Source organism: Canis lupus, chromosome 14, assembly GCF_048164855.1.
Source record: "Canis lupus baileyi chromosome 14, mCanLup2.hap1, whole genome shotgun sequence".
NCBI classification, from domain to species: Eukaryota; Metazoa; Chordata; class Mammalia; order Carnivora; family Canidae; genus Canis; species Canis lupus.
This window is the reverse complement of record NC_132851.1, coordinates 11490951-11563039: the sequence shown is the minus strand read 5'-3', so window position 1 is coordinate 11563039 and position 72089 is coordinate 11490951. Positions and strand designations below refer to the sequence as shown.

Sequence of the window (72089 nt, the reverse complement as noted above, 5' to 3'; positions counted from 1 at the left end):
GTGGAGGAAAGTGTGTCATGATTACTCTCATGTACTGCTGCTTGGAGTGTGAATAGGTATAGTCCTTTTGGAGGTCAATGTAGCAGTATATACCAAAATTTATAATGTGTTTACCCTTTGACTCAGTAATTCTTTTTAAAGAAAATATCCTATAATATTGCTGGGAAATGTATGTAAAAATATCTTCATTATGATGCTCACTGAAGCATTGTTTGTGACGGTAAAGTACTAGGAACAAGCCAGAAGTCACTGAGAGACAAATGAAATTAAAGCACAGTACAGCCATCCAGTGCAATAGCATGTGGTTGATCAGTGTTCTCCAATTTGAATAATGCATGGATCTCTTCTTCAAAGGGATTTTTAAGTTAATTCTCAAAGTAGCATGATGGAATATCTACAAGAACAGACCTTAAAGATATAAAGTTATCTTAAATGAAAAAAAATCAGATCACAAAATTACATGTTTAATACAATACTTTTTTAAGACAACAGACTCAAGCTACACACATTCTTTCTCTGAATGCAGAGAAAAGACAAAATCATATCAAAGACTTAATAGTGGTTACCTTAGGGTTTGAATCAAGATGAGGAAATGTGGTACTTTTTTTTTTTACTCTCTCTGATTCTGCTTTTTAAAATTTATGTTTCAGTAAAATTGTGTTCTTAATTTTAAAAATAAAAATAGTTTAAAAAAATTTTAAAAAATAATAATTTTGGAAAAAGAACAAAACCGCCTATTTTTCTAGAATTTCATTTAATCTTAAAAAATTTGCTAATGGGATGGGAGTTATGAGATTCAGAAGCAAACCGAGCCACACTTCAAATACATCATTGCAAAATGAATTTTTCATTAGTGATCTCTGAAACCAAGTACGGAAATCATGAGATGCATAGGAAAGTCAAACATTCTTTGTTAGCTTTTTGAAGTGTCATTTGTCACCCTAGCTTGCTCTGAAATATTCTGTTATCTGCTGCATTCCATGGAGTGCTACAGACAAAGTTCAGCATTCATTTTGCTACATGTGAAAAGTGTTCCAGGAGAGAGTATAATAGTATGAGACTAGGGCCTCAAACCTCACTACAGTTGAGGGCTAAGGAGTAAGTCAGAGAAGACAAGAAGGCTGACACCATGCAAGCCTCTTTTTCCTCCTAATGTAAAAATTAAATATGTAAATTCCTAACCTGGTGGCAGGAATTAATATCTCTATTTTGTATAAGAAACTGAAATTTAGAGGACTTCAGTGAATAAAATTTTAGTAGCTTCTCCTGCCAAGTAGGACATTAATTTATGGTTTCTCATTGGTTTTAAGACTTGTACCAAAACATCAGGAATCAGGAAGGAGTGAAAAGTCCTGAAAAAAATTAAGGCCAAATTTAGTAACAAATCACATAGTAAAATTGGGTAATAACAAGAATTTAGTTAATTTTTCAGAGCAGGCAGGTTTAACACTGGTAGTGCTGGGGTGGGCACCTATCAATATGCTATGATGGGAGGGAGAAATGAGTTAATAGCTCATTGGATGGTGTACTACCTTAATGTCCTTTATACAATGATATTTTATTTTTTTCTCATTCAAAACTTATATAAGAATTGCAAGCAAGAACTCCTGTATAAATAGTTATTTATTTATTATACATCTAAAAAATATATTTTAGGGGCGCCTAGGTAGCTCAGCCCACTAAGCAACTGACTCTTGATTTCAGCTCAAGTCATGATTTCAGGTTGTGAGATCAAGCTGAACAATTGGCTCCCTGCTGGGCATGGAGCCTGCTTAAAATTCTCTCCCTCCCCACCTCTCTCTCTCTCTCTCTCTCTCTCCCTCTCTCTAAAAACAAAACAAAACAGGGATCCCTGGGTGGCGCAGCGGTTTGGCACCTGCCTTTGGCCCAGGGCGCGATCCTGGAGACCCGGGATCGAATCCCACATCGGGCTCCCTGTGCATGGAGCCTGCTTCTCCCTCTGCCTGTGTCTCTGCCTCTCTCTCTCTCTCTCTCTGTGACTATCATAAATAAATAAAAACAAAACAATATTTTATGTAAAATTTATCTGAAAAACAAAGCAAATAAAAAACAGAAACCAGAATCATAAATACAGAGAACAAACTAGAGGTTGCCAGAGGAGAGGAGGCTAGGTGGATGGGAAAAATAGGTGAAGGGGATTAAGAGGTATAAACTTCCAGTTATAAGGTCAAGTTATAGGGATGAAAAGTACAGAATAGGGGAGATAGTCAATAATATTGTAATAATGTTGTATGATGACAGATGGTAACTACACTTATGGTGGTGAGCATAGCATGACGTATAGAATTGTTGAATCACTGTGCTGTACACCTGAGACTAATATACATTGTATGTTAACTATGCTTTAATAAAAAATTGCAATAAGGAACTCCTGTATACACATTTATATTTACATCTATTTATAATTTTTTCCAACTCATTTGAGAATAAATTGGAGGCATCATACCACTTTACTGCTAAATAGTTGATTGTACAATTTATAAGGAGATATTATCTTACATAACCACAGTGCATTAGTGAAAATCAGAAAAGTTACCATTGATACAGTAATATTAGGGAATCCAGAGTCCATACTCAAATTCTTTTCAACTGACCTCAAAGTTTCCTTCACAGCTATTTCCTACCACAGTCTGGGATTCAATCACATTTACCTATTTTATTCCTAGTGGTCAATTAACTCTTCAAAAAATAATTGTGCCCTATGTCTGCTGAGTGCTAGGTAACATGTTAACATAGGCCAGTGTCCAAATCCCCCTCGGAGGAGAGGGAGGGCAGGCTGGAGCTGGTAGAAATAGAGCGGGCCTAGGGCAGGAGCTGTAACTGCTGCAGAATGGTCAGGGTTCATCTCATGAAGCATTTAAGGGAGACTGACATCAGTAACTTACAGATGAAGACAGAGACCTAAAATATAAAGTGGCAAAATAAAGATTAACGCCTGTGTCTCTAGAATCTCAATCTTGTTATTTATTGATTCCTTTACAACCTATTCCTTTCCTGAGATCATCTTAACCATTTTTCTGCACAGTAACATTCTGTGACACTGCCATGCTTGTTCATGTTTTGTGCTTTTGCCCACAAAATTTTCTTTTTCTCAAAATGTATTTTTCAGCTCTTTTCTCTATCTCAAGATTTTACCTATTTTTTTTTTTTAAGAGAGGGATTGGGGAGGGACAACAGGAGAGGGAGAGAGAATCTTAAGTAGGCTCCACCCATGGTGCAGAGCCCTTCTCAGTTTAGAGCCCTACCCAGGGCTCAATCTTACAACCCTGAGATCATGACCCAAGTTGAAATCAAGAGTCAGATGCTTAGCTGATTGATCCAACCAGGTACCCTGAGATTTTACTTTAAAAAAAAAAAATTTATTCATGAGAGACAGAGACACAGGCAGAGGGAGAAGCAGGCTCCATGCAGGGAACCTGACGTGGGACTTGATCCCGGGTCTCCAGGATCAGGCCCTGGGCCCGAAGACGGCGCTAAACCACTGAGCCCCACCTGGGCTGCTCAAGATTTTACTTATTTTAAAGACCTTTCCTAAATTTTGCCTTTTTTGAAGGGCTGTCCTGAATTTATCAGTCTGTGTGATTCCAAGGTACTTTGCAGATCTATAGGTTAAAAAGCATACTTCACTGAAGATATATATATATATATATGTCAATTCACAATTTGCATTTGAGGATGGAGTGACCTATCACAGTGCCTGATACACAGTAGATACTTAATAAATAAATACTTAATATGAGCTTTTATAATTTATACATTCACTGACTCCAGTTGGCATGGGTTTATGAATTGGAGAATGTATAACATAAGAAAACTCTCAGAAGCTAACACTTATAGGCAGCTGATATCTGAAGGATTTATAAACTCAAATAACTGCCTTAGATCACAAAGTCTGATTTAAAAAAAAAAACTGGTTTTTGGAGTCCAACAGACTAACTTGATCAGATCACATCAATTCTTCCAATAGGTGAAATGGATTTTAGTTTGAACAATCCTTTATTTGATTTCTACAGAGTACAGCTTAGTTTTGAATATATGCAGACTATTTCATCATTCTGGTATAATTCTATTTTTTAAAAAGATTTTATTTATTTGTTTGACACAGAGAGAGAGGCAGAGACACAGGCAGAGGGAGAAGCAGGCTCCATCTAGGGAGCCTGACGCGGGATTCCATCCCAGGATCCTAGGACCACACCCTGGGCCGAAGGGAGGCACTCAACCGCTGAGCCACCCAGGGATCCCTAATTCTATTTTCAATGCTGGAGAATGCTAGGGGTACCAGATGGAAACCCAGGCTGAGGATCCATAGGGGGGTTCATATCAGCTGTGTCTGAATGGCTGACAGGGTGAAGTCACCAGCCATTGACTTCCTGGAGGTGATCTAATGCGTCATTGTAAGAAACTCATGCCCAGTGAAGGAAGAGTTAAGGAATGAACTCTTGTGTAGTACAATGGGGCATTTTGAATTTAGCAACAGTATGACTTCTGGCACAATACTACTGGCATCAATGAAGTAAAATGACCATAACTGCTTTTTGTGTTCATACTACTTACATACTGATGACAGAAACACTTTTAGACTTTCAGGAAGTTGTTCTCTCAAGTTGCTCAAAATATAGAGACGTGCCTGGAATTTTCTGAGTAAGCTATTCCCAGTAGATTCTTGGTCCATTGTTCCTCTTTTTCCTACACACATTTCCTCAGAAAAAGAATCTTTCCACACAGCTACTAAGCCAGCGACTGCTGCCTAGCTACCTGACATTCAATGCCTTTTCCTCTTTCCTAATTTTGTGCTGATATCCATTCCTGCCCCTCACAGCTGATTAAGAGGAAACTGACACAATCCCTGGAACCAACATGGATAATAATTAACCTAAAGCAACCAGCATGGTGGCATTTCCTCCACAACTGTTTCTGATGCAGGAGTGGGCTTCTGACATTTTTGGCTCAGACTAAAGTCAAAGACATATTCCAAATGGGGCAATGATTGCCCCCACTCCCTCTCTCTTTCTAGATGTGAATAAGAAACAATGTTGCTATGGTTGCTGCTGGCAACCATCTGATGACCAAAACAAAAAGGACCCCAAGGACAGAGCAAACACTCTAGACAGAAGAGCAGAAAGTTAGAAAAGTCTTGGGCGCCTGATGTGATAGCTTCAGCCACTGAATCAAATCACTCTGCAGTTGACTACTGAACTTCTTGCTATTTGAATAATAAAGCTCCTTATTATTTAAGCCTGGATGAGTTATGGCTTCTGTTACTGCAGTTGAAAGGATACCAACTAATATATTATAGAAACATCTAATTATGAAGACTGAGAACCCAAAGTTTTGTTATACTCAAACAAAACTTAGTTAACCTGACTCATTTAGTGATTTGCATAATTGTTATCACACCATGTAACAATTAGATATAAAGTATAAATAATGCACCTGAATGACTAATTTTCCAGGGAAGGTGACGTGGAGCAATAAAAAGCATACCTTATTCAGAATTTTATGGGTAGAAATCTTCTACTCTGCTTTTTCTACGCAAAGGAGCTGCTCATAAATTTGTAATCAGCTCCCAAGTGGAAAGGGCCTGCTGTTTATTGAATACTTACTGGAAGCTGGGCACAGTCCTGGGTGCTTTTTAGACAGTTGGATTCAGAACCAGTTTCATTGGTGTTATGTGCCGGAGCCAGCCAGTTTTGAATTGAAAGAACAGGGCAACTGTGTATCTTCCCTTAGCTTCATCCATGTTCCACACTTGGATTCCCAAGATTACTGTTCTCTTAGCTAAATCACTGTTTCCCAATGCATAACCACTATGCTTCGGGCCTCGCTCCAGAGGAATTTCTGGAATTAACCACATGAGGTATCAGAATCAGCTCTTCCACACAAATTGTTAGGCTCTGGTGTTAAGGCTCAGCCAAAAGCCTTAAGCTACCCTTTTCATTAAGGTCAACATATCTCAGGTGCCCCCTTGCTATTTCTTGCCAATGAAACCTCATCAACACAATCCCAGAAAGCTCCATCAGGCCTCCCTGAGGTCTTATCTTGTCTTGGCAGTGGTAGGGCTATGGCCCCTTGTCTCCCAAAAGTCCTCTAAATTCCTAGGTAACTCTTCTGAGATCATGACCTGATCTGGCTACATGAATCTAAGAGTGCTTACTTTCCTACACTGGAAAAAAAAGGGGGGCTGTCCAAGCAATTCTTCCCTGGGTAAAAGATTTTAAAGACTTACATAAAAATAACATATTCAAATTATAAACATAAATAAGCGTGGAAAATCAGGTCATTACACAAATGCTGTATCTTTTTAATGGTCCCATAAAATTCCATCTATAAGAATACCATAACTTACTTAATATTCCAATGTTGAATTTTTAGACTATTTCTAATTTTCCCCTATTATAAATATTTCTTTGCAATGTACACCAGATGCATGAGTTTAAATGTTCCTGTAACACTTTTTCTTAAAATAGGCTCAATGCCCAGCACAGGGTGGGGGGTTGAGCTCATGACCCTGAGATCAAGACCTGAGCTGAGATCAAGAGCCAGCTGCTCAACTTATGAGCCACCCAGATGTCCAATCCTATAACATTTTGAAAAGATCACTATAAAATGAATTTGGGGACTTCTTTGGAACATGTCACTAAATCTACCAAAGAGATTGAGCCAGAACCACATAGCTGTTCCTTTTCAGTGCAAACACTACCCAAGCAATGGGCCCTAATTCCTCTTTCTTGAGTGTTCCTTTGTCCCTGTCTTGGCGGACTCCATTTGCCTCCCAAATATACTTCCTCAGTCTTCAGTGTCTCCTCATTGCTTTCCTCCAGGTGACTTTTCTTGATGCAAATGAACAAATCTTTAAAAGAAAGAAAGAATTTTTTTCGAGCCCAAGTGAGGACAGATGCCTGGGAAACACAATCTTCATGAAGAACAGAGCACTCTGGAGAATGAATAGTTTTTACAGTTATAGACATTTTTTATATCTTGTAAGAGCTCAAAAGATTATAGAGTAACATATAGGCAGGAATCATCAGTTTTAACATCAAGGGATGCAGGGAGGAGGTGCATTGATGGACAAGATGCATTTCCTTGAGGCCACTCATTCATTCAGCAGGTGTACTATGTATGCTTGGTGGGCCATAAGTGAGGCTTTTGGTTTAAACAAAGTTTGTGTCCAGTCATGCTGACTTTGAAATCTAAAATGTCTTCCCTTACATATGAGGCCTTTAGAAACATTTTCTCCCAACACCCTTGACCAAGGCCTTGCTCCATTTCTCCCAGCCAGGCATGGGGTGCTTCTGCGAGCTCAGGCCAATGCCTCTCTGCACTTGTCCCCAGCTCTTTGCAGAATTGGCAGCTTGTACCAGCCCTGCTGTCAGACGAAGCACAACGAGGGGACCACAGGAGAGTTTGAAAGTGTTCGGGGTTGGATAGGAGTGATAGGAAGGATGAAGGGGGTTGCTGAAGCCAGGTACTCGGGAACTCTGGAAAATCCACTTCTAGAGCACATTCTGGCACTTTCCCCAGGGGCCTTTCAGCCATAACATTCTGCCACGGTGCTTTCTGTCCTCTTTCCGACCCAGGCTAATGTGTTGGCAACTGCACCCGAGCTGCAAGTTTCACCCATTTTGATTTTTCTCTTTGCAAGTATCTGGGCTCCTACATTTTACTCAGATGGCCTAGCTTCTGACTGGATTTCTCCTAAGCCTTCTTGGATCTCCTGGAGACCGGGCACCTCTCCTGCATCAGGCTCTCTTCCCAACGAAGAGGCCGCGTTGCTCTGCCATTTATTCAGTCATTCATATTCATAGAAAAGCAGAAAGACAATTTTCTTAATTACAGTACTTGATGCTGCAGTGTGCCTCCCAATTTTCTGTGTGCGGTTTCATCTGTGTAACAGGCGCTCTGCATGAATTCAACACCTTTAATTGCTGGGCAACGTTCTCCAGGAGCAGGAATATGCAAGAAGAGAAATGGACTTCCAGGATTCCATTTAAACGATGTCTATTTGCCTCTGGTCTTATTGGGTTCAGGGGGCCTGGCTGAGCTGCTGCTTTGTGATTTTGCATGTACAAACCAAAATTAAGCTTCTGATTTGCATCCTTCATTTGCTAACGGAAGTTCTGTTTTTTTATTTACCAGCAACTGAAGATTTAAACCTCACTCTCTCCTGAGACCACTGTGAATGGAAGGAATGAATCATTTGATAGTCTTTAACACATGGAGAGAGAAGTGCTGCAGTCTTTCACCATAAAATTAAATTTTGTGAAGCCATCACTGAACAGTTACAGATTGGGGAGAAGGTGGAGCGTAGTGAGCTTCTGTGGCCTCCCTCCAAATGCACTGAATAAAATCAGCGGGTCTAGGTTTGTTGGTTAGAGTGCTGTATGGAATCTCAGTCTGGTCTATAGGATTTCGATAAAAAATGGAAAGCTGAATATCTTTGCTTTTAGCATCGTAACAGCTGAATTTCCCAATTTGACTTCAAAATTCCATTTTTATCAGATATCAGTTTTGGTTAAACTAAGCAGTTTTTTTTTTCTTTCTGTTCATTTGTAGGCTAATGAGAGCCAAGTATGTCTCATTTTGGCCCTTACTCGTTCATTCCACCTGAATGCTTTGGGAACCTGCTGATTGAGAGACAGTCTGAGGCCATGAATGATGATGTGTAAAGTTGATATCAAAAAGTCCTGCTTGATAAGAAAAACAAAACAAAACAAAACCTTCTTGTTTGGGTAGGGTTGAACTCAGATTTTTTTAAAAATTTTTTTTTATTGGAGTTCAATTTGCCAACATATAGCATAACACCCAGTGCTCATCCTGCCAAGTGCCCCCCTCAGTGCCCATCACCCAGTCACCCCAACCCCCAGCCACCTCCCCTTCCATTACCCCTTGTTCATTTCCCAATTAGTAGTCTCTCATGTTTTGTCACCCTCACTGATATTTTCACTCATTTTCCCTCCTTTCCCTTTATTCCCTTTCACTATTTTTTATATTCCCCAAATGAATGAGACCATATAATGTTTGTCCTTTTCCGGTTGACTTATTTCACTCAGCATAATACCTTCCAGGTCCATCCACGTCGAAGCAAATGGTGGGTATTTGTCATTTCTAATGGCTGAGTAATATTCCATTGTATACATAGACCATTTGAAGCAAGCTATGGATCCCTTGAATATTTCTTTCCTTTAATATTTGCTCTCTCAAGTCCCCAAAAGAAGTAAACCAGCACATCTCCTTTGTTCCTCACACTTAAATCTGTTTTCAGTACAGCTGTAATTTTCACTGAATCTAAGCTGGGATTCTGTCTGCTGCTCTGCTGAGCTAGTGACCTTCATCATTTACATTCATGAGCTGATTTATATTAAAGGAGAAAAAGACCAGAGGCAGAAGTTTTGTGAGAAGTGTCTGAGTCAAACAAGAGATTAGAGGGAGGCAAAGGACAGTGTGCTGTTTTTCCTCAGCCTTGCTCCTAGGTTGGATTTGATCTTCTAGCAAGAAAACATTTGCAGGTGGAAGCTGGAGCCTTTTTTTCATAGGAATCATTGTTATACACAGAACATAAGCAGTGGTATATAGAACCAAGTTTGTTACAAAAGATGGTATAAAGTAGGAGAGAGGAGCATTTTATGTGGAGCCAAAAAATAAGTGCAGTTCTTTTTGGCAACTCAAAAGCTTTGTACCTTTTGAAGTCAAAATAAATGGTTCCTTAGGCAAAATTATGTTATAATGGTGAGAACTGGCAGTGTGGCAGCTGGGAGATGCTAATTGTTGGTGGTTTGGGATTAATGAGGAGGCTGAGGTTGAAGAACATAACACAGGATCTGAGCAATGCGATACACTCTGGGTCTGCTCGTAGTAACCGAAACGGGATACTGATGCCCTCTGATTAGGCAGGCGGGTTGACCAACCAGTGAAATTGATTTCATTTGTGTTCATGGATTGGTGAAACCCAGGAAAATTCAGGATATATTTGCTTCTATTTTAGACAACATAAACCCCTCTTCAGGACCCCAGATTTCAATTCACTGGGCAATGGAGACATTGCAGTCTTGCCCTAGGCCACCTTGAGTTAATGTCAAATTATTAGCAGAGAAGATCACCCTTTTGGCTGCATTTCCATTATTTCAGTGTATTTGCATTTGATATTTTTTCTAAAATCTTTATTTTTTTAAAGATTTATTTATTTATTTATTTATTTATTTATTTATTTATTTACTTATTTATTTATGATAGACATAGAGAGAGAGAGGCAGAGACACAGGAGGAGGGAGAAGCAGGCTCCATGCCAGGAGCCCGACGAGGGACTCGATCCCGGGACTCCAGGATTGCACCATGGGCCAAAGGCAGGCGCTAAACCACTGAGCCACCCAGGGATTCCCTCTAAAATCTTTTTTAAAAAATATTTTATTTATTTATTCATGAGAGACAGAAAGAGAGAGAGAGAAAGAGAAAGAGAGAGAGGCAGAGACAGGCAGAGTGAGAAGCAGGCTCTGTGCAGCGAGTGGGACTCGATCTTGGGACTCCGATCATTCCCCGGGGCCGAAGGCAGGCGCTAAACTGCTGAGCCACCCAGGGACTCCCTTTTTTCTAAAATCTGATAAGCCTTTTTTTAATTTGCTTTGTATCATTTCAACAATAGGAGACTGTAGAATGTGGTATCCTGTGGTATTCTCCTAGGAGTGACACCAATAAATGTAAAAGCTGCCTTTTGGCAGTCTGGATGGTTTATGGGGTGAGTTCACTACCCTTTTATAGAGGGGTAAGAATGGAGGATGAGGGTACAGGGAGGGTTGAGACTTCTAGAATGTGAACTTACAATGAAAACAGTAAGAAGAAGAGGTACTAAAAGTAACCCTTCAAACATTTAAAGAGAGAATCTGTCACTCTTTAACAATTTAAATATTCAAATAGTTGCCTATTTAGTATACATAATACATTTTGTCTGCCTCCAGTCATAGTGTTTGTGCTTGTAGATGTTCACTACCCACTTGTTGTCTTAAATTGAATTATGTGGATGCCATTTTCCTAATGGACCAGATTCCCCCTCTGATTCTGTAAATAGATGACCTTTGCCTCAACTTCCTTCTCAGTGCTTGCTTCATGGAAGGAGCAGTTTTGATGCTGGATCTCAGTGTCTCTGGGCTTTTTAAGTGTGTCACTCTATTTGACTACATCATTCCAGTCATAAGATACAACAATATTCATTTTCTTTAAAGATTTTATTTATTTATTTATTTGAGAGACAGAGAGAGCACACACATGGGCAAGCATGAGTGGGGGAGGAGCAAGGGGAGAAGCAGATTCTCTGTGGAGCAAGCAGCCAGGCCTGGGACTCATCAGGGATTGTGACCTGAGTCAGAGGCAGATGCTTAACCAACTGAGCCCTCCAGGTGCCCAATATTCATTTTTATAAAAATCCAAACATATGTAACTGACATAGAAATTAAAGGGCAGAGGGGTGTCCAAGTGCCTCCATCAGTTGGGCCACGGGCTCTTGGTTTCAGCTCAGGTCATTGTCTCAGGGTTCATGCTCACTGGGCAGTCTGCTTCTCCCTCCCTCTGTTCCCTCCCTCTGCACTGCCCCTGCACCCATTTCCTGCAGGCATGCATGCTCAGGGGCACTCTCTCTCTCTGAAATAAATAAATATTTAATAAAGAGAGGGGTGCCTAGGTGGCTAAGTGGGTTAAGCATCTGCCTGCTTACTCAGGTCATGATCTCAGGGTCCTGGGATGGAGCCCCACAGTGGACACCCTGCTCAATGGGGAATCTGCTTCTTCCTCTCCCTCTGCTCCTTATCACCCTGGCTATTGTGCTCTCTCTGTCTCTCAAATAAATAAAATCTTTAAAACAAATAGAAATTAAAGGGAAGCAATTCATACTAATTTATACTAATAATGTCCGTCACTCTTCTATCAGTAAGCAGGACAATATGAAGTATAGCCTAGATGAACGATGTGCAATGTGGGTAAACTTAACAAATGTCCAATATGAAAAAAAACTGTAGATCACCATTTGGCTGTAAAAATCAATGTTTCCACATCCTTCACATCTTGGCATTAAAAAAAAATGTCTTCAATGTTCCAAGCAAAGGCGCCGATTCTTTCAGCTGTCTCATGTCCTTCTGGTAACTAATTACATTCTTCCCAGAGAAAATGACTGATTATGAATGAAATAAGGGCGCTTACATTAAATATTGAATATTAAACACTAAAAGAGCTCTTTCTCCTAAAGATCTAACACAAAATATGTTATTTGGAAGGGTTATTTTCATTGATCCTGGATTTTTTTTTTTTTTTTTTTGTTCTTGCTTTTCTTCCTTTCATTTGACTGTTGGGGTCGTGTTTCCAGATATTTCTGTATATCTCTATCCAATCAGAACTGATAGGACTAAGAAGCTAAACAAACAAACAAATGGATATTCTAATCGTTATTATCATCACCAATTTTCACTTTTTTTTTTTTTCAGATCAAGCATTAGTCTTTCTCAGAACTTGGAAGTTGCCACAACCATGTCACCAACCATAATAAGACATGTGACATTCAAGGTTTAGTGGAGGGTAAAAGTTGAAACATCATTTTAATAATCAGTGCTGGAGTTTCTCTGAGAGTAAGTTGGTAAAGGCTGTCATTAGAAATGTGTTGGATTCAACTAGAGTCTGTTTTATAACACCTGAGAATGACCAAAGTCATGTACTAGATAATATGTTATAGATGATGAATAAATGTGTGGATAAAGTGAAGAAAAAAGGTGTCTATGGTCATTCTGAACTTCCTATTATTTTATACTTCTATAAACTCAGTAATCTGGGAGTGTGTGTATGTAGGTGTGTGTATGTGTTTGGGGTTAGGATGGAGCTTTTCTGACTTTCATTGCTATAAAAAAAATATGAAGCTAACTGCCTCAAGTGAGAACCATTTAAAAGGCTCCCTACAAAAAAAAAAAAAAATCCCTGTTGCCCTTGAATTATAGTTTGACAATTATAAACTTTGTTAGTGATTTTGATAAGAGGATTGGCCTAATTTTGCCATTCAACTAATTTAAAAAAAACTGTATATGTCAAAATAATTTTGGGACTCATAGGGAAAACTTTCTAGATCAAATTGCTTTCCTCCTTGATGTCCATCATCAACATTTAAATTTTTTTTTAGTAAACATATTATATTGTAATAATTTAGGTTTATAGACAGGTTCAAAGATAGTACTATCATTCTGCTTACTTTCTATTTATTCTAAACCAGAAACAAGCAAAATAGTATTTATCTTAGCTCATCTGGGCTGCTAACACAGAATACTGTAGAGTAGATGGCTTATATAAACAAAGGAAATGTATCATAGTTCTAGGGTCTGGGGAGTCCAAGATCAAGGCACTGATAGATTTGATGTCTCATGAATGGATGGTAGCCTTGCTGTGCCCTAACATGGCAGAGGATCAAGGGAGTTTATGGGGTCTCTTTATGGGATTAGGGTGCTAATCCCATTCATGAAGGCTAAATCATGACCTAATCACCTCCCAAAGGCTCCACCCCCAAATATCATCATCACCTTGCAGGGTAGAATTTCGACATATGACTTTCAGATCCATAATAGTATTTTCAAAAAATAATATTAGTATTTTCATGCCTGATATTTTCAGGATGTCTTAGTTTGAAAATAAAACAGCTCAACAAAATTCCTTTTTCTAATGAGCACTACTTGATTTAGACTATTATTCTGCTTTTGCTATTGTATTGTAAGCAAGTTAATTTTTCATAGTTTCTATCACACTCCTTTTCTCCACACCATCTTATGCCTTCTCATTTGCTGAAGTGTGCTTTGAATGCCTCCCTTTTTGTCTATTCCACCTGCCTCTTCTTGCTGGCTTAGGCTGGAAGGCTTTCTCTCTCAATTTTCTTGGCGATGATCCTCTATGTTAATTATTGGGAATTCACCATGCACTTCCTTTTTGGTTCTCTTGGCACCTTGAACCGTTAGTTAAATCTTGTGCTATTACCTAAATTTTAAATGTTTGCATTTGGTCTTTTTAACAAGATCATAAATTATTGAGGATAATTCTGCCTTTTTATCTTACCCTAGCATGTAGGAAAGTACTTTGGACACAGAATTTCTCAATGAATATTTGTAACATGATATGGTTGGAATTCTGATTAGCCTTGAGTCTGATTAGTAATTGTTAGTGTTGAATACATATTCTTGGCAGTGTATCTTATAACTGCTTTTAGGTGTAATTTAATTTAATCCTCACAGTGCATGCATAAATTAGGTGTTTCTATCTCTGTTTTACAGATGTAATGATTATATGTTGAGTTAAGTACTTTATGAATTACATAAGAGAGAACGAGGAGACAAAAATGAATTGACAAGATCCATTATCGTTCAGTAGTATAGAGAAGTATGTTTTGTGAATCATAAAACTGCACTGTATTAGAGGTGTAATAACTGATTTACATATGCAATGTCAGCTCTTTGAGATTTCAGAAGGCAATATCTGCTTAGAAATATGATAAGATCTATTCTTGGTGTCACTTTCTGACGATGGCATCTGACCCACCACTTATTAGACATCCACTTAAAAAAATTGTAGCACTGAATGGCACCTAAAGCAAAGCCTCAGACAAGGACTTGGGTGGACATATTACATTTTGCAGGAAAATTCAGGAAGCAGAAGAGAGAAAGTTGGGATAGTTGGGACAAGGAAGGAAAAAAGTGAATGAAGGGTATGTTTTTGAGTTGGTTATCAATATGGAGAATGGGGGCTCAATTATGCTGAACCTAAATAGCCATTCTTAATATTCCAAAATATTCCACCAAAACAGGGTGGAGCATTTGTCCATCAGTTCTCTTTCTTCACTTTTCCCTCCTCAGTTCTTGTTTCCCACCAAAGGGGAATTAACTACTCTCTAATTCTTGGCTACCTATGTTGAAGCTGAGTAGTTTCCACAGATTTGGAGAAAGCTGTGAGGAAGAAAAGTAGTCACTTTGGTTTGCTGGAGATGGGAGAGTGGCCATGTGTGAGGAACTGTACACCACAGCTGTGCTAAAATCTTGAGGACTAAAGAGGAGCTGGAGCACAAGGTTCCATAAGTGGCTTGCTACTACCATGCGAATCTTTTTTTTTTTTAATTAAGATTTTATTTCTTTATTTGACAGTGGAGGGGAGAGAAAGAGAGAGAGAGAAAGAGAGGGAGAGATTGAGAGAGAGAGAGAGAGAGAGCACAAGCAAGGGGAGGGGGAGAGGAAGAGGGAGATGCAAGCTCCCAGCTGAGCAAGGAACCCTGATGCTGGGCTCCATCCCAGGACCCTGGGATCATGACCTGAGCTGAAGGCAGACACTTAACCAACTGAGCCCCCCTCCACCATGCAAATCTATTTGCACAGATTCACCTACATTATCTCACCTTTTATGACAAATTTAGCAGCAGAGTTGGCAGTCTTGTGGAGTGCATGGGGTGGGCACATTGAGCACTGAGGGGATTTTCACATCAGAGGAAACAATATTTAATAATGAAGCTGAATATATTTTAAGATTAGTATGAATTAGCTGGTAATGTTTGAGAGTTAGGAGGTCTAGGACTTTTCAGTGTCTATATGCAATCTACACTCTTAATAGTTATTATCTGTGGTATAAAATTCTTTCTTTTCATTAAATTTAATTATTTAATAAACACATTCATTTGCATCCATTAATAGATATTTGTGGAAGATCCATTGTATGCCAGGTACTGTGCTAGTCATTGTGCTTTGCTAACCACAGTGAGCAAAAACATGTCGTTATTGATTTTTACAGCATTTTCAGGAGTTTTGGGAAAGAAGAATATGCTACTTGGTATAATTCCACTAAACTAATTTAGTTTCCTGGGGGAATTGAGAAAAATTTACAAAGGCTGGAAGTGCTATACATCGTGATATAAGAACAAATACTTTGAAAGGTAAACAGTGTTAGTGGTGGCAAGATCGCTTTATTCTTGAATAAAGAGGATTCAGAGAATCTTCTATTGTTCACTGAATGTAACAGTGCTTCAAATATGTTTTTTATTTTCCCTGTGTTCTCCAAGAGTGAAAGAAAAAGGTCATTTAAGCAAAGCTTAAGATTTACCTAAGCAAGCATTTCCTTTTATGCCAAAATGGACTTTATCAAATGGAGTCTGTTTCCTAGAGTGGTGGCCCCGGGACTAAATAAACCCACTTTCACACAGAGCCAAACTTCTAGTTTGTGTATTTTTGCCTGTCTATTCCAGGTATATTGGAGATTACTTGGAATTACAAAGGTAATGGAGCAATCTGTCCTATAATAACACACAAAAAGGAACAGGTAGAGACATTTCAAAGAATTACTTTAGACTTGCCCAAATGTCAGCTTATTTAATTAACCCTCATGGTTTTGTCTTATCTAATAACATTAAGTGAATTCATTAATTTCAACATCATGAATTTGATGAGATAGTTGTATTTGTTCCATCCAATACACATTAAATTTATTATTAAAGAGGGAAATGCCTACCTGCCTATTACTTATAATCATCTCAACAAACAAACAAACAAACCCACAGTGGATCATGTTGAGTACCATTAAAATAAAATCTTCTAGGCAAATGGTTTAGGGTTAAGTCACAACAAAAATTAAATGATTGGGAAGGAAAAGAAAGTTAAAGAGCTAGATCTTTCAGTTTGATTCTTTATTGCTCACAGTACACATATTGGAACAGACACATAGTTTTCCACAGCAGCACACATAATACTGCACTTTCTTATAGAAGAGTCTTTGTCCCACAAGGACACAACAGTGAATTCCCAAGGGATGAAGCGAGTCAGCACACAACTTTGTAAAACTGATAAGAAGGAAGCCAATGCATTCAGGAGCACATCATAAGCAACATGCAAGTCTATGAAGTTGTCAGAAGTAATCTGAAGCTAAACACTACATGCTCTTCAGTTTTAGATTTCATCTTAAAGTTTAAGTTCATGAAGGGCCTAGGTCCCTGAGCTAGCTCTGATTTCTATATTTAGCATAATTGGATAAGTCCAGAGTTGTGAAGGACCCCTGAATAATATATACAGGTATAAATACTTTTAAATATATTGTGACAATATAATATAGAAACAAAGACATATATATATATTTTGTATATATGTGTATACACATATATTTTTTCACTTGGAAAATCAAGACTATAAGAACACTTTTAGAATTATAACACCTATAAGACAAATAGTGTAGTATATTTTCTATAGATAATAAATGAAATTCACAAAGATTAGAAAACAAACATGCTAACCTAGAAGCTGTTTTTCTCTTTATATTCATAGTATATGGGTGGAATATTTTCTCATCAGATATAAATTGACTTCATTCACTTTTCCCTTACTTGGGGCTTTATTGTAGTGGCAAATATTAAAGGACTAGCTGTCTTTCTTCATTAATCCCTCATAAAATGGACATGTTTTGGGTAGCTATCCTTAATGTCCAGAAGATTTCTCTAAGATCTATTGTGTCTCCCTATCCCCACTCAGCTTATTTCTCCCACATGTATTGTTTTTCCTTTAAATATCTGAATCTAATGCTTCCTTGAAAGAAGTCCTAATTTTCCTCCAAAGTCCTCCTTGATTACTCCAGGTCCCATTAATGCCTCCTTTTCTCTGTAGCACTCAGTTATTTGTAGTCTGAAATCATACAACTTGGCTTCCAATTATGTATTCTATATTTCTTATATGTTTCTCTGTTAGTATGTTGTCACTAAATTATAATCTCCAGAGGGCAGAAAGAATATGTTGGTCTCCTTTATTTTTCATTATTAAATTAGGCTGTGGACTTGTTTTTGAAATTTCAAGCATTATGTATATATAAGGGATAATTCTATGATCCAGTACACTTAATGCAGTGCCTTTCACTGAGCTGAAAAAGTGTTTAAAAACAAAGAAACCCAAACCCCAAATAGAACTAGTCATCTTATTGTGAGGACAGATCTATAGGTAAATTGGGCATCACCAGAAGATTTAAGATATATTCCTTAGTTTGGGATTGGTCATTAGTTTAACAGATACCTAGGGGCATTATCCAAGTTTAAATAATTTGTGGAGTACAAAGATTAGATAGGCTTACCCACAAGAAGTTTTCCATATAGTTGCTTATTACGATTTGTGAAGTAAATAATGACTTTAAAGGTCCTAGTGAGGGATCAGGACTCAGTAGTTTTCAAGGTGTGGTCAAGGACTAAGGCATCAAAATCCCATAATAAGTGAGAATCTCTTGGGGCAGGGCCAAATAAAGTGTATTTTAAAATAAGCTTCCAGGTCATCTTATATGTACCAAAGTGGGACTGGTTTATTATTCCTGGCTAAGGTGTTAACACTTGGCTTCTTTCCTAGAGAATTTAATGCCATTCTAGGAATATAGAGAATGTTCTTACTGACTTCTAAATTCAGACCTCTAGTTAGGTAGATTCTTATTCTGATACCATGTTGTATCTGTTTTTCTTTTTTGGAAAGTCTCTGTCTATCAGCATCAGTCCATAACATTCTTGAGAAAGTTTATATTCCCTTTGCTGCAATTCAGAGAACAGTCATATGCATACAAGTTAAGTCCATTATTCTGAGAGGAACAAAATAATCACTAAAGAGTGTTGCTTTGGGGCTCAAATAAGTTTGCAGGAGCTCTAGCTAACTCCACTGCTTATCCTATCCTTCTTTTATAATTTTCAAAGTGCTTTCATTTCCATTATTCTAGTTGAGAGCCTGTGGTATGGACTTGATGCAGATGTTCTTCCATGAGGACATACAGGTGATCATGTGAATTTGCTCTTTATTGGCCACAAAATTGTCTTTTTTTTTTTTAATCTTGCTGAATCCAGATTTGACAGTTCTGACAATGCGCTGTCCCAGCCGCACCATTTCACTGAATCCCTCTATTCTTCTAGACCATGTTTCTAGAACATAAATCAATCACCCCAGATTGGACTTCCCATGAATGCATTTGGTGTAGAAGATGGTAAACAGGCCTAACAATATTGTATACAAGCATTCACGGCTACTCTTTTCAAAAGAGATTATTTGAATTTCAAAATTCGAACCACCAAAATTTGGTTTATGTCAGCATAGCCTGTTGGTGCTAACCATCTCAGCAACAAGACTATTCCCTAGTGTGCAACTTTGTAAATGAGCTTTTCTGCTGAGTAATTTGAAATTATACTTACAGACCAAACATATAAAAAAAATATTACAGGGCCTTATCTGACCTTTTCCCCCTGTGTAATCAGTGAAATGAACAATTGCTATTTCTAATTATAGTTCACAAAATAGAATCACAACACATAAATTATTTTAACAATTGCTTCTTTAAAACATTTTTGACGTCTCTAATTCATGTTCTAAATATTGCCAACAGTTGTATCTTGAGATGGTGCCACATTGGTTTTGTTTGTCCTCATTGGACTGTGAGATCTTTAGAAATGGGAAGAGTCTTTTGTTCCCTTAAACACATTTCTGTAGTAGTTTTTCACATATGATGTGTTCTTCTATTGGGGTCTCACTGAAGCTCTGAGATGCAAAACCTCTGCTTGTTTCTGTGAGGAAAAGGCCACATCGAGTGGCTCAACTCTACACCTGAGCCCCACCATGAAAACAGGGACTTCAGTTAAATAGAAATGTCAGAAGTATACATTTTTCCATACTTGAGACATGATTTTATGAAAATATGAAAATGTTTCAGAACAAAATATTTTCTTACATATAAATATATTTGAAGGAATATTTACACTTTTCCTTAAGAGAGTTCATGTCCAGGTTTAGTCTTGAATGAAGTCAGATGAAATTGCCTGCTCTAAGGAAAGTCATGTTTTATAGGAGAGATAAGAGTTTGATAAGGAAGAGGAGTGAGAGAAAGGAGGAGGGGAGGAGAGAACAATGTATTTGTTATTACAGAGCTCTTTAAGACTTCTTCATGAATATTCTTCTAAATACATTCCCTCAGCCAAGTCTTGGTTTTGATAGATAAACAGAAAACAAATTGCTTGAGGTTTTCATCCTCTGCTTTTTCCAAGAGTGATTCCAAGCATTTGAAAAAAGTTTCCTTTGAACCTGGGATTGACCAGTTGTTTCTGGATGCTCTTTTTCACATCTAGTTTCCTTACTCTATATATGAATATTCCAACACTTTTCTGAGTTGTAGTTGAGAGGCAAAAATAATGTTGAATATAGTACATATGTAATTCACAGGATCATAAGGGGACAATTTAAAATCTTCTTTTCTTCCAAAAAGTTAATATTGTCTCTCTTCTATCAAGTTTGCAGATTGAACATAGTGTAGAATGAGATAACTCTTTTAATCTTTAAGAGCAGACCAAAATTGTATGGACCCAGCTTTACTAAGACATACTGCCCATAGTATTCCAACACATTCTTCTGAAAATGACAGGAGTTTAAGATTCAGTTACAATAAGCCTTATGGTTAGAGTTTTCCTTTTACTTCACCAGTTGTTTTGCTCAAACCAGCCATTTGTTTTGGAATATTTTCAAAGTGTATTGTTCTGTGTACTTAGCTTCTTTAAGAATGAATATGGTTTGGACTTTTCTCATTTCTCTTCAGCATATTTGTGTTGGAGTGAAGCTCTAGAAATACACTCACAATAATGACGGAAGAAGTCTTAAGAGGTAATTTATATTTGCTTGTTTTATTTGTGATCTGTGACCTTTACCTAATTACCTCAGGTGCAAGATCTAGCCAAAGACACTCCGAAATTAATTGAATTGGAAGTAATAAAATAACCCAAAGGATTTTATTAAAGGAGACCCTTAATATTACTGTCCTCCATCAGCAACTTTTTCAAGTTTTTAATTTTTCATTTGATGGAGTATTAAATTTTGATGATTTAAGGAAATACTTTGTGATTTAGTAGTGTGATAAATAATACTTTAGAAAGCCATATCTCCTCTGTGTAAACCCAACTATCTATTGGATCTTGCATGTGAACATTTAATTTCATAATGGCATTTGCTTTGGAGTTGAAACACTATGAACTATGCTCCCTCGAATTTCCCACGTGGTCTAAAACTAACAGGTTATTAGCAAATAACTCCTTAAAAGTGGAAATGGAAAAGCTGAGCCCTTAAATTAAATTTCCAATGGTGAGAAGAGCATATTGTGTTCCATGTATGACATGTAAAATTAACTGTAATTTTTTCAATGTCTAATATTACCACTCAGCAGAATATTTATATTTTTTAGTTATTTAGGCCATCAGGTCACAAGTTGCCATCAGCATGCTGGCTTAAAAAAAGGGAAACAAAAAAGAAAGATACATTTTCTCTTATTAATATCTACACAATTTAGAGAAGCTGCATTGATCCCTGATCCCTGATCCTTGGATTTATCATCAGGGAAATCACAGCTGTAGTGAGACTGTGATGAAGATAATGTGGTTTGCGTACCTATCAGTAAGGCTGAGACATAGTAGATGCTCAATGATATCAGTTCCTTTCCCTAATGAAAAAGCTAATATAGTCCAATCCCTTCTGTTAAGTAATTTATGTACATGTATATATATGTTTGTATGCACCTGCACATATGCCTGTGTGATTTGAGGTTGGGTCACTCTGGTGCTTCTATCCATACGATTTTAAGATTAAGATTAATATTTAATCCAGGATGAAAAGTCAGTTAAAATAGATTTCTTGGTGTCATGCAGATAGACTTTTAGTGTATTTCCCATAAACATTTGCTTGCATTTGTTTGCTTGCATATAGTGACAGGATAAGAATATCTTCCTGGAGTAGACGAGACCAGTTTTCTCAAAAGCATATTCTAGTCTGATGTTCTAGATAGTAGACACTCTGTGTAGCAGCATTTTAAAACTGAAGTTTCCAAAACAGAAATGATGTATGCTTTATAAATAAGGTGGGGAGGGGTAATTGTTAGCAGTGATTAGGTTTCCAAAAAATCCATGAAATAGGGATATAGGCTGAAGAGGGAAAATACCATTATCTGGGGAAGCCAGTACATGAATTATTATTGAACCATCACCAAGGAGATACACTTGGAGATACTGGTTGGCTATATCCCAGGTGGTGACCCATCTGGAAGAAACTAAATTGGATCTTGACCCTATGGCTTGGGCAGATTCACATTCACACTCCTGAAATAATCACTGGAATAGAATAGCAGGTCTAAGTCATACCTAGAAAAAGATATTAATAATGAGATGAGATCAGTTTTAGATCTATTGAAAGTAAATCCAACAGAATTCTGCATTGCTTTGACTTAGAATCTGTAAACAAACTATCAGTTGCATAAAAAAAAAAAAAAAACTAAACTAAAAAAACCCCAAACCTACAAATGACAAGCAGGCAGGCAGGAAGGGCAATTGCAGACAAGTTAAAAATCCATAGACTTCTATCCTCCGTGGGGAGTCTTCATCTGGAAGTGTAATAGTCAGACTTTGGCTGACTTAGAATAGCAACTAGACTTTTGAGAATGTTTCAGACTTTTAAAGCTAGATTCACTAGAAAGATTCACTTGACATGGCTCAGTAACATACACAAGAATGCTCGAAAAGGATTTTCTTCCTTAAAAAATTTTAGAGAAAAAGCCAACCCTTATTTTACATACTTGGTCTTGTCCTGGCTCTACTTTTCAATAATTACTTACATGTTAGTTTGTATCTTCAGAGTTACTTAATCTGATATTTCTCCTGTCTCACTCATCATTTAAGAGGCTCAAAGAGTTGCTTAAGAGCTGGATTAATCTAAAAATCAAATCTTCATGTCTTCTCAACTTATAATTCTGGCTATTTTGAGGTTTATTTTACGTTAGAGTTGAATGATGACATCTACTTTATAAGACATAAAAAATTCTCTCGGGATGAGATGTACAGTCAAGGGAATATAGTTGCTGGTATTATAACCGTGTTGTATGGCAACAGATGGTATCTTCGCTTGTGGTGAGTATGGCATAATGTATACAGCTGTCAAATCACTATGTTGTACATCTGAAACTAATGTAACATTGTGTGCCAACTACACTTGAATTTAAAAAATTATCTCAGAATTTTATAAGCATTATGACATTTGTTTTTGTTTTTTTGTATAGTGAACATATTTGAAATCTCATTTTTACTTAATAAATTTTTTTTCTACTTTACTCTGTAGTTTCAGATATTCATGAAATAGCACTATGCTGTGTTAAAGTGAAATGCTAGATGCAAACATTGAAACATTGCCAAATTATCAAATGTACAAATAATTTGGGGGAGTTTGAGAAATTACATTTATTATGAATAATGTGAAATCAGTGTCTCAATTTTATCTAAGCTTTGAAGCCCCAGAAAAATAGTGAATTTCTCAACTTAAATGGAAAGAGCTACACTTTTAGTTTCTATCATTTGGCTCTTTCACAAATCTGCTCCATTTTGGGGGAAACAATTTTGTGATACTAGAAGGAAAATATGAATCATTCCTATGGGTTAAAATATGTTGGGCCAGGATTTATTAGAGCACTACTAAAGACTTTTTCTGCTCGGTTTCCAGGTACAAGTACTGGCTGTTTCCTCTTGGGTTGATAACGGCACAGATTCTCATTTACTTTGTGGTCCATTTTCTTCTCATTCATGAATCAGCTTTGGCTAAAGGTTATTTCAGAAGCCAAGCAGGTATCATCAAAAGATACTTTTGTGGCAGATAAATAAGTGTCAGTGACAGTGATGTCATCAAGCTCTGTGCTGAAATGATCTGACTCCTTGATGACACTGTAATTTAGGGCCACACTGTAGTTAGCGGGTTTCTCTACCGGCTTCTGCTTGCAGTTGCAGAGCTTTCTGAAGGCGGCACGGAATTTCTGGGACATGAGATTGTAAATCACCGGGTTGATGGCACTGTTGAGATAAATGCAAATTCTGCAAAAGAGCAAGAACCAATTTTCTTGGAAAGGGCTGGTGAGAAATGAGTTGACAACCACAAGAGTCCTGTAGGGCATCCATAAAAGGGCAAACAGAATTACAACCACTGCCAGCATCTTGGTGACCTATGGAGAAATAAAGAGAAATGCAGTGCAAACACAAATGAAAACAAAACAAACAAACAAATGAAAATAAAACACCTTCCCCCTTACTCCCATCCCAACCATTAGTCCCCAAGATGTAGTCTGAGAGAAGGACTTAAATAAATGCATGCAGTTTTGTTTGTGAGATCATCCCAGGAAGCAGGATTAAGGAAGGGTAAAAGAGAGATTGTGATAGAAGAAAAGCTAAAATAGGGTGTATTATTGTGATGCTGCCTCTGTGGGGCAACTCTGGATTAAGTAAGGCATTTCAGGATTATCTTTCCAGGGAAAGAGAGGCTGGGGCATTTATCCACTGGCTGCCAATCTCCTCACTTTGTTGAGGACTGCCTTAGGGGCTTTAACAGGCCCACACTTCCAGGATTCTCCTGCATGGAAACTCATGGGGGCTTTAGAGACTTTGAGGCAGAGAAGATAGACTGGGGACAGTGGATACTGGAAGCAGGATGTTCTCTGCAAGCAGGAACCATCCACTATCACAATGGCTGAAATCAGAGTCCAGCTAAGAGAATGTGACACAGGCCTCCAAAAATGTCTGTGGCAAGTGTTAGGAGACATAGGGTCTAATCCTGTCTTTACTTACCTTATATGTGATGCTGAGAAATGATCTTAACCTTATACATCATCTGTAAAATGGAGCCAATATTGCTCCCCTAAATCAAATGAGGTAACATAATAGTCTGAAAAGGATAAAATGTCTTTAAAATAAGCCAATGGTTATGGAATGTCTACTATGTGCCAGACACTCAACTAGCTGCTTTACATATGTTATCACATTTAAAAGGCTGAAAATCCTCCAAAATAGGTATTGCATCTTTCATTTTGCAAATCAGAAAATGAAGCGTAGATGCTGGTAAGTACTTTGGCAGAAGTGGTAGAGTCTCAGAGCCAGGATTGGAATCCAAGTCAGCCTGGATCCAAGGTTTTGCCCTTCCCACCACACAGCTTTCCTGCAGGATCAAGGGAGATGCAGGACAGAGAAAACAAACCTTGAAGTTTTACATAGAGCTGACCCTACTCCTAAAGACAAACAAAGCACAGGAGCTAGAACAATAGGGGGGATGAGGTTAATATCCAAGATTGCCCAGGATCAGATCATCAAAGAGCATGATTTGGATTCAGTCCTTCTCAATACATCCTTTTGTAATCATTTTAAAACCTCCAGATAAAGACCCTACTAGCAATTTTTCTTCATTTCTTTTTTTAATGTGAACTGGATAGATTTCTATCTTCTGATTGTTAAAGTTGAGATTATGGTTCCTTCAGGGGCCACTAGTTCAACTGTGCATATATGTGCTCCAGGTGAAACACCAGGCTAATTAGGTTCTCTATTTCAACCTGCAAGGATCCTTGTATTATTAACTACTATCTCTACTGCTAGTACTATGACTTTTACTACAAGTTCTAAAACTAATAACTAAGGTTTGTATATTGCTTTTTTTTAAAAAAAGTGTTAGATATATGGGAAAGTTGCAAATATAATGGAGTTTCCATATACTTTATACCAAAGTCCTCTATTTTCAACACCTTATATGGGTGTGGTGAATTTGTCACAATTAACAAACCAATGCCATAATTTTGATGGCCTTGATAGTTTTGAGGAGTACCAGTTAGGTGTTTTATAGAATATCTATCAATTTGAGTTTGGCTGCTGTTTTTCTCATGCTTAGAATGAAGTTATGGATTTGGGGGAGGAAGGCCACAAGGTGAACTGCCATTCTCAACACAATATATCAAGGGTGCATGTTATCAACTTGACTTATGACTAATGCTAACCTCATATATTGCTTTATTGAGATATAATTTACATAAATTAAATTCACTCACTTGAAGTGTACAACTCAAGAGTGTTTAGTATATTCATAGAGTTGTATAACCATTACTACACTCAAATTTTAGAACATCTTCATCATCCTGAAAGACACCTTATACACATTAGAAGTCACTCTCACCTTCCCCAGCCCTCTGTTGCCCTATGCAACCACTAATAAACTTATGACTCCATAGGTTTGCCTATCTTAAACATCTCATACGAACGAAATTAGTCTTATGTGGTATGACTGGCTTTTTTCACTTAACATAATGTTTTAAGGTATATCCATATTGGGGTATGTATCAGTACTTCATTTCTTTTTATTGTTGAAAAATATTCCACCCTGTGAATATGCCACATTTTATTTGCCTATTCATGAGGGCAGTTTGCACTTTTTGTCTGTAATGAATACTACTACTATGAACATCTATGTAAAAGTTTTTATGTGGTTATATGTTTTCTTTGGTGTATACCTGGGTTGTATATTGCTTTTTAAGTTATAAACTTAAAAAGTTGGGTGTATACCTGGGTTGTATATTGCTTTTTAAGTTATAAACCATTTGGGAATATTAAACATTTAATCATTGAAACAATTCCTAGAGATAATTATTAATATAATACCTAGTGAAAAATACGAATTGGTTAGACATATTAGGACTCAAAAAAGATACAGAATAAAGACAAATCTAAAACACTTGGGACATAGTCTTAGGCTGCTCTTGGAAACTGGAAAACTGCAAGACAGAAAAACACAAGAAGAAATGGATATTTTTGGAGAAATGTATTATTCATTTATACTAATAAAAACTTTCATTTATCAGGCTAGCTTATTTGGAGTGGGTTCAAGAGAAGGTGGAAGAAGTGGATAGTGACTGTAAACATATATTTTTAGGACTTTTGCTGGAAAAAGGATGGCAAAATAGAAGGGTTGCCAGAGGGAGATGCAGAGTCAATTTATTTTTTTTTTTAATGGAAGATATTATATCTTTGTTTGCTTGGGGAACAGTGCCACAGAGAGGGGGAAATTTGTGATCCGAGAGAGAGAGAGAGAGAGAGAAAGAGAGATAATTGAAAGAAAGATAACTGAATAGGGAATAGTATGGGGGTGCACAAGTGGTAAGGTTGGCCTCTTCTCAATCATACATACAAAAACACTTGTATAATATATTCTCTTTTTTCTCAGCCACACTTAATCTAAGATATCTAGATAATGCAGGGGAAAATTCTACCTTTCTTGTCAATTCCCTGAATCCTGAGTGGAGTCCTAGTGGCAGCTAATTGTTTAATTCCTTGGAATTAACCAAGTACTTTCATGGTCAGCAAGCCATTTTGTGTTTATATCCCTATGTGACCTATAGGACAATAGTTATATATAACACTATAACTATAGTGTTATAGTTCCCATTTCATTGATGAGGGATGGAAACTGATTTCAGAGAAGCAGAGAAACAAGGTCATACAATTTACATATATAAATACAAACAGCAATGTTAGTTATTGGATTAAGGTCTTTTGATATTACATCTAGTTTTCTTTCTAGATAGTTACAGAAGTCAACATATATACCAAGTTGAAGACTTCTAATTGTTGTAAATAATGTTTATGAAATATTTGGAAGGGGTAATATTTTTCGGCAGGAATCATTGGTAGCCCTGGGATTATGCATGTTTTTTGCCCCTCATCACAATGCTACATTTATAAAGTACTGATTAGGGAGAAGAAAGGCAGATAGGGCTCATTCATTCAGGGGAAAAAAAGTAAACAATAAAACTTAAAATGCAGAGGTAATAAAATAGAATAAAAAATAAAATGGGAACTTCTATTTTTGGGGCCACAGTCCAATTAGTAGCATGTCATTCGTGAGAATCTGGTTACCTGGTTTTTGGGGACATTTTGATTAATTATCAGAGATTAGTTTATTAGTCTGTCTGGGAAGTCATAAGCAGTTGGTTGATACCTCAATTCTCTGGAAGTTTTAGTTGGAATTCTTGTAATGATTCAGAGAAAAATTCTGACTTTTGATTTTGTGTATGATTCAGAAAAGGTTCTGTGCATGGTCACAGGTCTTGCTATTATCTAGACATTCTTCCTTGAGAGAGACAGGCTGCGGCATACCACTGGATGCCCGTGAGTGGCAAAGTGTGGTGGATATGGAAGAAAGAGTTGGAATTGGCTTGTAACATCTTGGTTTCACAATCCCTCTCTGGGTGGATCACATGACTTAATGTCTGAACCTCATTTCCCAGAGTCAGTAAATGTACAATCTGTATTCCTCCCCAAAGTTTCTCCATTTCCAACATTCTAAGAAAATCTAACTTATATGTTATTAATGGTAACACAATATTCAGACATGTTTGTGATTATTTCCACATAATTGGGTTTTGTTATTTGGGGAAGGTAAGGCCAGGTAAAGGGAGATAGTACCTGGAGCACACTATTCCTCAAGTGCTGATAGACTATAGGAACAGAGTCAATGCTGATAGCAGTGATTGTCAGTAATTACCTTAATTGCTGTGTTCACAGGGATGATGTAGCTTCCTGAAATGCTGAAGAAATTACTAGAATTCATTTTAACTTCCTGTAGCAAATTAAGAACACGGTGTATCTCTAGATCCAGAACCCTGGCTTCCTAACCTTTTATTATTTTCCCTTTAAGGGCATTCTTACTGAAATATTATTGAAGAAATTGAATCATAGAGATGTGTTGGAGCATTACCTTGGGAAGAAAGCAAATAACTGACTCCCCTTTAAGGAGTACTGTCAATTTAAAGATGGAATCTATAGACGTTTTAAGAGGAATGCTGAAATAAAAATTATTTTATAACAGGTACCAGGGTCCACTCAAATATTTAGCTGAAATTCAGTGGTAGAAGATAAAGATTTCAGGGCAACCTTAAATACTGTGGAAAAGCTTTCTTAAAACTAAAAGGGCAAAGCTATGTAATGGGAGATGATAACCATATCAGTAACTTGTGTTGGAAGGCTCTTTGCCATTTTTTTTTTCTCTTTACCATTTTTACAATGAAAGATCTTCCAGACTGTCATAGCAGGTAACTAATTTGTGGATCATAGGCTCTTTACTTGTTTTGGATCCCACATTCTATAACACCAAAGTTCTGTTTTTGGTTTCATGATCACAGTAAATCAATAAACTTATATTGGCTCTCTAACATACAAAAGGTTGGGAGAAGTCCTTAGTAAATATGCTTCCCACATAACAAGTGCTCAATGCGCAGCTGAATTATTACTGAATAAATATTTGTTTTTCACAAATGTAAAATATAATTGTGGAGGTATATGTAGGTTTAGGACTCTTTAAATTAGTAAGTGTTCTAGTTCTTGTACTTCTGGCTGGAATATTCCCAATTTCAAAAGTGTACTTCCTTCTGGAAACATTCTCTTGGTTAATGAATACAAAACAGTTAGCTTTAATATTCTAAAGCCATTCTTTAAAGAGTAACAATATGTTCTGTGTTTGGATCCTGTCCATGTTCTCCTGCACTGCTGCATTTTAACAAAGTGTTCTGTCACTGGGAATATTTTGCTCTCAGATGGCCTTCAGCAAAGTGATCAATGACCCTTTGCATTTTGTTACATTAATTGAGCCAGTTGAAGAATAAACTTGAAGAGACAATTATGTAGGTCTGAATTTAGGTAAGCTTCTACACTGATTGGGAGCTCTGGGATTTTCTTCTTCCAGTGTTCTGCCTTGTTTTGACTTAGAGTCTGACAATTTTTAAAAGACAGTTATAATCAACGTGAGGTTTTTTGTACTATGGAATGAGATCATTGGTAGGATTTTAAAAAATTGAATGATGGAGGCACCAAAGGGTTTGGAATCAACTCAAAGTCAGTTAAAATACAATAAAAGTGAATAAGGTCTGAGTGGTGATTCATGGTGGAGAGATCATGGACTGTCAAATCCTGCTTATGGATTACTTAAAGATTTGTTGGCAAGAAGCCATCTCGTGATGCTAATGCATGGGTTCTTGACTCCACCTGTCAAGTACTATATCTAAGTATTCCATTAAGAACTTTGAGCCATTCTGGCTAGAATTACAGAGTACTTTCTGGACTCTATTCTGATTTTAAAATGTCCATGAAAATAGTAGCAGAGATTCATAGTAGAGAAATTTTGGTTGTATTCAGTGAAGCTTGAGGAAGAAGTAGAGATTAAGGGAGAAGTAGGAATTAGGGAAATAAATAGTGATACAATATTTTTAAGTATGAATTTATAAGAGTAGTATATCTGAAATAGAAAAAAAAAGTCTCCACAATTGTAAGGGTGCTGAGAAAGCAGACTTGTCAAGCAGAGCTGTTTTCTGAGTGAGGCATTTGTGGGGAAAAGCAAGTGGGCTCTATATACTAGGATGGGGGCTGCATGTGCCAGTATGGTCATGAGCTGGCACTGCCCTTGGTCAGATATACGAGGACAGTTGAGAGGTGGAATTACACAGGACATATTTCCATGTAGAACACCATGCGACCCTTCCTCCATGACACCCCCAGATGCTTTACTAAGCATCACCAAATACCAAGTATGAGGACCCTCATGGGAAACAGAGAGAGCTCTGCACCCAAGTCTGATTGTAGGAATGAACCCTCAAAGCCCATACTTTCTTTCAAGAGCAAAGTTAGGGAAAGGTACAAAGAGTGGAGAGTGGAAAACATGATGGACACTGAGCTATTAGTGGAACTAGAATTCAGGGCTAAATCATACCAAAACCTTTCAGGATAAGAGAGACCCTGAGCGGCTGTCAGTCTCACTTTCTGAGAATCTCAGAATCTCTGAGTCTGTTAGAGGATGACTGTGCAGTATTTCTTAACATGTTTCAGTCTAGAATGAGGAAATAGGGATGAAAATGGATGGCATTCTAATCTAGCAGTAGGAATTAGTGGATGGAAGGGAGTAGGAACATTCAGATATATGCAATGCCTACTATGTGCTGGGCAGTGTGCTTGGTATTTTCTTCATATCAGCCCTAATATATCTGCATTTTATAGAGGATAAGACTGATGCCGAGTCACATGCTTATGAATAAAAGCCACACTTTAAGAGCAAGTATATTTCACTGCAAAGTCTCCCTATGCTCTTCTCTACACTTACCTTGAATTGCGCGCAAAAAAAAATTTTTTTGAAGTTTGCAAAACTGAAAAACAAAAGGTAGGATGAAAGTTTGGAAGTGGTGAAGACTGAGTGGATGGAACAGAGAACTTAAAAAATGAATTCCTAGTTCTACCCAAGAGTTTATGCTCAGGACCTAACAGAGCTATCCCATTCCCTCCACTAGGTTCTGAGGGAACATGTTTTTTGAAAGTTTTCTGTTTTGTGGGCTATCCTGGTAACAGTAGAAAACAGCCTGGCGCTAGGCAAAATGTAGTTTTGGAGGATTCTCCACAAAACTTCCCGCAACATTAGCAACTATTGTAGTGTGGAGGTTTCAGGGTTGGTTACAGTCTGATAGAAGTAGGAAAGGAAAGGATGGCTTCCCTTCTGTTGCTTTGATGTTTTCTTGTTCACAGGAGGCCGATATTTGGAAACATGCTGGGAAGGAGAATTGGGATTTAAATTATAATAACATCTGTAGAAAATAAAATGTCACTAAATTCTTTCAAGAGCCATCCTGGAACAATGCTACAGTGTGTCTGGGGTTGAGTGTGCTACTTAGCCTTTCCTAAATGCTCTCTCTTCCAGGTAAATTACTGGTGAATGAGTAAGCATGTGGAAAAGACTGCCTTATCATCTTATGTTGGTTTTCTTACCTTCGCTCTCTAGGATGTGTTTACTTCTCCTGATCATTTTTCTCTTTGGTCCCAGTCCTTAGAAATTCTGAATGAGGGATCTTGGCTGGCTATGAGCTGGGCAACCAGTTGCTGGCTCTAACACTTCTACGAAGATATTGATTCTTTCTGAGGGAGATATTTCCCAATCTCATCTCTCCCCTGTGCTTCTCTGGCCCTAAAGCCTGGTGAGGATAACAACGTAGACAGTGATACAGACAAACAATCCCTCAGCTCACCCAGCAGGGGATGAGAAATCAATGAGAATGTTTTAAAATGTAAACTCTGAATGATGGAGGGGAAGAGAGGTAATCTCTAAATAGAAGTGAACCTCTCAAGGCTGCCAAAGTTTTAATGGGCATTTAGTGGTCTTGCTCCTAAAGATCTTGGACAAAGTGCCTTATCACAGTGCTAAGAGCAGCTGGAAGGCAGCTAACTCCTTCTCTACCTGGGTTTCTCTCAGAAGAGACCAGCTCTACCATGATTGGGCCTATCTGGAGTTACAGAGTAACTTTTCTAGCTGTCCCAAAAGAACTCACAGAAACAACCAAATAGGGAAAATAAGTTTCTTTCCTTCAGCAAGTCATAAATTCAGCACTTTTTACTGATTTTTAGTTCTCTCATGGGCTAACCATGGGACTCAAAATCAGAAGACTTGGTTTGAAATGTCAGCTTTGCCAATCATCACCACTCAAAGCTTTCTGAGCCTTGATGTCTCAGTTAATATGAGAATATAATATGTTTGAGGATTAATTGCAAAGAGGATGTGAAAACACATTGAAACAAATTATACACCTTTCTAATACAAGGTGCTATTATATTCCCTACCATGTCTTGAAATCTGCTTCCTTGGTAAAGAGGTGCTAGCTTTATCACCCCTTGTTCACCTAACAGATTGAATGGAGCTACTTTGCATTTATCTGCTTTTACCCGTTTGACTAAAAATCTGTATGAGTCTACAAGGTGTACGATGCAAACTGCAGCATGCTGGGCTTGTGCTATGAAGTCCAAGCTTTTACCATAGATTATTTCTATTTATTTAATTTTTAAAAGATTTTATTTATTTATTTGAGAGAGTCTACGAGCAAGGGAAGCAGCAGAAGGAGAGGGAGAAGCAAGCTCCCCACTGAGCAGGAGCCCGATGCAGGGCTCAATCCCAGGACCTTGGGATCATCATCTGAGCTAAAGGCAAATGCTTAACCAACTGAGCCATGCAGGTGCCCCTTACCATAGATTATTAAGTCATTAGTTTCTTTTTAATGGTATTGTCCAGATAGTATTAGCATAGTGGTTGAGGGAACAGGCTGGATTCTAATTCTAGTTCTGTGTCTTTCTAGGTGTATAAAATTGGGCAAGATATCTCATGCCTATAAGCCTCAGTATACTCATTGTGAAATAGGAGTAAGTGTAAAGAATACATGAGATAATTTATGTAAAGGGCCCGCATAGAGTATTGTCTTCAATAAATAACAGATCAAAATAATAAATAAATAACAGATAATTTTAATCATCTCTGGGAAAATGTGGAGGATTTAACTAAATGAAAGAGAAGATTCTGACAACAACAGCAAATAATAATTCCTTACTGTGTTCAATATATCTTAAACATAGTATCAGGGACTTTATTGAATTATTTAATCTTTGCAGTATTTATGAAGTAGGCATTCTTTTCATTTTAAAGATAAAGAGAATGATATCCAGAGAAGAGAATATTAACTTTCTGGAGAGTTTTCAGTACTAATCTTTCCCTAGGTTCCTTTCTCTCATTTCTTCCTGCTTATTTCTATGTACTAACAATCCCATTCTGAGAGAATCCTATTGCATCATCTGTTTGTTTCTTGTCTCTCTCATCTGTAGAATGATGGCTTCTTGAGGATCCCTGCCCTACCCAATATGCAAGGAGCAACATGAACATCTGGCACCTAGTAGGTGCTGAATGTATTTATATATTCAAGAAATGAATGAATGAATGACAATTCACTAATGCTACCCTACATATTGCTTCTTCCATGTAGTTCCATGTGGTTGTTTGGTACTTCCAGTCCTAATCACAAATGCCATTATTATTTTGGGTCTGATTTCTTTTCTGATATGTAAGATCTTGATGGCAAGAATACTGTGTACTGCATATTTTTATCTCAAGCCCCTGAATCAAGGTTTGGCATTAAAAAAATGCTTTAAAGTTAACAATTAAAATCAATGTGAAAAGGTTCAGTCTCAAGATGGGGCATGACAGATCAGACTGGAATCATGATGAAGAAAATTTTCTGGGAAACAGCTTGTTATTCTGTAGAAATAAATAATTGTTGGATATAATGTTATGAAGAACTTAGGAAATGTGAAGAACTAAAGAGATGCTAAGTCAATATGATTTATGCTGAGGTCATTTCCCATTACTGATGTTGATTGATAGTGTATTAATATATACCAAAGTGGGGTTTGTCTTTAAAAGATACAAACCCACTCTGACAGTCATTCTTCTCTGTCTGCTGTCACATCTAGTCATGTGTGGTTTCTGTCCCTCATGAAGCTGTAGAAAACCATTTTTCTGGATGTCACTCTGCATCTTAAATTTGTATTTTTAGAGCCCATTGAAATCAAGGATTCTCCCATATAATGGGCAAAGTATTTTCTTCAGGGGATAAAGAGCCAAGATGACATTAGGGAATACACTAGCTACTAATTTAGGCTGCCTGCGATAAGCTTGAACCTTCCTGTTTTCGGTGATTTTGAGATAATTCTTGTTTTCGTTATATTGATTTAATATGTATTTTAATTTATTTCCCACACACCTACCACGTACCTGTACTGAGTATATATTTTCACAAATAAACTTTTTTTTTAAAGATTTTATTTATTTATTCATAGAGACAGAGAGACACAGGCAGAGAGACACAGGCAGAGGGAGAAGCAGGCTCCATGCAGGGAGCCTGAGGTGGGACTCGATCCAGGGTCTCCAGGATCATGCCCTGGGCTGCAGGCGGCGCTAAACCGCTGCGCCACCGGGGCTGCCCCACAAATAAACTTTTAAATACGAATAGTTCAAGGGTCAGCAAACCTTGACTATAAGGAGCCAAATGGTAAGTATTTTAGCCTTTAGGGGTCCCATAGTCTCTGTCATAACTATTCAACTCTGCCACTGTACTATGAGAGCAGCCACAAACAACACATGGATGTATAGGCATGGCTGTGAAGGTTAGCTAGAAAAACAAGCAGGGGAGCTGGATTTGGCCCATGACCATAGCTTGCCAACCAATGGAATAGTCTAATACTTCTGGTAAAGCAGATAAATGTCATATAACTTATTTCAAACTACTATGGTGATTTATGGCTAATTTCTTCAAATTATTCATCTAAATATGAACAGATCCTCTGAGAAATATCAAATAATGCTGGCTCTCAGCTTGTGGGCCAAAGTTTTGGTTTTGTTCTTTTTTTTTTTTTAAGATTTTATTTATCCATGAGAGACACACACACACACACACAGAGAGAGAGAGAGAGAAGCAGAGACATAGGCAGAGAGAGAGAAGCAGAAGCCCTGCGGGCAGCCTGATGCAGGACTCGATCCTGTGAGCCAGGATCACAACATGAGCCGAAGGCAGATGCTCAGCTGCTGAGCCACCCAGGAGCCCCTGGGCCAAAGTTTTGATGGAAAATTTGACTTCTCTTATGGCAGAATTACCTTGAGCATTATCACTCTAAAAAATGTCACCTAAAAAAATTATGCTAATATGGTACTTTTAATAATCCTAGGAGCTACTTTCCCAGAAGATGTGTGCTCTTTGGGGTGATGAATTCAAGAATGGTGTAGAAAGCAGTACAGGAGCCAGTTGGAGAGGACGGTGGTGGGTCCTGCTGGCCCAGAGCAAGCCAGTCCCTTGGTTCTCATATCAGACTCTCCTAATTTTCCAATGTCAAATATCCTCTTTTACAGAAGCCACTCTATGCTGGAATCCCTGCTCCAGCACTTAACAGCTGTTGGACTTTGGGCCCGTTTCTATTTCTGAGTCTTAGTTTTCTCTTCAGTAATAATGGTGAAAGAAATTTTACCTGTCTCCCAGAGTTGTGGGGATAAATGAGATGATGTTGATCAAGTGCTTATGTAGTGTTTGGAACATAGTAAATGCTAGAAAAGAAAAGCTAATTTTGAAACTAACAAATTAAAATCACTCATCACTTACTGTGCATCAGATCCTGTTCTGTGTTTCATTTACATATTAGCTAATTTAATCTCAACAATAGCATTGTGAGGAAGGTAATACCATTACCTCCATTTTACAAATGAGAGAACCCATATATACTTACAAGTAGGCAATGCTGGGATTTGATCCAGACAGTTTGCCCCCATCTGTGTTTTAACCACTCTGGCTACCACCAAAAAGATAGAAGTCTCTTGTCCTATCTGTCCCTAAAAAAGGAAACTGTTTCTTATTTCTCAGATGGAACTAGGTAGATGTCGTCATATTTTCTCTTACAAAAATGAAGAGAACCAGCACTGTATATAAGTAAGAGAACATTGTCACAAACCTCTCTCAATCTCTGACCTACCTAGAGGTCTCTATCCCCGCCATAGGAAAAACGTTTCGGTTCTGAATTAGACTGTAGAATGCCTTTTCTTCTAGAAAAAAGTGTTATAAAAGTTAATGAAAGATAATTGAATACTATCACTGCTATACTTCCTGTGCATAAAAGCTAAATGACTTTGTAGGCTGGCATGGTATTTTAACATTTCATTAATGGGAAAAATCCTGTTGTTTCAGGCATTGATTTATAAATGACATTTGCTGGTGTCTGCATATAGAATCAAAATAACACTGCACTCTGAAAATGGGCTATTTATTTTATATATCTGCTCCCCTATTTAAAACCACCTCCCTCCTATTTCAGTATTTCATATCCTCCTCATCTGCTTAATTTTTCTCCAATATCTGATATACTACTTGTATTTTATATACTGTGTTTATCTATTCTCTGTTTTCCCATTTTCCTTAAAATGTAAGCTCCACAAGACAAGGATCTTTGTCTCATTTGTTCACTACTGTGTTCCAAAGGTCTAAAACGGTGCCAGGAACACCCAAGCAGGTGTTCAGCACATTTTGTGCAATACACGAATCACTGTAATCGTCATATGTATATATATATGAGATATGTACCTCATCTCTGAGTTACTAGCACTGTGGGCAAGTGCATGAGGGAGCAGAGTGTAACGTTACTGTCAGAGGCTTTGGATTAGATGCTAGGATTAGATCCCTTGTTCTTCCATTTCTTGATTGGATGACTTTGAGGTTAATGCTGTTAACTCTCAGACTCCTCATCTTTAAAACTGAGATGATAACTTATACCCATGTTCAGGTACAAATGTGATGATGTGCAAAAATCCCTGAGCACCATACCTAGCACACGGTACGAGCTCAGTAATACTAGCCATCTGGAAGGTGAGCACATGACTACCAGCCATGTAAGTGGGACATACTGTTTTCCGGGTTAGGTTACACTGGTGGGAGGGAGACCAGACAAGTAACCTGATGCATGATATTGACTAAAGAATCTAAGCTAGAATATTTAAACAGTGACTCAAACTGGGATGCAGAGATTTTGAGGATCACTTGGGAAAATTTTTCAAAACACTTGACACTCCTGGGGAGTTGGCGACATTGCCTCCCTTTACAATTTGTGGGAGATGTGCTTCTGTACTGAGGGAACATGTCCTATTCCTCAGGGGCTTTGGAGTAAAATAATAGTTGATAGCAAATTTACAATACATTATTAAGGTGTGATATATTCAAATCTTTCTGATGACTGTAAGCATGGCATATGTATGAAATATTGGCTAGTTAGTACACAGGGAATGAATCTCTGCTCACTAAAGAGGCTTTCGTGCACAGCATTTCCCTAGCATGACTATGTACTGAGATGTTTACTTACTTACATCTTACTTACTGAGATGTTTTACTTCTGTGAAGGTGTTTCTATTGCTCTGTAGGGAAAAATGGTTTTGTGAATTTTATCATAGCTAATTATCATAGTTCAAGTCACCCTTATGATAAATTATTGTTTGTGGAAGAATTCTTTATATTCCTCAGTGTTACTAAAGAACTTGACTCTATCCTTAATACTGAGATCGTATTGGGTCAATTTAGCTGAGGCAGAAAGGTGATCTTCTTGAATAAATACATTTCTAATTACAATAGCTTTATTCTCACTCTTTATGAAAGATAGCAGGATTGTCTGAAAGTGGGCTTACATTTAGGTTTTGGTTTGCAAAAACTAGAGAACCTTCCTCTAATGCTACCAAAATTTCTTAGTGATCATTAAAAATTATTTAAGAAGATTATTCACACTGTCACAGCCCAGAATTTTCTGTCTTCTAACTGGGCATAATAGGAACATGAGTTTTCTTTTAGGACCTCAGTGTTCATGATTAAAAAAATAAATTCAAGACTGTATTTTTTACTTGTGGTATATGCATGGATAATTGTCTGTATCAAAACACGTTTAGGGCACTTGCCTTGGGCTCCGGTCAATGCCAGGGTCCTGGGATCAAACCCCAAGTTGGGCTCCTGCTCAGTAGGGAGTCTGCTTCTCCTTCTACCCTTCTCCCTTGCTCATGATCTCTCTCAAATAAATAAAATTCTTTAAAAAAACATATTTAGGATGAATACAATAAGCCTGATTTGATTTAATAACCATTCTTAATTAATTATTCTGAGGAAATGAGCAGAGTTGGGAAGGAGCCAGTAACAGAAACTATTCATTAGCTTGGTTTTCCACCTGTCTGAAGTTTGGGTCTGCACTGGATTTTGAGTGGCCGACACGGACTCCTTGAGTTGGGAGAGCTCCTCTCAGGAATACACAAACATCGTGTGGGATGTAGTCACTGATAAAGGAAGGGTTATTCTGTGGAACCTCTATGGCTTTTGCCTTTTGTATCTCAAGAGTCTCAGTGAGGCACAGAAACTCCGTGTGCTAGCTTCTGCACGAGAAGGGTCAAGCACCCTCAATTCCGCCCACCCCTGTTTATTAAGAGTGTTTGCACTTCAGAATGCCCTCTTCCTATGAGATAAAGTCAGTAGCAAAGTAAAGTCAAGAACCGTCTGCAAAATGGAGTTATGTTCCTTTTATCAAAGGCTAATTGCTTTTAAGTATGTTCTGGCGTCCTTCAATGATAAGTTAGAAAGAGCCGGGATGTTTAAGGGGAAGGCAAAAGACTGTGAACATCAGACACATCAGCTGAGGGTGCTGATAAAGGAGAGATCTGGCTCAAGATTGTGAGGAAAGAGTTATGGTCCATGAACTGGTCCTATTCACAACTGAGGCTCCTGGCTTCTATGGATTTAGAGGCAGGGCTTCAGATGGAACTTTGTGGCAAATGAAGAAATTTCTGCCCTTGGTAATGCATCAAATCCTATCTATCTTTATCATAAGACCCTTACCTCAATGAAAGGGAATGAAGCACCAAGTGTAAATTGTACTGGTTGTGTGGGGGGTTATTCTTTGTAACAGAAGAGGGAACAATGAAATGGCTCATGTACATATGGCACCACACACATAAAGACCTTCAGGATCAGTGCCTTGGTTGCTCAAACAGAGGGATGGATTTTCCTAATCCATGCTTAAGATATTTATTGGGAATGAATCCCAGAATAGAACCACTACAAAGTGTTTGGGTGTCACTAAGAAATTCAGATTTTCCTGTAATTTACTATTATACCAGTATCTTGTTTCTAAACATGAATGACTTAATCCTGTCATCCTTCTACCTATCATCTACCACTCCTGCTTCTCACAATGAACTGCCGTGCCTCTGTTCATACCCCCTCCCTCTGCCACTGTCTTTTCATTTTTAGTCCATGATTTTCCATTCTGTTTCACCAAGAAGAGAGACCAGTTCGTGAAAGCGAACCACCTCCTGCCCCAGAACCTAAAAATAATCTGCAATCAAGATCATCCTTATCTGTTTTTCTATATCATTTATTCTCTTTAAGTCACTCATTTATCCATTTATCTGACATTGGTGCTTCTATATGCCAGACACTGTGCTAGGTGCTGCAAATGGAATGGTGAATTAGATGCAATCCCAGCTCATAGGTAAGGAAAGAAGTCCTGCCTCCTCTCCAAGATCATGGCTTTGCCTTTGCTCTTGCTGGTATCCCCTCGTGCCTCCTGTGGGATGGACCCAGCCCTATCAACAGTGAGTCTGGCTCGTGTATCTGCAAGTAATTCCTCCCACTCTGCTCGCTCTTTCCATCAGGATTTTAAAGCTTCAGGTTTCTCCTGTCTTACGCAGGAAACAAAATAAAATAAAATATTCTGACTTTTTTTTCTCCCTTTCATTACTGTACACTCCCCACTTACCCCTCTATCTCACAAACAAATTTGTTAAAAGTTGTCTACTCTTACTCTCTGCCCGGTTTCCTGCTGCCCGCCCCCTCCAATCCATTCATTCACAACTTCATAAAATCTAACGTAGTCCCTCTAACACTTTATGGGAATTGTACTCACAAGGGCTGCCAATGCCTGCTTTGGATGGTTTTTCAGTTATCTTTACCTCTTTCTATTGACCTCTATGGAAAGTCTCCTCCTTTGTTTTTTGTGACTCTACTTTCTCCTGGCTTTCTTTCTCCCCCCTCTGGTAATTCCTTTTATTTATTTTTTATTTTATTTATTCCTTTTATTTGTCTATTTTATGGGCTCTTCATCTCATTATCCCCAGAATTCTAGCTCCTCCAGGGTTTCTTTTCTATTCCACAAAACTTCCCCCAATAACCATGTCTACCCCAGAGTCCCCAGCAAACCATCTGCATAGTGACTGCTCCAAATCTGTATCTCCAGTCCAGGTGTTTCTTATAAGCCCTAAATCTGTATTTTAAACTGTACCTTTGTATTTTCTAGACACTTCAAATGCAACATGGGCAAAGCTGAACTTAATATGCTCACTGCCCTGAAATGTGTTCCTCCACCAATGTCCTCATTCAGGCAAATTACACTATCCAATTAATAATAATAGTACCTAGTGTTTATTGTTTCCATGTTCCAGGCACCATGCATGATGCCTTATATGGATTTTAGCACTAAATCCTAATAATTACCTTGAAAGATAGGTCCATTGTTAGCATCCCTTTTATAGACACACAAAATGAGTCAAATTAACTGGCTCACATCACATAGTGGCCAACCCTGGTTCTGTTGTGAGGCATAAGACTCTAGAATGCAGAATCTCAACCATCACACCACTTTCTCAATGGCTCAAGTAACTTATCTTTGATTCCCTTCTCTCCCCCTTTCTGTACATCTACTCATACCAAGTCTATTGATTAGATCCCAAATGTATCTCTTTCTAGTCTTACTGCCATTGACTTCATTATGTGAAACCTTTGCAGAATCATCCAGATTATTTTTTCCCTATTGTTGCAGTCCTTTTCTAACAAATGCCTTTACTTTGGTCCAGTCCTTTGCCTACATGAAGACAGTGATCTTCCTCAAGCACAGATCTGATTAAAATATGCCTCACCTTGCAATCTTCCAGAGACTTTACATAGCCCTTAGAATACTGTACAAATCCCTCAGTATCCTAGCTAAAGACTTTGCTTCCTGATCCCTGCCTGTCTCATCATTCTCAGCTTTTGTTGTCTAGTCTTAATGGGCTATGTGCACTTCTCGGACAGATGGTTCTCCTTTCTGGGCCCCTGGCCTTTCCCTGTATAGTTTCCACTGCATAAACCATTTTCATTCCCTTCTTTACCTACAAAATTTCTATTAATTTGCAAGGTGAAGCTTAGGAATTCTCTTTCAGAAAGCCTTTTTGATGCCCATCTGTCGCCAAGCCATCTAGGTCAGTAGAACTAAAAGTACACCACTCTGTGCTTTTTTTGATGATCATACTTATTCCTTTACAGTTGTAATTATCAGTTTCCTTTCCTGTGTTTCCTATTAGACTGTCAACTTTTTGTGAGCAGGAGTTCTAACTTGTTCACGTTTGTATCCTAGTACATAACCCAGTGCCTGATACATAGTAGGTTTTCAAAGAAATCATAGATGAGTAGGGGCAAATCTGTCCTTACCTCCACGATTTTCCCATTTCCTATAATAACACATTGAAAGGATTGTAATAATTCAACCAGGATAATACTTCCACTGTGCACAGAGTTGGTTTATACAAAAGTATTGACTTGATTGCTCTTAATTGATTAACAGAGAAATAGCTGGAGATCCATCCTAGCACTTTATAATCTCTAGTTTACTATTTCTGTAAATTTACCCTGAATTGGAGCCTATTCCCATCCTTCCTTGTAGAGCAGAAAAATCTATCAGCGCACATTTTTTTCTCCTGCCCTCTCCCACCCACATGCGTGATCTTTCAAATGTTTGCCAAGTAGAATCAGTCACAAAGCTGAACTCCCATCAGAGGAAGCATGGGAGGGTGTCCGTCCAGCACGTTGCTGGAGGCTCCAGTTACTTGACTTTACAAATGATCTTTAAAAATTCATGGGATGCTCTGCACTTGCCCGGCCTCTGTTCTCTCTCACTCTCATGGTGGGTCTCCTTCTCTATGCTAAGAGCTGCTGCCTGCAGAAAATCTGCCAAGTTCTCCTAAGCCATAAATTCTGTTCAAACTCAAACAATGAAGGCACAGAACAGAGAGGCACAGGATGCTTTACCTACTTGCAATTACTCTGCGATTATGCTCAGGCGAACTATCCTACAGGTACAGGATAAGAGTCACCAGTGCTGTTTATGAAAGGTCACAGTATTTTCTTTTCCAGAATGATTTTATCTATTTTTATTACAATTGAATAGGGCTGTCAGGTGTTTTGCATTATTCATTCTATTTCGTGTGCACACTTAGCCTTGTTCAATTTTCAGAGCGAATTTAATTTGTGGCTTAAGTTCTTCTCGTGCACCTTGCATGCAGTTCTGAAGAGCTGTGTTCAACCCTAGTGGCAAGGCCAGGACTTCAGTTTTAGATAAATCCACTTACTCCTTCAACCAAAACTTGTGTCTCCTTGAACCTTCTCTCTCTCCTTGGCTCATTCTTCTTTCTTTATTTTCCCTCCCAACTGGAGGGAAAGCATCAACTAAAACTCTGTCTTTGGCCCTTTGGCTATGTTCCAAGAGGGGAAACTAGGTCTTTTAACTTTAGCAAAGACTCCAGTCCTCTTCCAGCCTCCTAATTATAAAGATTCCTCCAGAACTCAGTTTTTGTCAGCTGTCCTCTTTTCAGATTCAACCCTAATTATACTTTCTTTCCATTATTTTAATGAGCCCCAAAGGCATGTATCTTATCCTGACCACTCATCTTACAATGTAGATTGTTCTAGATCCCAAAGGCTTACAACCTAAATGTTCAAATCCTCTTCTACTGAATATGTCTGACAGTGCTTTTGGCATTTTTCCCTCCACATTTCTCTCAACAATTCCACCATTTGCAGTCTCCTGAAAAGAACTGCTAGAGTCATGCTTGACGCTTTCATCTTCCTCATTCCTTGCACCCGGTCTTTACTATTATTTATCAGTATGTCCCTAGGTGCCATGGCAGGCACCATGGACCACAAACCAAATGGGATAATGTTGCCACCACTGTGGGATGCAAGATCTAGTGGGAGAGACATTTGAGCAAAGTATTAGAGCAAGTGGTGTGCTGTACAGATGGGAGAACAGAATACTGCCCAGGGGAGGGAGAAGCACCAGCCACTGCTGCTAGTGGGCTTTGGTTGTAGGTGACAGGTCCAAGGAGGGGCTGCAGAACCCTGGCAGTAAGGGGAGTGTACCCTGGCGTGGACACATTATGAAGTGGGGCCAGTTTAGGAAACTGCTTGTGGAACGGTATGGGTGTGCTTGTGCTGGGGGACAGGGAGAAGGTGGGCTTGAGGGAGTAAGCAGGGAGCAACCCCGGGTGCCCCAGGATGCCATGCTAACAATGTGGTGTTTATACCTGGAAGACATATATGGTTATTGGCAATTCCAGGTGTCTTAGCGGTGTTATCAAATGTGCACTGTATAGGATCCTAGCAGCACTTTGTGGGGTGAACTGGAGGAGGGTGATGAAGGACTCCAGGAAGCCTGGGTAATAGGTCAGCAAGGCAGGGGTGGGCCTCCCGGTCGACAGCGCAGAGGGCTGAGGAGACACAGGTGCCAAGGAAGGAGCCCTAGGAAGGAGAGGTTGACACCAGAGCACTTTCCGTGCAAAACATTCCTGGTATAATGGCTTAAGGAGAGCTGGGAGCTTTGAAATAGGCATTTGTAGCATGTAAAGAAGGAACTGCTTAGAGTCCTGCAAAGGGCCACACAGAGGTCACCAGTGGGAACTCCAAGGGTGATGCAGCTGCCGGGTACCGCGTGCCACCTTCCCTGGCATCACTGGATGGCAAGCCCGAGAAGCTGGCAGGCCGCAGCTGGTGGCGGTGCGCAGGATTTCTGGTCTCAGTGATCCATTCCCAGCCTGTATGTCCTCCAGATTTACTTCCCTTGTCTCCCTAACATGAACCCTTGGCTCACGTCTGGCTAATCTCATCACTATTCCTCAGACAGAACACGCGTTTTTAAATTCTGGGCTTTTTTCTCCTATTGATGATACATCACATCCTTCCCTTCTCCCTCCTTTATCTGGGATGACCTCTCTTCTCTCCTTCTCTTTAACTAGCCCCCATAAAACCTCTAGATCCCTTTCATCTTACCAGCTCCAGGAAACTTCCTTGAACCTTTACCAATCTCAGCTTTATTTGATTTTCTCTTGCCCTTATGGTTGGAACTGTAAACTCTGGAGCAGAGGAGTGTGGGTTCAAATCCTGGCTTTGCCACAACTGTTTATGTAACCTAGACCACAACACTTAGCAGCCCCCAAAGCCTTCAAATCCTCTTCTATAATTAGTTACTACTTCTCAGAACTGTTGTGAGAATATAATGAGTCAGTTCACATAAAACAGCACAGAATACACAATAAGTCAGTGACACTTAGTTTCTATGTGTGTGAGTTTTGTATTGCACTTGTATTTCTCTCTGGGCACAAGGTAGGAGCTCAGGAAGTATTTGCTAATTTGATCTCTTTTTAAAACTTTTTTTTAAGGGGGGTTGGTCAGAGGGAGAAGGAAAGAGAATCTTAAGTAGGCTCTATGCCCAGCAAGGAGCCTGATGAGGGGCTCTATTTCACAACACTGAGATCATGATCTGCACTAAAATCAAGTCAGTCCCTTAAACAACTGAGCCTCCCAGGTGCTCCTAATTTGATATGCTGTTAGATGAACTTGGAAGATCTATCTCTATTATAACCTCTAAACTTAGTCTTCTTCAGGAAATAATGACCAGTCCACATTTCTGCTATTTCATGAGTAAGGAGGGAATAAATGCCCTTTAAATATAGCATATAGTTTAAATATATTAAATAAGAATTACTGAATACTTTTTATGAACTAGGCATTTCCTCACAGCAATCTTAATGCTAATGGGAGAGTGGGTCTCATTAGCATCCTATTTTGCGTATGAACAAATTGAAGTATGAAGAAGTAAAATAACTTATCCAAAGTAAAAGAGCTAGGATGTATATTTTTCTGATTCTAGAGCTAATGCTTACCTGCCTTCTAATACATGTCTAATATATGGCACCTCTTGACCCAATTGCAGCCTGAGTTGGAAACTTGAGATTCACAGATAGGTATAGAAGTGTCAAGAGTAGGGAGGGCTTTACAGGTGGGAAAAAAGTTACATGAGCAAGGTTGCAAGATATAAATGAGCCTGGTATGCATGGGAGAACCTGGGAGAACCTTGGTTTACATAAATGACAAACTTCTGCTGGTTGAAGGTGTTCTTGTTTCTCATGTTGGCCGGGTAAACGCCCACTTATCATTCTAGAGTAGAAGTGACTCTTACTCTGTTAGGGGCTTGCTTTCTATCTTTAACTACAGCATTTGCCCTTCTCTGTTGCCTCTTCCACACACTGTACAGCCCAACTTTCATTTCCAATTGTGTTTTGTTTTGTTTTTTTACAGATTTTATTTGAGAAGGAGCATGCGCATGAATGGGAGGAGGAGCAGAGGGAGAGGGAGAAGCAGACTCCCCACTGAGCATGGAGACCATGGGGTTCAATCCCAGGACTCTAAGATCATGACCTGAGCCAAAAGCAGATGCTTTACCAACTGAGCCACTCAGGTGCCCCTCCAATTGTTTTCAATGACAATCTTTCACATTTCACTGAAAGTTCCTTAAGATAGTGACTATCGCTGGTTTTTCGCAATGCCTGACTTGAAATTGGCACTCAATAAATGTTTATTGAATTAAAGAAATAATGGATAAACAAAGCCAAAATAATGATGAGAGGGTCAGATGTTAGAGTTTTAAAAGCTAGTCGGAGGAGATTGAGGATATTCTTTTTGAAAGATGGTGTGTACAAATTGTTTTAGGAAAATGAGTCACATAGGGGCACTCAGATTTATTCTCATTTTTATACCTCTGCTCATGTTGTTTCTCCTTCCCTGGGTTGCTATTACACTGCCTCTCTGCCCATCCTGTCCAGTGAGCTCTCTCATTACAGAAGGTATTTTAAGGCTTATTGGAAAGCCAACAGAATTTTGTATAAAAAGCAAATTATGATTTGAGTCTGCCATATTTCTAAGTTAGCATGTCCTGTCTGGGAGGGGGAAATCTCCATAAAAGTAAGTCTTTTCTACTCACATAGTCACCATCATACTGGGTAGCTGCTAGTTTGGAGTAGAAAGGGGATTTAAGAGGGATGCTTGGCTGGCTCAGTCAGTGGTGCATGTGACTCTTGATCTCAGGGTTGTGGGTTAGAGCCCCATATTGGGTATAGAGATTACTTAAAATAAAATATTTTTTTAAAAAAATAAGCTTAAAAGGGGATTCAATAAAAGATAAGAAAATTTTAGTTAAAATCAGAGAAGGATACGTCATAAATCAGCAACAATTTTTCATGGAGCAAAATAGTGTTGGAATTGATTGAGCCCCAAAGTAAGTAAGCATGCATATACTCTTATACTTTCATTTATTACATATGTAAAATTATACATCACACACACACTCACACACACAGAGAAGTGTGCTGATAATTACTTAACAATTGGCTCTCCACAGAAAAAGAGGGAGGCGCTGAATTATCATATTTCCTGATTTCTGTAGTCTACAAAACTCCACCCACAGCCAATTTTTAGCAACTAGTGTGACACCACTGAACACAGAGTCAGGAAGAGATGCTAACAACCTGCTCTTCCAAAGCCTATGCTTTTAGGCCACAACACACAACTGTGTGTATACATACTTTGGAACGCCCACTATATGCACTAGACACTGCACTGAGGTCACTGAGGATATAAAGTCCAACTCTTAAGGATATTAGCATCAGTGGGAAGACGGACAGATTAACAACTGTGAAACTTCAGAATTACTAAACTAGCAGTATATGCAAGGTATTATGGGAACATAGGTAGAGCACCTCACATACGTAGTTATAGTTAAGGTTTTAGTTATATAAGTCTGCCTGGGAAATTCTGGGAAGCCTTGATGGGGTGCTTGGGGCCATCATTTGATCTGAGACTGGGAAGATAATTGGGAGTTTGCCAGATGAAGGGCATTCTAGCCAAAAGGACATAAAAAGTTCAGAGAACTACAAATAATTCGGTATCACTGTGGCATACCAAGAGAATAAGCAGAGCACACAGGAAGGAGCTGGGATCTTATTTGTTAAAGCTAAGATGCTGAAATTGTAGGCCTCGGAGAACTATACACATCACTTGGATAACATATCTCTGTTAGAGCGGTCCCCTGGTGAGCAGTATACAGAATGACTTGGGGGAGACTGGAACTGGAACCCAAGCAGCTGCTGAGGTGTGTGCTGAATGACAGCAGGGAGAAGTGGTGAACAAGGACAACAGTGGTGGGAGTGGGGCACAGCAAATAGGAAAGTCATGAGCTAGAATTACTCAGACTTGGGAATATAGGGCAGAAGACACCTTCGAAGGGCTCCCAGATTTCTGGGTTAGGACTATCAGATAAGAAAGAGGAAAGTTGGGGTTTATGAGGAAAAATAATGGGTTTAGTTTTAGACATATTGGATTTGATGCACTTTCATAATGTCCTAAAAGCAATGAAATGTCTGCTAGAGCTACGTGCTAAAGACTCATAAGTGGGTGTGGACGAAAGCAGGTGGAATGACAAAGGATGAGGCTGCAGAAGCAAGAATGGAGTCAGATGCAGCAGGTCCAGACTTCCTTCACTGGACAACTGTATTTCATCACCCCACAGTAAGAATACAAGACTGTTCCATCCCTGGACCTGCCCAGTCATCTCCTGGCCTCTCCTCTGTGGAGCTCTGCTTCTTGCTTCTCTCCTGTCTTTGTAGTGCTGCTTTTAGACGTTCTGTGGATCTTTAGAGGCTCAACTCAATGCCATGCACTCCATAAAGCCTCCCTCCTCTCTCTCCTATTTCTTCTCCCCTCCTGATGCCATGCCCTCTATCTGGCACACAGTGAACTGCTTAGGCTTATTTGTGCACATTGCCAACAGTGAGTTCCTCTGCAGACAAAGAGTTCATCTCTGTGTGTCCCTGTGACTTCCATCCTTAGAACAGTGCTAGGTGCTTTTTGGATTGTGAGTGGACATTTCATAAATTGAGGATATTTCTGCACAATTTTGCTTAATGTTGACCTCCCTCTAGCTTTGTATTTCCCACCCTTCCCCAATTCATAAGGACAAGGTGAGGGAGCCTAAAGACATAGTGCCAGCCACCACACCTTCCTCTATCTGGAACTTAAGATATCTGCTCACAGTTTGAAGAATTCACAAGAGGCTATGTAAAGAAATATAGTTTGTCATTTTCAAGGTTAGCTGATTTTTTTTCAAAGATTTTATTAATCTTTGAAATTATTATTTTATTTGAGAGAGAGAGAGAGAGAGAGAGAGAGAGATAGCATGAGCAGGAGGAGGAGCATGGGAGAGGGAGAAAGCAAACTCTGCACTGAGCAGAGAGCTCAGTGCAGGGCTCGATCCCAGGACTCTTGTGATCATGAGTTGAGCCAAAGGCAGACACTTAACCAACTAACCCACCCAGGTGCCTTGTTAGCTAATTTTTTTTTTAAGTTTTATTTATTTGAGAGAGAGCATGAGCAGGGGAAGGGGCAGAAAGAGAGGGAGAGAACCTTGAGCAGACTCCCTGCCAAGAGCAGAGCCCAACGTGGGCCTTCATCCCATGACCCTGAGATCATGACCTGAGCTGAAATCAAGAGTCTGACACTGAATCAACTGAGCCACCCAGGCGTGTCTCAAGGTTATCTGATTTTAAGTGTGTGTGTGTGCGTGTGTGTGTGTATGTGTGTATGTGGCCAAATTAAGAATGCTATAGGAGTATAGGTTTCTCCTTTTTTGTGAGCATGTGGGAAAAATTTATTTTTCTCTACTGGTGAAATTATGGCTCAAAGCTGCAAATATAAAACTGGGAATAAACAATGTTCATCTAACCAAGGGACACAAAGCACGTAACTGCAGGGTAATTTCACTGAGTCAGTTGATGGGGTCTGTATAAAGTCTTTCCTTATATAGGATGTGAATGGGAAAATGAAAAGCTATTTTTTGATGATAATAATAAGCTGGCTCCCTTAGATACCTGTGTGCTAAGTGACAAAAATCACACTTTTTTTCATTCTTAGTGACCTTTATATTGTGAAGGGTATAGCTGAACCTAGACAAATGAAATAAATAAAACTATTAGAAATGAAAAATGGATTAAAGTCCCAGTAAATCTGAGAAACCTCTGATTTAGGCCTGATGCTGGAGGGTTTAGTATCACAAATTCACAAAGATGAACGAATGATTAAGCTCCCCGTACAACCTAAGGGATTTATCCTCCCAAACACCACCCTACTGCCGGATAGTTTACTGTTATGCCTCCTTTCCCTCCTGTTTTAGTGGGTTTGCCTTGTTTCTTCTTTAAAAAGCAGATAGCACTGGAGGCAAGAGTTGGCAGGAGGGAGGGGGAGAAGAGAAAACATGTATATAAGCCCTTTCTTTATCTCAGTTCTTGATTTTTCAAGAGCCCATTGCACCACTCAATCATGCCTACGGGACTGCCAAAGGGGCCAGAGATCAGTGAGAAGGACAAGCTGGAGGGAGGGGTAGTGGAAAGAACAGGCAAGAGGAGAACAAACATGAATTTTGTCACATGCACCTCATTGTATTTGAACAAAGAGTCTATGAGTAATTGTTATTCATCTTTTATTGATGAGAAAATCAAGCCTAAGAAAAAACTGACTCAATCTTACCCATTTTCTTTTACTTTGCTATTTTCCTTGAGAATATTAATTTCAACATTTTATGTAAAGGCAGGGTATAAATTTTACATACATGTACATATATATATTACTGTAATTATATAAAAAAGACCAAATGAAAACATAAGAAAAAGAATATAAGCAAATGCTAATGAACTGCGGTTTTGGGAGGTAGGTTAAGGGATGCCTTTTTTTCCTTATTCCTAGTTTTCTGTGGTTTTCCATAATACACATGATTGCTTTTATATCGTCATCAGCAGTAACAATAGCAACAGCAACAAAAGGCATGGATTGCTTTAAAAAGAAAAGCTTCTTTTGTTTCTTGGGCGAGCAATGTTCCCCTGTTAAGGTAGAAGGCTTGTAAGAAATTTATGGAAACAAAGACTGGTATTTTAAAGGCTTCTTTAGTCAAATAAAACCCATAATGAAAAATTTGCCATAAACTCATGGAGTTTGTACTTGGACTTTGTTCCACAGTTCTCCCACCTGACAAAAAGGAACTAATTAGGGAGACTCAGTGCAAAAGAAAATTGGTAGTCTGTTCCATACAATATTCTGCACACCCCTACACCCTATGGAAAGCAAATATTTGCATTGAATGTGTGTATGTGTGGTATAGTCTATTACCAAGATGTTCTTGTGCCTCCAAAATACCAAAGGATCCAATCAATTCCTTTGAAATATACAGTCAATAATAGAGATACGCTCCACACCAATGCCCCACATCGGAATAGACTAAACTGACAGGCTTTTTTGGCACTGTGTGGATAGAGCTGAGATGTGACAAATGGGATCATTTAATCTGTATCTCACCAATATCAAAACAACCAATTGTAAAGCAAAAGAGTTAGTCAGATAAATCTTTTGTCTACACAGTTCCAAGCCATTATTTTGAGTAGCTTCTTTCATTCAATTTGCCAAATATTTAGTCAGTTTCCTAAAATATAACTGAATCTCTAAATAATAGGGAAAAAAAGATCTGATCTGGATTTTCCACATGGGGGATACAAGTTAAAAATAAACAAAAATTCACATTTGTCCCTTACATATAAATACTCTTTTATTTCCTTTTTAAATGGAGTTCTCTGAGGCTATGCACATTTGACTTTAATAACTTGGTTAGAAAGATCTGTCCCAGAGAAAATATTTATTAAAATGTAAATTAATCTTGCCTGAAAGAAAAAAAATGCAGAGGAGATATTGAAATAAAAGACTCTTGGTTATAGGAGGTGGGGGTTTGAACCTTTTGAAGATTTAAGAAAAGAACCATTTTAGAAGAGAAAAATGCCAAATGAAAGGCACATTGATTTTGGACAAAGCTGGCTCCCCTGCACGGTTCTCACTCTGACTCATCAATCAGTGAACTAGTATCTTCTAGGCTCGGAGCCCTGATGCTGTGCTGTCTTCAGCTGGTGCATCTATGATGCTCACACCTCACCCTTTCTTTCTTTGAAACATGTCTCTGGTTCACACTTTCCTTTAAATTCTCCTGATGGAGAATCTTATTACCTCAGGCCTGAACCACTACCGACAATTTCCAAGGTAGCCTTTCTGCCACCAGTCTCCTGCTCTCCAAATGTGTCTCATCCACATATTGATCATCCCCCAAAACATTCTGCTCACTGCTGCTTCCTGCTCACCACCCTCATTATTTGTTGCCCCCGCATGAAGTTAAAACTCCTTTCTCTGTCGGATAGTTGGGATCCTTCACAGCCCCTTCTCTGTCTCTTACACACACACACACACACACACACACACTCCTATTAGTCCAATCTTTCTTTGTACTGCTCCCAGGTACATCACTCATTTTCATCAACCAAATCACTCAACACCATAAAAATCCCACCCATGTGCCCTTCTTTGTCTCCTCTTCAAATATAGAACATTCTCATCCCAACCACGTCCTTTCTGTATGGAGGCTGTCCTCTGGACTTTTACTTTCTAAATCAGCTCCATCCTTTCTGAGCCTTCTCAAATGCCACCTCTTCTATGGAGCCTTCTCTGATTCCTTTAGCCCTACAATTTCCTTTCTCTTCTCTGAATTCCCATCCCACCTGTAATCAAGATTGAATTTTCTGACATATTACTTAATTGCATTTTATTGATTTATATGTCATCGCATGTTTCTCTGCGAGGGCATTACTGGCATTTGTAACAGGGCACTTCATCCATGTGGAGGACTGTCTTGCAAATTTCAGGACATTTAGTGCCCCCTCTCTCTTGAATGCTATTTGACAGTGATAAACCCAAATGCTCTGAATACATTTCCAAATGCCTCAATTACTAAAAAGTTTCTTATTTTTTAAAAAATATTTTATTTACTTATTCTTGAGAGACACAAAGAGAGAGAGGGGCAGAGACACAGGCAGAGGGAGGAAGCAGGCTCCCCACAAGGAGCCCCATGTGGGACTTGATCCAGCATCCTGGGATCATGCCCTGGGCCAAAGGCAGACACTCAACCACTGAGCCACCCAGGCATCCCTAAAAAGTTCCTTAGAGAAGTTCTTCTATCATATACACATCTGTTCAACAACTAGTGCGTTTAAATGGTGAATTCACATACTATTTTAAGGAACAAATATGTATTTTTTCTTACAGTTGCCAACACACTATAAAACTAGGAAGAAGGCTAATTAACAGTCAGGTTTTAATTGCCACTTCATTTCATGAGATGTTTCATTGAACCCTCATAGCAACCCCGGATGCTGCTACTTACCTTCCTTTTCTAGATTAGGAAACTGAGACTCAGAGTTCTGTTCATTAAAGGTCATCCTGTTTGATTAGAACCCTAGCATTTAAGCCCAGGACTGTTTGAAACCAAATCTCTGGCTTTTTCTTCTACTACCGGCCTCTATAAAGAGGTTGTAACCGCTTTGAAATAGGAGTGTGAACATGTAACATAATTAGCAATTTAAAGCACATTATTACTGCTGATAGGTACTAATGACTACAATTGAGAAGGACGCTAAACCAATTTTTTTTAGAATTTATAACAAGAATATAAATTGGAGTCTAATGAACAAATTTACTCACTGACCTTCTTTGCTGCAGACATTAACCCATGGTTGATCTCTAATTGAGATGTACATATTCTTTACTTTCTTACTGTGTTTGTTAATGTTTGTCTTGGCAGATGGTCAACAGATCTCTCTAAATTTCCCTTAATCAAGTTTGGATAATGGATCCAAACATGCCTTGTATTACGTAACATTGCTAAACCCAAAGCAATAGGGATTGAAGAGCTAGCAATAGTTCTCAGGTCTTCCCTGTCCAGTATCGAGATACCTTTAATAATAAATGTTCTGCAAATCAAATCTCACAGTATCATTTAAAATGGTGTATACTCCCCTTTTAAGTTAGAGTTTCTTATTCATTTCATTTATATCTACAATACCCACACTTATTAGTAAGTAATTTCAGTGCATGCCCATATCTCCAATTAAAATTCTTCATCTATGAGCTAATCTAGAGTTTATGAAGTAATAGCATGTATAATCCACAGGCATACTTTAAAAAGTATGCTCAGTTTCTATCTATGCACACTGGAAGAATTGTATTGCTTGCAGGGGAAAAAAAGAGAGAGAAAGAGCCAGTATTGTCAGTTTCAAGTTTTCTTTTTCAGCTATGAGAATAAATGTTTACTATGTGTTTATTCTGTTTAGCAAAGAAGGAAAAGGAACTGAAAGCTAAGTTCATTAAATAACTTAGAACAATTGTGTAACTATGGCTGAATATGTACATAACAGTATTTTATTTCTATATTGTCTCATAAACCTCGTCTACTATAACAAAGTTGCACTTCATCCACCAGTAAAACCACTATTCAGCTGTAACCACATCCACATTTGGTGATCTGAAAGCATAAAGTCATTTTTAGTTATGCTTATCAGGAGAAACACAGTTAAAAAAACCTAATCATTCCTTGTAACAAATGAATTGAGCTTGGTGTTAGCCTTTTTATCACAACATGGCCTGAGCAGAGTGCATTTACAGTTTCTGCGTGCTGGGACACTTTGTAGGTTGCTGGAGGAGAGGGTGATAGAATCGTTCCTCCCTAAAACTAGTAAGTCCAAGACCAGGAGCCCCTCTCAGTTATATACCTCAGTGTGCAGCTGTAGAATGGTAGGAGAAGTTTCATTGTTGCTTTGACTCATCTTTCTCAAACTATCTTATCAAATCTTTGTCATGCCATAGAATTCTTAAAGATATCTAGCTGCTCCCCACAGAAGCCACAAATGGTACAAAAATTTTGATAACATTTCTCAGAGAGTCACAAACTCTTTAAAAGTGGATTTCTAGAATTTCTGTTTATATTCCCTTAATATCTTCACAACACCTACACTGATACCTAATGGTGTGCTGTCACATCTTCCCCACTTATTTTTATTTTTTAAGGATTTATTTATTTATTTATTTATTTATTTATTTATTTATTTATTTGAAAGAGGGAATGAGCAGGGGAGAGGCAGAGGGAGAAACAGACTAGCCACTGACTGGGGATTGATCCCAAGACCCTAAGATCATGACCGAGCTGATGGCAGATGCCCAGGCGCCCTCCCCACCTATTTTTAGATCTTCATTTGTTTTAGAGATGGATTTAATAATGTAAAGCAGAAGCTTACACTGTGAAGCATTTGCATGATTGCATTTTGATTTTGCCATCAGCTAAGTAAGGCAAAGTTGATCCCATCCTGTAAGGAACTCTATCCTACATTTCTTCTGTGGACTTGGTGGCTCACGTTTGCTTACCTGCTTCCTTGAAGATACTGTGCTGTTGAAACATCTATTAGAGGTCTTTGAATTCAAATTCTTGTTCTGATGGGTTGAGTCATTTTTCCATGTCTTAGAATTTTCTTTAGGATCTGAAGGAATGGGATTTAAGAACAGGATCCTAGCTATGAATCCATAGAGGACGGTGGCCAGTATCATTGGCACAACATAAAAGACACCAAAGTCCATTAGGTAAATAGGTGAGTAGTAATTCCTGGAGATCTTGTAGCCACAGGACACCACAATAGCATCTTTGTAAGTGCTAATATTGAGATCCAGCAAGAAGAACCAGAGCATACAGTAAATGGATGTGAAAGCCCAGACAAAGATGATGATCTTTTTGGCTCTGGAAAATGTGCAGAGAAACTGGGCTTTGATGGGGTGACAGATGGCTATGTACCTCTCAATGGTAAAGGCTGTGATTGAACAAGAGGATGCATTAATGCCCAAGTACTGGAGGTAAGTGATGCAGAGGCATCCAACATAGCCGTAGACCCAGGAGCCATAGATACTGTCTGTTATGTTGGGGAGGCCTGCAGCCACCAACACCATGAGGTCGGCTACGGCCAGACTCACCAGGTAGCAGTTTGTGGGGGTCCTCATGTGCTTGGTTCTCATGACCACCAGGACTACCATGATGTTGCCCACGATGCCCAAACCACAAATAATGAGCACAAGCAAGATGGTGACCACTTGGTATTCTAGGGCCACCACTGCTCTTGGCTGAAGCTGTGTTTGGTTCAGTTCACTTACGGTCTGGTTTTCCATCTTTACCGACTTGAAGTTTCTCTGAAACACTTCTCAAAACATCCTCTTCCCGGCGGCCTGCTTTTATCTCTGTGGTTCTCTCTCCCTGAGAAGGGTCACAGTCCAAAGTCATTCACAGCGTCACCATTTCAAAGGCAGCCAGTCACTGTGAGGCCCCTCTCTGTTCCTCTGCTTTCCCCTCCACCTCCCCGATACTGGGTCGCCAGTAACAGGGCTCACGGGCGCTTCTGGAAACTCTCTTCAGTCCAACTGTCCTGTAGGATGGAGGAACTGTTTCTGACCAGCTTAACTAGAGGCACCTGTTTCCTCTTGCGGGGGGGGGGGGGGGACACCTAAGAGAAACCGAGGAAGCTCCCTCTTTTGCAAGAGCTCCCGGAAGGAAAAACGAAATATGTGCTCGCTGAGAGCTGAAAGATACAGAGAAACCTCTCCGATGCTCGGGAAAGTGCAAAGAAGTAAAAGGGACCAGGGACGGGGAAAGCCCGGAGGCTCGAGGATGAAGCTTCGTAGCAAAGTAGCGTTTGCCCCCTTTGCTCTCGGGAGGGGCGGGGGGATCCCCCGGCTGCAAAACCGCCAGTGGGGGCTGTGGCCGTTCCCGCTGCCCCCCGCCCGCCCTCCCCGAGAGGGGCCGGTTTCTTCTCTTACCTTTCGGTCCGCGGCGCTCGCTGCCTTGCGCTCTCCTCTCCGGGCGGGCGAGGCCGGACTAAGCGCAAGTTTGCGGCCCCGCGGGGGGAGGTCTGCTCGGCTCGCTCGGCGCCCGGACCGCGGCCCCGCGAAGCCCTCGCGCCGCAGCCCAGCGCCGCCCGAGCGCACAGCCGCAGCCGCAGCCGCAGCGGGAGCGGGAGCCGGAGCGGGAGCGGGAGGAGCCGGAGGAGCCGGAGGAGCCGGAGGAGCCGGAGCGCGAGCCGCGCCCGGGCAGCCGCGGGGCCGTCGGGTCCTGGGGCGGCCCCTGACCGGCGCCCCCGCCGCGCGCCCCGCACCCCGCACGCCCAGCCGCCCGCAGGGCCTCCCGCTCCCGCACCCGCTCCCGCACCTCCTCCCCCGGGAGGATTTCCTCTTCCAGGTGCCGCCGACCCCCGCCTGGCTCTGGAGGGTGCGGATCGCAAGCAGGGGCGCCGCAGGCAGCGGGGGTGGGGGCTGGCTTCTAGCCCAAGTGCGGCGGGAACTCCGGGACCCCAGCGCCCCGACTGCCTGGGTGATAGGACTTTGGGGAGAGCAGATCCTGCTCCGCCCAGACGCGGCCCTGAAGCTTGAAATAGCTGCGTGAACTGCAATCAACTTCTTTCTCTACGATGGAAACCCTTGAACCATTGCTCCAGTGAACCTGTGAAACTGGCTCCCCCTCCCCTGTTACATGAACGGAAAAATGAGTGAAAATGGCTATTAAAGCATTTCAGCGGCAATCTTCTGAGGCTCATAAAAATTATTTTTCTGACAATTGATTCAGCTGAGAATATTGACTTAAGGCTGCGGACGGTCCGTTAAGTTTGGTTTTCAACTCTGGTTCCGCACAGCTTAAGAGGATCTCTCCACCTTTCTGGGCGGTCTCCGCTCTCCACCTGCCTCCCTGTACCAGCCACATATACCACCCAGCTATGTTTGGTGTCCACTTATTTCCAGGTGAAAACACACCCAGTGGAAATCTAGGCCAGGGCCACTGTGGCACCACAGCTCTGAGATGAAACTTCATGGATGCATCTTTTTCAAAAATGTGTACTTAAGCTTAATTTCTTTCTTTAAAGTGGTCCGCAGGCAGATCCTTACAGTTTTCTCTATTTTAAGATGTTTAGATGCTCTTCCTTCTAGATGTCGATAGAAGTGTACAATTTTGAGTATATGCAACCATGGGGATATCTAAACCATGTTCATGGCTAGGTCCCAACAAGATGAACATAAAGCTCTGGATCATATTGAGTAATTCCACCCTCTGAACCGCCGAGTGCTCCTTGACTCTCTACTTCTCTTTTCAAATCATCCTATGACCAATGAACCACCCATGACCCAGATTCAGCTTTGAGACATTTATTGTTTGGTTTGTACAGTGTAGGCTCAAGTGTGATTGAAAATAATTTGATTATTGTCTACTTCTCAAAATCGGGAGATTGTATACTAAATCTGAATTTCTGCCTCTTATAAAGATTAGAAAGATCTGGCAATCCTGGGCCTCTCTCTATTCCTTAATAGAAATAATCACCTGAAGTTGAGTTGTGGCTATGGGCAGCAGTTTGCGGGGGTCCTTCACGCAGGGTGCACCTGCTTCCATTTCCTCACCCCACACTTCCTCCCTTTTGTCTGCCACACATGCCAGCCTCCCTCAGCCATCACACATTCCGGCCTCTGCAACCAACTGAGTCTTGGTTGCTTATCACATGCAAGCTCCTCAGAGAGACAGTGGAGTTACCAGCCAAATGCACATTCTTTCACCCCGAGTAGGATTTCTGCTGGCATTGTCATTTCCACCCCCAACTGGTTTAGCATACTGGCTGGTAGCTGCCCTTCCTGTCTCTCTCTCTCTGGACTAGAGGACAGAGACTACTCTGAACATCACTTTTCTTGCTTAGCCCTTTACATTTGGAATTAAAAAAATGCTCTCGGGGCACCCGGGTGGCTCAGTGGTTGAGCATCTGCCTTCGGCTCCGGTCATAATCCCAGGGTCCTGGGATGGAGTCCCGCATTGGGCTCTCAGCAGGGAGCCTGCTTCTCCCTCTGCCTATGTCTCTGCTCTCCCTCTCTGTGTCTCTCATGAATAAATTAACAAAATCTTTAAAAAAAAAAAAAAGAAGAAGAAGCCACTGCCTCCCTACTCGGCCTCAACCCCACCACCCCCAACCCCAAATATCTCTTGAAAGGTCATGGTTCATATAGAACATCTTCTCACTCCTCCCCAGGATTTTAGTCACTTTCAGATCTCCTGAGAAGACCTTACTTCAAGTCCTACTCTTAGGTAGTAAAGATGAGGGGAGAGAACATCTATACCACTATCTGCTCTGGCAACTCCACCTCCACTCCAAATCTTATCTTCTTTACTGTTTCTGTATGAGGTCATCATTCTGAACCTCTATTTTGCATCTTTATTCACTTTTGAGTATGTAATTGTTACCCTCCTACTATGCACCAGGCACCTAGTATGTAACATTTCGTTCTTTTTTTCTTTTCTTAAGATTTTATATATTTATTCATGAGAGACACAGAGAGAGAGGCAGAGAGAAGAGAGAGAAGCAGGCTCCATGCAGGGAGCCTGACATGGGACTCGGTCCAGGGTCTCCAGGATCACACTCTGGGCCGAAGGCAGGTGCTAAACCACTGAGCCACCCGGGCTGCCCAACATTTCGTTCTTATCCTCCAGTAGGTTATGGTCTATTGGGAGAAGCAGATTCATACACACTACAGGGAGCAATGCGCTAAAAGCTTATGTTGAGAGGGTTCAGGTGTGATGGGGAAGGCATCTATCTGTCAGTGGCGGGTGGGGGGGGAGGGGAATGGGCCCAAGGACCCAGGAAGACTTCAGAGGTAAGGCAACATCTAAGAACATTCCTGAAGAGTCCAGGCACTTTTTGATAGGTGGGAAGAGGGAAGATATTCTGCATGGAGGCGACAGGGTGTATAAGGCCTGGCTCTGTGAACTAGGGAGGGTAGGGCTCAATTGTCTGATCTTGCTCTGGCGGTGAGGAGTTGGAGCTGGTGATGACCACTGGCAGGCTTTCTAGTGAGGAGTCCTCCCTTCTGCTCTCGGACCCTCTTCCCCCCCACCCCCCCAGCCTGCTTACCTTGCTGTTCCTTCAACTCGGGAGAGTGCAAACTTCTGACTGCACCTTCCCACACTTGCCTGCTCAGAATGATTCTGTTTTCAAACCACTTCATGCTCTGTGCCAAATGGTATCTTCAAAGTAGCTGTGATTTCATAAGCTAGGCTGCATACCTCAATCAGACTGTATCAGATAAATGTTCTCTGTGGTAAAAAAAACTACACAAGCATGGGGTTCCATTCCGATAAACCTTACCTTTTGTTTGATTTTTTCCCCTCACAATAGTATCCTAGATTATAATCAACTGTGGCTTTTGTATTGTTTGAGTACTTCTGACTAGGAAGAAGTTTGAAAACAGTCCAGTGGCAGCTGTTTTGAAAAAAAGGCTGGTGAGTCCTGAGTACAGCCATGCAGATGGCAAACCTATATGCCACGCACACTGCTCATGGCCATTTCAGTCCCAGACTATTTTCTCTGGCCTGATGCCCTTAGTGAAGCCTTGTCACTCACATGCCACTTGGCTAGAACCAAGAAAAACTGAGCATGAGACTACACAGGCTCCTTTGTAAAATGTCCTTGGACTTAGAGCTGGGACTTTCTTTTTGGTCTGGACTCAGATTTGCCCCTTCAGCTTGAGGAAAATTTAGCACTTCTGCTTCTGACCCCTGGCATTTCTAGTCACACAGCTTACTCTCAAAATCTGACTTTCTCTTTGCTGGGTACCCTAGGAAACTATTTGCTTAGTGAGTCTCTGTTCCTGGGACACACCGGCTAACATTGTCACACCTGCTGAGCCTACCTGCCTCCACAGGAGAAGAATTAGGGCAGGCCTCACCCTTATCTCTGGAGGTGATCTTAGCTATCTAGGGAGTAGGTGGCTGTCCATGGGTTGTCATGAATCCGTTAGTAGATAGAAGATTATTTATACAATCAGCATTTCTCAAACTTTAGGATGCATCTGAATCTCCTGGAGAGCTTATTAATATCTAGATTCTTGGTTCCATCCTCAAGTTACTGTTTAAGTAGCTCAAGGATGGGATCCAAGCACTTCTTATAAACATTTCTTATAAACTTCCAGCTGATGCTGATGCTGTTGGTCTGTGGACCACACATGGAGTAACATTGACCTAGCTCAGTGGTTCTGATGTGGGAGGCAGGGAGCACTGATGGATCAGAGTCACCTAGACAGAATTTTTTTTTTTTAAACAATTCTTTTTTTTTTAAACAATTCTTTTTTTTTTTTTTTTATGATAGTCACACAGAGAGAGAGAGAGAGAGAGAGAGAGAGGCAGAGACACAGGCAGAGGAAGAAGCAGGCTCCATGCACTGGGAGCCCAACGTGGGATTCGATCCCAGGTCTCTAGGATCGTGCCCTGGGCCAAAGGCAGGCGCTAAACCGCTGCGCCACCCAGGGATCCCCTAGACAGAATTTTTAAAATGTACATACTGGCTTAGTCCTCCTAGATATTTTGGGTGTTGGTGTATTTCCTAGAATTGGACTAAGGCTTGAGAAAGAGATTGGGACTCTGGGCGAAAGCAGTTGACTTATTCTTCATATATGTATAATATATATTACATGCAATATACATATTATATGTATATATATTTATCTAACTTATACTGTCAAAACTGGAGCTTACCTTGGCAGATGGGAAATTGTTGAGAAACAGAATATCGGTGCTCACTACAGTCAACTAGCACTAGGGTTCAGAGATAATGTAGAGCATCCAACTAGATCAGTGGTTTATAGGACCCAGAACAGGATGAGGAGAAGGCAAAATTGCAGGGAGTACCCAAAACCTCAGTAATTAATATAATCAATATTTTCATGGACTATTTTTTAAATTAGTATAAATGTGAACAAATCTATGATGAATAAAATATCAAAATTTTACATAAAGACACTATCAATATTATGAATTTTTCCCTTTCACCTCAGGCTCCAAATACTGATCCTTTAGTTCAAATTTTGATATTTTGCTTATGATGCATTACTTTGCATTTTTTTAAAAAGATTTTACCTATTTATTTTTTTGAGAGAGAGTGCAAGCAGGAGGAGGATCAGAGGGAGAGAGACAGGAAGACTCCCCATGGAGCCTGGAACCTGGAGCCTGGAACCTGAGCCAGGGCCTCCAGGGGGGTCTGCATCTCAGGACCCTGAGATCATGACCAGAGCTGAAACCAAGAGTTGGATGCTTAAGCAACTGAGCCACCCAAGCACTCCTCCTTTGGATTTTTAAAAATAATACATTAAAGTTATATCTTGATTACTATTTTTTTGGAGTTGCCTTAAATTTTGCACTATACCTTGCCTCACCCTATTCTGTCTTTTCTTCCCTGTCTGAATTTCAGAATCATGTGGAGGGTTTTTAAAAATGCAGATTCTTAGGTCTCTCTCCCAGGTGTTCTCATTTAATCAGTCATGAAGCAAAGCCTAAGGTTGGTTGGTGCCACAGTGGTCAAGGATCACTGAATTATACCAACGGAGGTTGGTCTCTGGAGATGAAAGACTGGTGGTCATTGGTGGTCCAGGCTGTGGGAGGATGAAATAAACTGGGTGCACAGAATGTGCAATGATTCAGAAAAGTGGCAGCATCAGAACATTTTGGCAATAGAACACTGGCACAGGATTTAGCTTCCTGAGAGAAACTGTAGAACTATGCAGGTTTCTAGGTTTAAAAGTGTTAAGCCCGATACTATTAGGTTAAGATTCAGATGCAAAACCAAGGCAAAGACTTGGTCACTGGAACTGAGATATCAGGTCTGGGTTCTGGAAGTAGGAAACAAAGTCAAAACAGGATTTGATGCTGAGTCACCTGAATATTGAACTAAGGATCCTCTGGTTTCCTCTGTGGAGGTAGAAGCTTTAGTCTGGAGCCTGGGGTAGGAGAAGGCATTTGGCAAACTACAGAAAAATGTCAAAATCCATTTTTGCTGAAATTTAAATATTAGCTAGAGAAAACTGTCGGCTGTTAATCAACAAAAGAAAATACTTTATGTAATGGGTTCATGAAGTTTGGCTTATGGTAATTGAAAAAGGCATGGAATCTTTGTGCCCTAAATGGTAAAGTAGGTTGGATGGCAATGTGTCTTTGGGGCACAAATTGGCCTTCCACTTTGTTTCTCTATCATATATACTTTTATATTACCTAATGTCCACATTTGGGGAGAAAATAGGACCTTAGATTTAAAAACAAAGCACAGTAGAACTCAACCTAAAAACATCTAAAAATGAAAAGTATAAACACAAACACAGAGCTCTTTCTTCTCTGCAGTCTGTACCATTGGTAATCTGGTAGGTGAAGCATGTTTAGGAAGAGCTAACACCCCTTAGGAGTTTCCCCAAAGTGTCACTTGGAAGCATGACCTAAACAAAAGATTTAAGACTAAGAATTTTAATCAAAACATCTAACTTCTGAACTTGTGTTTAATCTTGATTTATTGCATGTTTTATGTAACACTAAATTTATGTTTAAACATTTGTGTAATTCAAAAATGTATTGCAGTTATTGTAAAATTCTGTCTTTGTAGCTGATCATGTTTTTTAAATTAATTAATTTATTTATTTTTAATTATTTTTATTTTTTAATTTTTAGCTGATCATGTTTTATTCTTTATTCTGGCTGCTAGGGATCTCAATTCCAAATGTATATATGCCTACATGAATAGTTGTATAAGACCTTCCTGATAAAATTTTCTTTTGCCTACTAAATCTATCAACTTACTATTTGACCTTTGGTTCATCCTCTGTTCTTATTTCTTTTTTAGGTCATACACACAAATGCAGATGCAAAACACTGCTTCCCAATGTGCATATATATCATTTTTTAAAAATCAATTTTATTGAGGTACAGTTCATATAAAATAAATAGAATTCACTTTAAGTGTACAGTTTTATGAATTTTAACAAACACCACCATAATTAAGATAATAGAAAACTTCCATCATACTAAAGTGTTCCCTATTTTTTTCCCCAGCCAATTCTGTATCTCCTAAACTGTTCTTTGTTCAGGTAAATATTGCTCAGTTTTCTATGTTGAGATTATATTTATCTCTTGAAGAATTTCATGTAAGTGGAATTATACAATATATATTCCTTTGTGTCTGGCTTCTTTAAATCGGCATTTTAAAAAAAATAAATATCCATTTGTTGCATCCAGTAGTTTGTTCCCTTTTATTCCCTTTTATTTATTCCATTGTATGGATATATAGAGAGATACTCTATTTTATTTATACAATCACCTATTTGTGGACAGTTTGTTTTAAAGTTTCGGTTATTATGAATAAAACCTTTATTAATATCTATGCAAATACAATGTTTGTGGACATATTTTGTCATTTTTCTTGGATAAGAATTACAAAATTGCCCAAGAGTGAAATTGTTGGTACATAAATTTAGCTATGTTTATATTTTTTAAGAAGCTGCCAAAATGTTTTTCAAAATGATTGTACCATTTTCATTCAAATCTACATAATAGTTTGTTTTCATATAAATCTACATAATGGCTAGATGTAAAAAATTCAAAGCAGAAAATAACCATTCATGTTAAGGGTGAACTCTGTTTTATGCATTCGTGTGCCTAGCAGCATGCAGCAGACAGGATATAGAGAGTCCACAGACAAGGCAGTTTGTATACAACACAAATTGATGTACAAGTGAATGAGTTAATATTCTCAAATTATTGACTTAAAATATAATTCATAGAATAGATGATGAGTTAATGACATAATACATATCAAACACTCAGTCTAGCCCTTGGCACAGAGTAAAAGTTCAGTGTATTTACTACTCTATAAACACAATGCGTTTGTAGAATATAAAACTAGTATTATTAAACTTGGTAAAACACCACATAGTACCTTTAAAATATCTAAGTTAATAAAGGGTGTCTTTCTGCATGCAGTGGAGTTTTTTAGTGGTTTAACTAAATTTCATCTCTATGGAGATTCTAGTACCATATCATCCTTATTCTTTAAAACCAAGTTAATATAAAATATGACACTGAATGTTTTTATGCCTCAGCAATTTTATTAACTGATCAAGTAAAATGCAAGCATTTGTTCATTCATCGTAATTATGTTCATAACAAGTTAGGGAATTTGTGGAATTGAAGTTCTTATTGGTGCCTTTGAAATCAGGATTGTGACAGAAAATTGTGAAAAAGTGATTTGTTTTAGTTGTTAGGAATTGTTGGCTTAAAAAGTATTCTAAGACAGAAAGAAGAGTGCAGATTATTGAGGTTATATATAATAATTATCATTGGATGAACAGGTCACTTAATTATCAGGTTGTTAATTACAGTGCGATATTTGGTGTCACCAACGAGTTCACCCTAGGTGTGATGTGCAGAAGGGACCACATCTCCATGAGGAAAAGTTTTGTGACAGTCTCATGGTGGCTCAAAGCCACAGGAAGGTGGGTGGAGTGGGAGTCTGAGGGTGAAGGTGATAGGAATGGAGGTTTGTTTGAAGGAGTTAAGAAAGATCTGCCAAAATCAGAAGTATAGCATCTTTGAGAATCAAAAGTCATTCTAATATTGAAAATGATCAAAACACAAAAAAATTAAAAAGAGGCATTAACGTGGAACAAATTTTCAGTTTGTGAAATTGTCACAGTAATCTCTCCTAAGGTAAGATGTTTATGAAATATTACATTATGTTATTACATTTTTTCTTAAACTTTTCAGTCTTCAGGGAAATCCTCTGTAAAGGATAGCAAGGAAGCAGTGTGGTGGATCACTCAGGAGATGACATTACAGAGCGATTTCTCACCTTCAGGAGGAAAGGTTCATTTGTCTGTCCAGTTGTTCTTCCATTCACGCTTGTTAAATGCTTACTTAGTGCGTGCCAACTGTTTGACAGGCCCTGTGCCAGACCCTATAGATAGAACCTAATATAAATATGAAAAGCATAGAGCAGCTCCCAGCCTGGCAGGGGTGACTTACATAAACCGTTAATTATATTGCAGTGTGTTAGCTGCTATAATTGAGGTGTGTACACATTTTTAAAGACGTGCAGTGTTAGAAGAGACTAATTCTATGTGAAAAGGTATGGAGTAATTACTTTCAAAGGCCAGGAAGAAGATCAACAAGACTTGGGGCCAGGAAAAAAAACAAACAAACAAACAATAAAGGGTTAGGCAAATAGCCCCTGGCAACCACCTGAGGAATAGAGAAGGTAGGAGGCATAGAACATTCTCAGTTGGAGAGCAGCAGGTTCCTGGTCTCTCTCTCTGAGACGTTCCACAGTGAACGCAGTGCCTGACTCCCCCACCCTTGAAGGTAGAGCCCTGTTGCAAAGGCGTATGCTAAGTTCAAGGTTCTTGATGCAGACTGACTGGTCCTCAGTCCCAGCTCACTTTACTGTCTATGTGATTTTGGCAAATCCTTTAACTAGTGTGTGTCTCAACACCTGCCTTTGTAAAGTAAGGATAACAATAGTAGCTCTCTCATAGGGTCCTGTGTTCTTTTTAAGGATTACATGAAATAGTATGAGTTAAAATTATTAGAACTATGCCCACACAAAGGGCATACTGAGTAAACGTTAACAGATAGTATACTTAAAGTAGAAGAAAAAGACTATCTTCTAATTCTGCTGATTTTTGAAGCATGGGCTTCTGAAGTTGTATCCTGCTAACTGCTTATTTGTTTTAAGAAGTGGCAGGGCCAGCTACGAAGTTGAATACTTATATGTATTTCAGAGTAATGACAAAGAAAAGACAGGATTCAAATCTATTTAATGATGAAAGGGATAGATAGGGTAGGTCCTCTTGTGCTGAACAAATTTTTGAAATAAGTTAGGGAGGCTAGATTGTCCATTCTTATGACCTCTTCTGACAGAAGCTTTATGGTTCCTCTTCCTGTTCCAAAGGGATTTTTAAAAATAATTGGCATTTACCAAACTCTAGCAAATGAATATTTAAAAAGAACATGAAATTGTTAAACATTGTTATTTTCAAACTGCAGTTGAGACCTGATATTTACTTGTGATATCAATTTAAGTTTCATGAAAAAAATTCTTTTAGATTGCAGATAATATGGGTATTATTTCATTAACTTCTTATTCATATAAGTAATAATATAATGGCTGAGACTGACATAAGAACTCTACACATATGGTATTAAGAACTTGATGTATACTCAGTTAATTTTCATAACAATCTTGTCAGATAGATGTTATTAGTAACTCCATTTTGCAGATGAGGAAACCAAGGGGTTAAACAACTTTATAAGGACAGAGTTGATATATTCCAAAGCCAGGGTACAGACCTGGAAGTCTGGCTCTAGAAGATATGAGGTACATGATTATAATATAAAATGTACATCTTACTGTGAGTCTGGGCCAAAGGAGTTTCGAGATGCACAGCTCCCACCTCCTACAGCCCTAGACAAGTGCACTGCCTTTGCAGAACTTCCCCTGGCTTGAAAGTCATGTTAATGTTCTTGTGATTTCTGAGTTTTAGCTGGATGACTTAATCAACTTAAGAATGAAAGAGGAACCTAAGTGTATGCAAAAGAGCAAGATGTCCAAGTCTTCAAGGGCATGCTTTCAGAGAGAGAAAATGATGAACTAGTAGAAAGTGCAGGTCATAAAAAATTCAGTTATTATCATTCACAAAACATTATTAGAAGATAAACATTTACTATGCACCTATCTCTTGTGGGGCACACAGATAAATAAAACAAGATTCCTTGTTCTCAAGTAGTTTATGGTCCAATGTGAAAGAGAAACAAACACAAAATACGAGTTACAGTATTACCTTGTAAGTTCAATGCGAGAATATGATAAAATGCAGTGAGCTCTTCAGTTGTACATAAGAGTGGCCACCAACTTGGCCTAGAGGATCCAAAAAACTTCAGAAGGAACTAATACTTGTCTTGATTCTTGAGAGGAGAAAGAGGAGGTGGTGTTTCAGCCTGTGGGGAGAATGTGTGTAATAAAGCAGAGGAGTGAAAGGGTGGAGCGTGTCTATAGAACAAGGGGTTGTTTCACCTTACTCATTACCATGAGAATGTCTTTGGAGATAAACATTTTATATTTTTCTACAACATCCTAATAACTGAAGAAATGCCAAACCTTGCCAAGAAAGTGGCATTCTCCTGGTTCTATTGAGTAGGTGTAATTGAATACTAGTGCTGCTGGAAAAAGAAAATTTCTACATTATGCCTGTCTCTAATAAATTCTAGTTGAATTGACTTACCTAAGGGGTTAGTGTACTTCAAAGATCAAAACACTTCCTGTTGATTGATTGTCTGCTTTTCAAGGAAGATACTGCAGGCAGCAACTTTAAACTCTCCTTGCTCATGTCAATTCGATGATGGCAAATGTTCACCATCTCTCCAGGGCACAACAAGCCAGGAGAATTTTTTCTCCTCATTCTAGACACATGCTTTTAACAACATGTTTCAACAAGCAACATGAGTTTTTGGCAACTAGAGTTCAGTATAACTCCGAGGCTATTTTTAAAAAGAATTAGTCCATGTTTGGAAGGACAAGGGGGTAAGGTGGTATATGTCATGGAAATGAAAGCCTTGAGTGTCCCTTAAAGATATGAGTATCCCATAAATCAGCTGGATGACCCTCGGCAATTTGTGTCAGTTCTCTGGGCCTCAATTTCCTGGTCATTAAAATAATGGTGTTGGAGTTATTCCTGGGTGGCTCAGTCAGTTAAGCCCCCAATTCTTGGTTTCAGCTCAGGTCATAATCTCAAGGTGGTGGGATTGAGCCCTGCGTCAGACTCGGCTCTCAGTGAGGAGTCTGCTTCCGATTCTCTCTACCTCTCCCTCCTGCTCTTGCACTCATGCTCTCTTTCTGTCAAATAAATAAAATTAAAAAAAAATAAGGATGTTGGAATCATTGACATGTTCTGGTTTTAAATGTCTGATTTCGAGAGTATTTTAAGCTATTCTTGAGAAGCAAGAGATGCTTAAGTTTCAGGTAGCTTAGGGTCCTCCTATAACATCTCCTTTTACATAACCTTTCATTTCAAAGGAACTAAAATGGAAGGAATCAGTTTCCTCTCTGAAGTTGAACAAAGCTGTCTCTGAATTGAGCCTGGGGAAGTTGAATCCTCTGGTTGTGTCTCTGGAATTTCATCATATCTGTAAAACTGCACTGCCTGCTTCTATTGGCAGCAGACAGGCTGCTCTATTTGGCTCTCCTGTGTTAGTTTACCTCCAGCATGGAAAAGGCCCAAAGCTCTTCTGCATCATAGACTTAATGCCATTGGCTTATAGGGTCTGTGGAGACTAAGAGCTGCATGAGGGAACAGAGCAGAAAAACCCACATGATGTCAAAGAATCAAGCTCTTGGGGACCTTTAAGCCCACTGTACATATGCAGATAAGTCCCCTGGAGAATACAGGGTTAGATTTCCTCTCTGGAGATAATAGTTTTCTTTACCTTCCTGCTTTTTGTTCTTATGGAATGCATATTAATGCAAGAGAAACCCAGAGCTCTACTGGTCTAATGATGCATATTTTATGGTTGTTCTGTTGTAAGTTCATCTCTTTTATTGGTTACTCACTTAACTGTGGTTAAGGAAATGCCAAATCCTGCTCCTGTGCTGTTGCTATAGTGATTCCTGAGAGATAAAAGCCGAGCATGAAGTATTCAGGTGAAATTTTTATCCAACTAATGTTTAAATTAAATGTGGATTTTATTTATTAAAATATTTGAAACCCAGTGATCAGGGAAGTGAAGCACTATTTTCCCAATTACCTTTGCTGCTTCCTCTTTGATTGCTGTTTTATGCACACAGTATCTTTAGCTACAGTGTCTCACTGGCACTCTTCTATTCTCAGGTGAGGATCACTGAGCCACAGTGAAGGCAGGGGTGCAAGGGGTAACAGTTTAACCTATGCTTTGATGGGAGCAATCTAATTTTTAAAAAGATTTTATTTATTTTATTTTTTAATTTGAGTATAGTGGACACACAATGTTACATTACTTTCAGGCATACAACATAGTGATTGAACAACTCTATAGGTTATGCTGTGCTTATCACAAGTGTAGCTACCATCTGCCATTATGCTACGTATTACAATACCATCCACAATATTCCCTGTGCTGTACCTTTAATCTCCCTGACTTATTCCTTCTATAACTGGAAGCCTTCCACTCCCCTTCACCCATTTTGCCCACTTCCCCATGCCCCTGATTCTGGCAACCATCAGTTTGCTCTTTATATTTCTAGGTCTGATTCTGCTTAAAAAGAGATATTTTTAAAAAAAGATTTTATTTATTCATGAGAGACACAGAAAGAGAGAGGCAGAGACATAGGCAGAGAGAGAAGCAGGCTCCATGCAGGGAGCCCGATGCGGGACTCGATCCCAGGATCCAGGATCACGCCCGGGGTTGAAGGCAGGCACTCAACCACTGAGCCACCCAGGTGTCCTTAAAAAGAGATATTAAATGCTTCTTTCCCCCTCCCACTTGAATACTGGCCCCAATATTTTTAAAGTCACAGTAACTATACTTTGGAAACTTGATTTTGTGTCTAGTTCCATTTTGAAGAATGCCATTATCTGGTTTTGCTAGTATACTAGGCTTATATTTCTATCCAAATATTTTGAGACACAATAAGCTAGTCTATTGGTGGTAGGTCAGAAATTTGGCACTGTGTCACATTCACACATAGGAGCAAAGATATGAGAGTGAATAGACGGGGGGTAGATGGGAAGGAAGGTTTGCCAGGACAGCGGTGGGACAGATCATCACTTGGAGAAAGCAGATCTGGAGAATCCTTCTCAGCTCTCGCTCAGCATTGCATAGACCAGGCAATGGGAAACTTAAATGTTTGTTTGTTTGTTTGTTTGTTTGTGTGTTTTTGAGTGGGAAACTTGTTTTGTACGAGGCCAGAGAATAAATATTTTTGACATGGCAGGCCATACCACCTCTGTGGTTAACTGCTGACTTCTGCCATTGAAGCCCAAAAGCAGTCTTGGGCAACATAGAAATGAGAACATGTGGCTGTGTTACAATCAAACATTGTTTATGAACAATAAAATTTAAATCTTTCATGTGTCATGAAATATTATTCTTCTTTTGATTTTTTTACCCAACCATTTAAAACTGTAAAAACTATTCTTGGCTCATGGGCCACTAAAATAACAGGCAGTGGATCTATTTGGCCAGCAGGCTGCTGTTTGCTGAACTCTGGCATGGAATATTAAGAAGATGAAATCTTGGTTGTGATTGTCTCCCTTTGAATTCTGGGCTTTTCCTTTTTGCCTATTTTACCTTGGACTAATTAGTTAATTTCTCCATGATTTGGTTTACTCATGTGTAGAGCAAAGTTGGCAATGGTACCTACTCATGGCATTTTTTTTTAAGGTTTAAATAAGGGGACACCCCAGAAGAAACCAACCCCGCCAACACCCTGATTTCAGACTTCCAGCCTCCAGAACCATGGGACAGTAAATGTTGTTTAAGACAAATAAATAAGCAAACAATACCAACAACAAAAATAAATAAAGGGACAGATAAAGAGTATTTTTAACACAAGAAGTGCTCACTATTAGGAGTCATTATCATTTCATCAGCACTCAGGTCTCAGGGTACAAAGGAAGCTGCTCTGTCACAATCTCTGGCACTGAAGTAGCTAGATTTGATATCACTAAAGAGCCAGGTGACTTAGAAAGAGAATGTGAACACCCTCCTTTCTTCGGCAATCACCAAAGTATCAGAGGCCTCCTTTCGTCCACCTGCCCTGGCCACCTGCCCCTGGCCACCGCCTACTGGCCCCCGCCTGCTGGGCATCTACAGCTCGCCTATAATCAACGTTTCCTTATGGAAAAAGCTGCTTGTGTGTGGCATGCCTGCACCTTCGGTCTCCCATGATTTCATGGTTTTTATTTCCCTTCCACTGCACTTTCTAAATGTTGACACGGCGATTCCAGGACTGGTCTCATCATTTTCAGATCTTATGATGGCTGTTTTTATACTCCATAAATCCAGAGAGGCAAATTTTTGCTGAACATTACACAGCTGTTGGGCTGCTGACAACTGCCCTCCCAGAGTCATATATGGAAATACAAAGTTTTTTAATGATGTTTGTTGTTTTCTCTTCTCACTTAACCATTTCCATTTATTTCTGGTTCTTGGGCCTGTAGGGCAGCTTAGAGCTGAGGAATATTTGTTTTGAGGGAGAGTATAAAGATATAGAATAGGCATGTTATGCAAAGGAATTTAGGAAATATCTAGAGGCTATCCGCCTGATGATTTGCTTTCTTTTTCAATAATCAGTTTCAAATTTTTCAAATCTTTCTCCTAAGAGAGGCCAAACTGAAATCATAATGAATTTTGCTTTAAACATACAAGCCACAAGAAGAGTGCTGTACCAAAATATTCTCTCTCACTTAAGAAAAACCACGTGTCCTTTTGGAGAATTTCATAACGGAGGCTACTGGCAACATGTTTTATTACTTCTTGAAAATGAAAAATGTTTTGGTGTGTGATTCTCTACTGAGTTGTGTTATAATTAGTTCAGTGTCTAAAAACTTAATTATTCATTCATAGAACCTTGGTTCTGGAGCCAGTTCTAATCCCAGTCCCATCACCTGCTAGGCTTTGTGGCTTTCAGTAAGGTATTTCAGCTCTCTCTGCTCCATTTCCTTCTCTGTAAAAAATAGGGGGCCGAATAATCAGCCACCCACTTTTACAATTCTGTAAAAGAATTGCAGAATTGTAAGGACTAAAAATCAAAATTCACATAAAGCCTTTAGAATGGTACAAGTATAGAATAAGAATTCAAAAGATATCATAGCTTTTCTTATTCATGAGTTATTCAGCAGGGAGTCCGTTTGCCCCTACTGTGTGCAGACCCTGGCCCCTGTCACTTCCTAGATGTGTCTCCTTGGACACATTCCTTCATATCTCT

General features: G+C 39.3%; 1 protein-coding gene across 2 annotated transcripts; it reads right to left on the bottom strand.

Annotated features, from left to right (window-relative positions):
* Positions 1 to 16678: 16678 nt before the first annotated feature.
* Positions 16679 to 56231, bottom strand: TRHR (thyrotropin releasing hormone receptor). 2 transcript variants are annotated; one of them, XM_072774248.1, is made up of 3 exons: positions 56110 to 56231; positions 54676 to 55718; positions 16679 to 24027 (listed from the first exon to the last, which is right to left on the bottom strand). In XM_072774248.1, exons 2-3 carry the CDS (start codon positions 55462 to 55464, stop codon positions 23620 to 23622), a joined length of 1197 nt encoding a protein of 398 aa, XP_072630349.1. In that variant the 5' UTR covers positions 55465 to 55718; positions 56110 to 56231; the 3' UTR covers positions 16679 to 23619. The 2 variants fall into 2 exon arrangements, with proteins under 2 accessions (XP_072630349.1, XP_072630350.1); XM_072774249.1 differs by having other exon boundaries at positions 54676 to 55549; positions 56110 to 56182.
* Between the last annotated feature and the right edge of the window lie 15858 nt (positions 56232 to 72089).

What these genes read in the sequence shown, in the direction of transcription:
- TRHR (XM_072774248.1), bottom strand. Translation starts at nt 55,464, where the DNA reads ATGGAAAACCAGACCGTAAGTGAACTGAACCAAACACAGCTTCAGCCA. An exon ending in CAGTATCTTCAAGGAAGCAG is followed by an intron (nt 24,028 to 54,675) that starts GTAAGCAAACGT and finishes ATTTCTCCATAG; the next exon opens with GTCACCAAGATGCTGGCAGT.